The 72089-nt window shown below is 46.2% G+C and overlaps 1 protein-coding gene and 1 long non-coding RNA gene across 2 annotated transcripts; both read left to right on the top strand.

Moving 5' to 3' along the window:
- The first annotated feature begins 24155 nt into the window (after window positions 1-24155).
- OAF (out at first homolog) lies at window positions 24156-58040 on the top strand. Its single transcript, XM_083163063.1, has 5 exons — window positions 24156-24553; window positions 27070-27344; window positions 51505-51639; window positions 55785-55965; window positions 57120-58040. The coding sequence occupies exons 2-5, from the start codon at window positions 27126-27128 to the stop codon at window positions 57392-57394; spliced, it is 810 nt and encodes a 269-aa protein (XP_083019189.1). The 5' UTR covers window positions 24156-24553; window positions 27070-27125; the 3' UTR covers window positions 57395-58040.
- Window positions 58041-67701: 9661 nt separating this feature from the next.
- LOC146042813 (uncharacterized) lies at window positions 67702-69709 on the top strand. Its single transcript, XR_014464024.1, has 2 exons — window positions 67702-68319; window positions 68393-69709. It is a non-coding gene; the product is annotated as an uncharacterized LOC146042813 (long non-coding RNA).
- The last annotated feature ends 2380 nt before the right edge of the window (window positions 69710-72089 follow it).

Below are 72089 nucleotides of genomic sequence, written 5' to 3'. Positions count from 1 at the left end.
CAAGGTACCTGGTAGCCGGGCGAGGGATGCTGATAGCTGGGGGAGGGGGTGAAGATATCTGCTCACCATGCGTTTCTCTGCAGGAGCGAAGGAGATGCCCACACATGGCAATGAAAGTGCGCCAATTACTGCAGGATACATCTGTATAATGCCCATCTACAGTTATGGGCAGCATGGTTGGTGTAATGGTTAGCATTACTGCCTCACAGCGCTGAGGTCATGGGTTCCATTCCCACCGTGGCCGGAACTGTGCGGAGTTTGAATATTCTCCCTGTACTTGCGTGGGTTTCCTCCGGGTACTCCGGTTTCCTCCAACAATCCAAAAATATACTGGTAGGTGGCTCGTAATCAAAGTAACCCTAGAATGAATGTGTGCGTGTGTACATGTGGTAGGGAATATAGATTGTAAGCTCCATTGGGGCAGGGACCCAAATATTCTCTGTAAAGCACTGCGGAATATGTGTTCGCTATATAAGGAACTGTTAATAAATAAATAATAATGCACAGAGCAAAGTCCTAGATGCTTCATGAATGAGCTTTACAGCTTTACCCAAACTTACCACATGGTGGCAGCAAATCGCAACAAAAAAATTAAATGTTCCGACTACAGTACATGTAAATTGCTGGCTACTGAGCTAAACATTGGGCCTGATTCTGGTTCACTTGCAAAAGCAAATTCTCTCTTTAATGGACAAAACATTGTGCACTGCAGGGGGAGGGGGGATGGGCAGATGTAACATGTTCAGAGAGAGTTAGATTTGCCCCATCTGCAGTGCACATGGTTTTGTTCATTAGAGAGAGAATTTGATATTGCAAGTGAACCAGAATCAGACCCATTGTCCAGCAACTGTAAATATATTTATTTGCCAAAATGTAATCACAATTTTAACCACTAAACTGGCTAACGTATTTCCAAGAAACATTCAGAAATTGTTGGGATTGTTTTATGATTAAATTAGATTAAGAAAATCTAATTCTATATTTTGAGCTGTAAAGACAATGGTAAAGCACTTTGAGTCCTATTGGGAGAAAAGTGCTATATGTAGTAGTAGTAGTAGTAGTAGTAGTAGTAGTAGTAGTAGTATCTCAAACATATACAAATAATTTATTTAAGAAAATAAAAAATATTAATAATTTTCTAAACATCATTTGAATCATTGATGACTAATATATCGGACCAACGATGATAGTAAACGTCTCAACATTGTGACTTTAAATTTTTGCTATGATTTCTGATTCCTCTTTACTGAATGTCCATATCTGTAGCTGTGATCTTTGCCTCTGTCCCTCCTCACTCTCCATCTCCGTCCTTCCTCACTCTCTGCCTCCGTCCCTCCTTACTCTCCGCCTCAGTTCCTCCTCACTCTCCCCCTCCGTCCTCCTCACTCTCCACCTCCGTCCTTCCTCACTCTCCGCCTCCATTCCTCCTCACTCTCCCCCTCCGTCCCTCCTCACTCTCCCCCTCCGTCCCTCCTCACTCTCCGCCTCCTCACTCTCCGTCCCTCCTCACTCTCCTCCTCCGTTCCTCCTCACTCTCCGCCTCCGTCCCTCCTCACTCTCCGCCTCTGTCCCTCCTCACTCTCCGCCTCCATTCCTCCTCACTCTCCGCCTCCATTCCTCCTCACTCTCCGCCTCCGTCCCTCCTCACTCTCCGCCTCCGTCCCTCCCCACTCTCCAAGCACTGTAATCCGCTGCATCAGCTGTATGACATCCCTACAACCGCTGCCTGGCCTTGTTCCCGGGGGCACTTCAAAGGGGTTTATTTAATTCCTGGCTCGGTGTGCTGTTACCCCAGGAGAGGTCATCCCCACTCTGTTATTCAGGTGATGGAGCTCCGTTCAGGTGTACTGTTGGGATACAATCTTTAAGTCGACGCTATTTTGGTCAACATGCACTGTATCAACCACTTAATGTCGACAGGGATAAGGTTGAGACTTGAAATATGTCGACATGGCTAAGGTCGACACAAGCATTAGGTCGACAATGGGAAGGTCAACAGTCAAATGGTCGACATGAGCTTTTCAACATTTTTAGCCGACATGTATCGACAGACATGTATCGACGTGGTGGGAGAATAAGATAGTGTACCGCGCCCAGCAAGCCATGCGGGGGGACGTGATACACTTAGATATTGTCCATTGTCAACCTAATGCTTGTGTCGACCTTCCAACCTTGTCGATCTTAGCCATGATGACCTATTTCAGGTGTCGCCCTAAGCCCTGTCGACCTTCTGTGGTTGAATCAATGTATGTCAGTTTAAATAGGGTTGACCCATACCCGTACTGTCATTTTGTGAGTGGTCAGTGTTCTCGCTTTATAGTTATCTTTATAGCTGCTGTAACAGGTTCAGTATGATTTCCCGGCGGTCAGAATACCGGCAGCGGAATCCCGGCCTTTTGAATGCCGACAGGGAGGGGAGTGAACAAGGTTCTATTCCACCTCTGTGGGGGATCCCAACTGCTGGCATTTTAACTGCATACTGCTGTAATCAGGTGTTTAAGAACAGCAACTGGAATGGCTGAGTTTGATCAGAGGACTTCCTCCAACATGGCCGTGCACATCTGAGTTTTGGAGGGAACTCTGACAAGGAAGAAGCAGGACGGACTCCTGGGAGGATAAAGAGGAAGAGAGTGGAGTTTTTAGTATTTTGGAGCATGAAACAGTCAATGATCTCTGTGAAATATTACATGATTTAGGCCCAGGCAGTGTCAAGCCAAACAAAGTAATATTATATCTGTATGATACTACTACTATTGCCTTACTGGGCGGCTACCTGAGAGTCTGAACTCCGGAATGAAGTTTCAGCTAAGTGATAATGCCGCGCCCACTGCTCCAATAGATCTCAGCTATGCATTTCGCCGTTAGAAAATAATGTTCTAGTCTGTGTTCCTAGTCTCAAGGGCAGATATGGTGGGATAAATTTACTAAGATTTAGCCTAATGAGGCTGACCTCAAAGTCAATAGGGGTAAAGTTTCAATTAATTTTGCGGTCCGGGTCATTAGCCATTTTCAACCATAGACGCATCTTAAATCTTTAACATTGCGCCCTATAGTGAGAACAGCCCATAGATGCCCATGTTAATATTCATAACAGGCACATCTATGGAGCTGCACAGCCACCAATCAGGTGCGGAGCTTGGCTGAGGGAATTCCCTATGACTGAGGTCGCAGGGAATTCCCTGAGTCCTGGGGAGGGGTCGCTTTATAAACAAGCAGTCCCTCAGTGTCCGCTCAGATTCAGGTTTTCAGTTTGTTTGTTTTTAACCCGTGGATTGCCTAAATCAGCGGTTCTCAAACTGTGGGTCCTGACCCCAAAGTGGGTCGCGACCATCTCTGCATGGGGTCGCGACTCCATGTTGTTGACCATCAGGTTGATGACTTCTCTAATCTCTCGTCCAAGTACTTTGAAAAATCAGTTGAATTGTCTGTTACTTCAGACTCCTCCCATCATTAGGAGCCTCCACCATACTGTCATGTATGTGCTGTCTGCTGACCACACATGTGTGTGACCATTCTGTGGTAACTTGCTGGGGTCCACGGGGTCCGAGAGCAAAATAGTTTGAGGACGCTAGCCTAAATGGACCGAAGAGGATGCGATATTCGCCAGATGGGATGGTGAGTGATTTATTTTCACAGTGTCCCCCGGCTGCGGCATGACACCGCCGGCTGTTTAAGCCCGGTCCTAGTTTCCAAAATACGCGGGAACCCTTCTCCTTTCGTCCCCCGTATTTTGGAAACCAGGACCGGGCCAAGAACCTGGTACTGGTTACAGAACTACATGGGGATCCCAGCAGTATTTCTGTAAGCAGGACCGGCTCAATGAGCCCGGCGCTGGTTATGCTACTGGGGGGGGGGGGGGGCACAAAGTTTTTTATTTTTATTTATTTGACTATTTTTTACACAGAGAAGTATTGCACGGATCTGAATGCCTTCCAGGCTGCAGCTAAATCCGCCTGGAAAATGAAGAGTAACTAATGATAGTAAATTTGCCCATCAGAGCTCTCTCGATGGTGTATTAATTCGTACATCAGAATTTGGCTGAGCTTGACTATATTAATACGGCAAATAAGCCGAATTCGGCTGATAGTAAATTAGCTTATGCTAATGTACCAGCCATATCTGATATTGAATAGGTACGAATGCATTCCCCCTACATCTTCTGTACTTAGGTAAACCCCCTTTTGGTATAATTACTTATTTAAAAAAATACTGTTACATTTATTATACTCTTCACAACTGTAAATCATTTTCTTTGTCTTTTTACTTATTTTTTGCATCTCCTTATTGTACAGCATCTCTCTTTCCCAAGTCTGTGCATCCTATTCATTCGCAGCCAGACCGATGCACGCACCCATGGCGAACAGGGTGCACGAACCCAACACAGCGGGCGGGGGGCAGAGAGCGCCGGACCACCACATTAACATATGGGAACGCCCAGCGTTCTTATGATAATGAGAGCATGACAGACACGTGGGGGGCAGGCAGCTGACAACACCGGATGTCAGCTGCCAGCCTACTTCCCTCCGAGCGGACACGCATATGTAAGGTTGCTCAGAGCAACCTTACATATGTGTGGGCCTTTGCCATCATCCAATGGTCGGCAACCATCAAATGATGGGGTGGGTCCCCAGAGCCTGCAAATGGATTTTTATGTTAAACATCCATTCGCAGCCAGTGCGGGCGAACCCGCGTTGGGAGGGGGTGTAGGCGGGCGGCCCAGCATTCGCCGGGTGAGGTTTGGTGGACTCACAAAGCTTCGAATTCACAGCCTTGCGAGTCAACCAGAATAACCCCCGTTGTACAGCATCTCTCTTTCTCAAGTCTGTTCCCTGCTAAAGTCACCTCTGTTACCAATGGAAATTCCATATAAAACAGCATTATAAGATAAAACAGCATAATAATCAGCAGTATTATAATCTGATAAGAGAACTGCACCTTATGTAGTTTGTCTGCATCTGTGATTCTGGATATTAAACGTACAACACATCATCACATGGTAAATATTCAACTCAACCTGCTATGACTAATACTTTTATTGTAAATGAAAATGGCAATTATACAGATGAAAACGCAAAGTGTACAGTAATCCTGGTAGGAATCGAGTCGGGGCATGCTAGAAATCATAGTAAAACCACAAAACACATTATTTGGTTTGCGGCTTTCATTTTTATTTTTTTAAGACAGTTGTTAATTATTTTTTTATGGTTTGTAATTTAGGATTAAATATTGTATTTGTGCTATACCACAATTAATTACCCTGCAGCCTCTGTTATACAATCACTAGATAGTTTACTTTCCTCTGTGGAACATCCTTATGTTACGTTATTTAAGTTTTTTTATGGGCCCATGTCTCCAGATTGTCAGGGAGACTCACTGAAATAGTAGCAATCTCCCCGACTCCCTGAACAGTCTAGCAATCTCCCTTACTCTGCTATGCTTTTTTTTTAAAGTAGTCAAGTATGTATTGGCCTGATCTGGTTCCAGACATTCCTTCTGTAAATTGGAACGCACACAGGGTAGTGAAACCTGGTTATGGTATAGTGCAGTGGTTCCTAACCTGGGGTACTCTGCAGACCGGTTGGGGGTACTTCAAAATAATATTGGTAATGGCAGAAAAAGAAAAAGTCTCCCAATGGCGGGAGAAGTCTCCCATTGTTATGGCAACGCACTTCATTGCGTCATTCCAGATGCGTCTGCAGCATCAGCGTCTCCTCGTGTTTTTGCCCGACCAGAAATCCACTGGGAGCTACCCGCGCTGCCCTCAGATATCATCTGCCCCACACTGGCACAAGGGGAGGGAGCAGCGGGATTGCTCCTACAGGCGATAGCAGGAACCCCACAGACAGTACACAGACACAGAGGGGCCCGATTCCTGACCGCATACTGCTCCTCCGCTACTCCTTAACACACATAAGGACACGCATAAGGATACACATAACGTTCACTTCTACTCCACTCATAAGTACTGAGGATATTTCCAATTGCCAGGAGGGGGCTCTCATAAATGACAAGCCTATTTTAAGGTGTACCGGGAGAAAAAGGTTTGGGAACCACCGGTATAGAGGATCGACGCTGGCTAGGTCGACCATGTTATGGTTGACCACCCTTAGTCGAACCCATCTAGTTTAACGCCTAAAGAGAGTCGATTGTGTCCAGATCAGCAGTAATGGAAGTTAGACGCAAGCGTTCGTGAGTACTCTGGGACGTTCCCTCACTATGACTATTAGATTTTACTCTCTTCTCTAACCCTTTAAAAGTTTGTCATACTCCCAACCCAGCTTCTTTCCCCCTTAGGCAATCCTACCAGATTATCACGTCTGTTTACAGTCCACGCACAATTTGCATTCATTCTCTTTCTGTACGCGAACGACAGCCTACTGACTCTCAAACAAACATTGTTGTGTGACTGGCTCAAATAACTCGCTAAGCATGCAATCTGGGTGTGGGTCATGGGGTCTACAGTATGAAGGTTGAGCACTAAAGGTCGACATGGCGGTACTTGTGGAGTATCACGGCTCCCATGACCTGCATCGTATGCAGATCGTATGCTAAAAATCGCATCGCATACGATCAAATCGCATGCGATGCGATCGCACCCGATTTTGCACTGAAATGCATCAGAATGCATTGAAATGTGTATTAAACTTGTGAAATGCCCCCAAATGCCATTTTTCATAGTGCACCACCCCCACTATCAACGTCAACCCGAAGCGTGGCGAGCGCAGCGGTACGCGTCCTACGACCTTTTCATACCCCCACTATCCACGTCGGCGTGGAGTTGAGAATAGAATAGTGTGGCGAGCGCAGCGAGCCACCGAGCCCGAAGCGTGGCGAGCGGACGCGGATACCTTCACAGCTATACACGTCCCCTCGCGGGCTTCACAGGTATCCGCGTCCCCTCGCCACACTATTCTATTCTCCACGCCGACGTGGATAGTGGGGGTATGAAAAGGTCGTAGGACGCGTACCGCCGCCCCTCGCGGGCTTGCCACGATTCGGGTTGACGTTGATAGTGGGAGTGGTGCACTTTGAAAAATGGCATTTGGGGGCATTTTTGACTAGTTTAATACACATTTCAATGCATTCTGATGCATTTCAGTGCAAAATCGGGTGCCATCGCATCGCATGCCATCGTATGGCATGCGATGTGATCGCATACGATTTTTGAGCAAAAATGCTCAAAAATCGGTAAAAATCGTATCGCATCGTATGCCACTACATATGGCATACGATGGGAGCCGTGATACTCCACAAGTACCGACATGGCATTAGGTGGACAATCAGAAGGTCAACAGTCAAAAGGTCAACGTGAGTTTTTCATGTTTTTTTTTTCGTCCTGGATTTAGACTTAAGTCAACATGGACTATGTATCAGTGTACCGCATCCCCTCGCATGTCTCGAGGTAAGTGCAATTGGTAATATAAATATATATATATATATATATATATATATATATATATATATATATATATATATATATATAAAGGAAATAAGTGCGCAAAAAAACCCTCTTTGGACCAATAAATAATGTGGTCCTTCACAATAGTGGGGGTTAATAGTCCCGTCCAACAAATTTTGAATGCACTGAGGGTGTCTTGAATAAACCCGGCAGCTCCAAGATCACCGGGATTCCACAGGTGTACAAATTCTAGGGAAACAAATAAGAGCGCTCCATAGTGCAATAAGAAAAGATATTTTATTTCTCTAAAACGATTTCCTCTGTATAAACAGATATAAAATGACGTACCACACTGGGCGTTTCAACCATCGCAGGACATACAGCATAGTGTAGTGGAAGTTCAACTCCCAGACACATCGGATGGATAGACGGGTGGACTGCAACGCCAAACCACGCCCCAACGCATTTCATAACCATGTACTACGTCAGAATATATATATTAGAGAGAGAGAGAGAGAGAATAGTAAATGAAGCAGATTCTTCATTTGGGGGCAAAATAACAACAAAATGCGTGTGTCGACCACTCATGTCAATCTGTCGACCTTAAGCAGTGTCGACTTTCACCTGTTGCTCTTTTTTTAACCTGTCCACATACTGCATATGGACCATATGTTGTTGACCTCTACATTATCATCCAGATACCGTCGACATTTTCACCATTTCAACATCATGAATGTTGACCTTTTGGTATCGACACTGTTACTGCCATCATGGTTACAGCCTCCCCCCATTCTAATACCCCCTTTATAACATAACCCTCCCTACCCAATAAGGGTATTATCTACAACAAAATGTGCATTCAGTTATTGGATTATATGTATGGGTTCCACGCTGGGGAGAAACTTTAATTTGTCCATCCGGTCTCCAGTTTATGATCAGCAGATAACGAGCGTCACATAAACATTTTCTTACATTGTATGTAGGTTTGATTTGGATTTAAAAGAAGAATAAAACTGTCAGTTATTTACTCAGGTGCAGGAAAGATCATTTTATGTGACATTGCTCCGTGTACAGTAGTTGGAACATGTTAGTAACTGTAAACCATTAAACAAAGACATATTACCGTTGCAGACACAACTGTTTATTTAGTCTCTTCCTGCACAGCTGTAAATTCCCCGGCAGTAAATACTTTTTAGCATTTTACTGAGATCCACAGAACCATGTAATGGGGAAGGGTAACAGTAGCGCACGCAGGGGGGGTTCTGAGTACCCAGAAACCCCCCCAGGAGTCTAAGGAACCTATTCTGAAAGCTGAGGGTCCCCTCTTTCCATGGGTATAAGAATTTAAAAAATCGGCCCTTGGGAACCGGAGATATCTGACTTCAAAGCAGTGGTCCCCATCCAAGCCTATTAATTGCTCTTCCCAGTCAGATATTTCAGGTTCTGTCTGACTTAGAGGTTTTTTGAGGGTATATTCCAAAAGCTGGGACTCTCCCCCTTTGAAGGACACTAGTAGCTTGTCTCTACTGTTCCCAAAATCAGAGATATCAGCCTTCCAGCAGCTGGTTACTGCTCCAGCTCCACACACCTGGTATGTAGTTTTATATTCTCGTTGGCAGATTGCTCTGCCTCCTGAACTCTCATCCCCTAGTCCCCAATACAAGTTGGTAGGTGGGATTCTCTAGTTTTTAATTCCATTAAAATCTAAGAAATCTATTTCTGGGAACTGGAGATATCTGCAGTCAAGCAAGCTGTCTTCCCACCAGAAAATTATGAATAATAAGCCCACTCCACTATACACCCCTCCTCTGTATATTAAACATCCTCTACCACCCTGGAAGTTATGTATCAGGGCCCTTTCATTCAGCCCAATGCCCCCTTCTCCCTTCCCATCTCCCACCATCTGTGCAGTAAAGGGGTAATTAGTGGAAATTACTGATCCAGGCCCTACATGCTGAGCAGTTGATATAATACCCCCTACCACCAGGGGGAAAGCTTCCCCCACCCCTACCGCTGGAGGATCGGTAAGTGCCCCAATACATTGTTATGCCCAGGGGTCTACACTGCTGTTGATGCCCCTATATGTATATATATATATATATATATATATATATATATATATATATATATATATATGTATGTATATATATATATATATATTTTTTTTTATTATTATTATTATTATTATTATTATTATTATTTATATACATTTGGTCTATCTATAATACTTTAACTGACCCGACATATACTGGGTCACCTAAGTGTCCATCTCTGTGCTTTGCTCCGCCCCTCTGGAAACCCCCTTCTGAAAATCCTGCGTTTGCCACTGGGTAACATGAAAACTGCCAATGTATGCATGTGTCTGATACCCCTTTCAGACCGCAAATAGCAGGTCGCACTCGGGATCAGGATATGGGTCTGTCGCTGGAGCGACTCATCATTTGTGGTATGAAACCTCCAGCAGCGACCCAGCTTATGTTGACATCACACAGGGGTGGGGCAGAGCAGCGGCCTGTCATGGGGGACAGGGAAGGAGACAGCGATTGGAGCTGACGATGCCTCCAAACCTTGTTCACGACCAGAGTTGAATTTCTGGGTTGCTCAACCTGGGAAATGGTGCTGGGGTGCTTTCAGACCACAGATCAACCCGGGTTAACACCTCTACCTGCTGCAATTCCTCCATTGCCACGGCAGCCTCATTTCTCATTCTGGGATATGGTGGTAGCCCATTGTAGACTATGAGCTACAGACCACACTGCTAACCTCGCATGAACAGGCACCCCCCCTCGCCCCTGGCACCTGGCTGAGAGCATTGCAGGGACAGGCTTCTTTTGGAGCTCCTGTCCCTGTGTGTTGGAACATACATACTGCTGATAAGTTTGCACCTGGACATATGCAATCCTTGTTAAATGGGCCCTAAGGTCTTTAGGGATTAATTCACTAAAATGAGAGTTCTATTTCAGCTGGGATGTTACGCTATGGGCAACCAATCAGAATCTGCTTCTTTATTTAGCACCTTCTAGAAGATAATAGATAGTATCTGATGCCCATAGCAACATCACATCTTCATCTACCGCCCCCCTGGAGATGGAAAGACATTTCTACAAGAGTTTGCAGATATTGTTGCTGGGCTAGTTCTGGAGCACCAAAGATGGCTCATCCTCTTGGGTTTCAATGCATGGGCCGATGATGAGCTCTCACGCCTTGGCCAAGATCTCACGTGCACAATGAATGCTCTCGGGCTCACACAAGTCATCTCCTCTGCTACACATAAAAGTGGTCACACTCTTGATCTTGTCTTCCAGATTGGATTAGAAGTCTCTGAACTAAAGATAAACCCAGTCACATGGTCAGACCATCACTCAATATGGTTCTCAGTCGCATCCCCTCAAAATAGATCTTTGACCATGGAATTGACCAGATATCGCCCAAGGAGGGGTATGACTCCTCAGGCCATGGCAGCTAATTTGGACCTCTCGGCAGTAATGGGGACCTGTAAAGATTGATGTTCCCTAGTCCATTATTATAACAGGGCTGTGACAGCGGCACTGGATACTATCACCCCTGTGCATATACGACCCTGCAAACCACACCATCAAGCACCCTGGTTTGACAACAGTATTCGTGATCTCAAGAAAAGAGGTTGTATACTTGAAAGATGATTGAGGAAGACAAACCTGGCAGAGGATAAATTAAATCTAATTAAACACATTGGAAAATACCAATGAACAATCACCCCCAAGAAAAGATAGTTCCTTTCAAATGAGATCATGGCAGCAAAAAATAGGCCCGCTCAGCTTTTCCGTACAGTGAAGATGCTTTGCAAACCAGCATGCCTGCAGCCTGATGTAACCCTCTCCCAGTCAAGATGCAATGAGTTTGCAAAATTCTTTGCAGATAAAGTATCTATCATCTGGGCTGGAATGCCCACAGTGACACCAAAGGAGTACCAACATACCAAGCCTGCCAGTGTAAGACACCTGCCTTCATGGGACATCTTTGACCAAGTGGATGTACAATACATTGCTGGAATTTTGACTATTGCATCCCCCCTCCTGTGATCTGGACCCTGCCCCATCCAAGCTTCTTTTAGGGTGTATGGAAATAATGGGACCTGAATTTGCAAAAATAGTTCAATGCTCTTTGCAGACAGGCGTTTTCCCAGAACCACTAAAGGAAGCAATAGTCAGACCACTTCTTAAAAAATGTAATTTAGACCCTGACTGCATGACCAACTACAGGCCTGTATCAAATCTTCCTTTTCTAGGAAAGGTTATTGAGAAAGTGGTTGCAACTCAACTAGAGACCCACCTATCAACCCATGACCTTTACAATCCATTCCACTCAGCATCCAGGAAAAGACATAGCACAGATTCTAATTGAGAACCTGAAGAATTTCTGTGGTCTGGGTGGCACAGTCCTTAGATGGTTCAAATTATTTCTCGCTGGCAGGTCACAGAGAGTTTCATCGGGAGTATAGTCTTTGCCACCAGTGCCGCTGTCTTGTGGTGTCCCACAGGGTTCTATACTATCTCCCATGCTTTTTGCAGTATACATGCTTCCACTTGGTGACATAAGCAGACGTCATGGCCTGGTCTACCACTGCTATGCAGATGATACCCAACTGTACCTGTCCTTTGCTCCAGGCACTGATAACACAATAACAACCTTAAATAGCTGCCTAGTGTAGCTCCAGGAGTGGATGCATGCCAGTTGCCAGCTGAGACTGAACCCAGATAAAACAGAAGTCCTGATGATAAACCACAGGACAAGACAGCAGCATAGCCAACTGACAGGTCTTAAGATGGGGTGCACAGCACTAAAAAACTCTGATCATGTGCAGAATCTTGGTGTTGTCCTGGATAGTGGCCTGACACTTAAACATCAGGTGTCAGCCACAATCAAATCCTCTTTCTATCATCTAAGGAATATAGCCAGAATCAAGCACTTACTTCCCTCAGAAGACCTGCCTAAAGTCATACATAGTTACATAGTAGGTAAGGCTGAAAAAAGACTAGCGTCCATCTAGTTCAACCTAGGTTGTTATAATAGATTATCCCTTGCTGTATAGTATGTTCTGATATTTTAAAGACAGATTATATTTCGTATTTGTACCCCTGGATGTTTTTAACCAATAAGTGTTTGTCCGACCTTATTTTGAACGTATTTATTGCGTCACCACCTCTTCAGGAAGAGAGTTCCAGAGTTTGACTGTTCTGACTGTAAAGAAATTTTTCCTTCTAGCTGAACAAAATCTTTTTTCTTCTAGTCTATACTCATGCCCCCGCGTCCCAGATTCCTGTCTAGCAGAAAAAAGGGTGTTTGAAAGTTCCTTTATATTGGCCCCTGATATATTTGTACATGTTGAGCATGTCCCCCCTTAAGCGTCTCTTTTCTAATGTAAATAGTCCCAAATTACTTAATATCTCCTCGTAATTTAAACTCTCCATTCCCCTAATAAGCTTTGTTGCTCTTCTTTGGATTTTTTCTAATTCTATGATGTCCTTATAGTGTAGGGCCCAGAACTGCACTGCGAATTCGAGGTGCGGTCTAACCAATGCCTAGTACAGTGGCATAATTACTTTTGAGTCCCTAGTTTCCATGCCCCTTTTAATGCATGCTAGAATTCTGTTAGCCTTTTTTGTTGCTATATTACATTGAGCACTACACCCCAGTTTGTTGTCTATTTGGACTCCTAGATCCTTTTCGAGTACTGAATTACCCAATTCCTCCCCGCTTAGGTTATAACTAGCACACTGGTTATGTCTCCCAAGGTGCATGACCTTGCATTTGTCCACATTGAATCTCATCTTCCACTTCTTAGCCCACTCCTCTAGATGTGCAAGATCCCTTTGAAGCGTGGAGACATCTTCCGATGATTTAATAACTTTTCTTAGTTTTGAATCATCCGCAAAGATGGATACATTGCTGAGTAACCCCATCCCAATATCGTTAATAAAAATGTAAAATAAAATGGGCCCTAGAACCGAACCCTGTGGCACTCCACTTAGTACTGGTATCATACTTGATACAGCCAGGGCCGGTGCAAGGCACCGGAGCGCCCCAGGCGAGTCGGGGTGGGGGCGCCCCGGTGCCGGGGGGGAGGGAGGTGGTACCTGTGTAAAAAAAATTGCTGCCCCGGCGTCCCTGCAGTGCTGGGGCGGTCAGGGGTGTCCGTGCCGTAGGGGTACCTGCGGCGCCGTCATGTGTATAAAGCTGGCTGCGGCCGGCGGGGTCCCTGTAGTGAATAGCAAATAACTAGCGCTTCCCGCGCCGCCGCGCGCATAGTGCTAGTTATTTGCTATTCACTACAGGGACCCCGCCGGCCGCAGCCAGCTTTATACACATGACGGCGCCGCAGGTACCCCTACGGCACGGACACCCCTGACCGCCCCAGCACTGCAGGGATGCCGGGGCAGCAATTTTTTTACACAGTTCGCTGGGGGTGAGGTGCGAACTGCCGCCCTCCAGGTGCCGGCGCCCTAGGCAAATGCCTAGAGCTGCCTAGTGGTGGCGCCGGCCCTGGATACAGCACTGTTCACAACAACTCTTTGTTCTCTATTGCATACATGCATTTATATCATCACGCCTAGACTACTGCAATGCGCTCTACCTGGGTCTCCCATCAAAAGAATTGCACCGCTTCAGTATGGATTGCTAATCAGAGTGCGCTGGAAGGAGAAAGCCGCGGCCCATTAAAAAAGAGCAAATCGCTTTCCACTCCCAAATCCAAACACAATTCCCGAAACATCAGAGAGACTTTGTCTTCTGTGCAAATCTGAGTAGTTCTGAGGCTGTCACTAATCTATGACTGAGACATTCTGGGAGTGGCCAACGCTGATGTCACAAGCCCGCCCTGGAAATGGATGGACACACCTGTGTTTTTTCTGACACACCCAGAAACAGCAGGGTTCCGCCCCCAAATGCTTCCTGTCAGCCAAGCTCCAGCCACATCAGGTTTATGATCCGTCGCTAATTCCCATGGAGCATGCACAATGTGTATGGTATGTATGCGCAGTCCTCCGATAATCAATTGATTTACAAATTTTCTAATTAGCAATCCATGCTGAATAAGGCCCTTAAGCTGGGTGCACACTGGGCAATATACCATTAACAATATTGTTAATGATATATAGTGCAAAATCGCTCAATGTGTACCTACGATATCATTTATGAAGGTTAACAAACCCCCCACCCCCACCCTGTAGTCAATATATTTAGGTACTCAATCTAACAATATCATTAGTGACTACAAGTATGGAGCTGTGGGTGACATCACTGACCAATATTGTGAACGATACTGGTCAATGGCCCTTATTCTGGTTCACTTACAAAGGCAACTTCCTTCTCAAATGGACAAACCCATGTGCACTGCAGAGGGGCAGATGTAACATCTGCAGAGAGATTTTGATTTGGGTGTTATTTTGTTTCTGTGCAGGGTAAATACTGACTGCTTTATTTTTACACTGCAATATAGATCTCACTTTGAAGTACAACCCCACCCAAATCTAATTCTCTCTGCACAAGTTACATCTGCCCCCACCCCCCCTGCAGTGCACATGGTTTTGTCCATTTGAGAAGCAATTTGCCTCTGCGAGTGAACCAGAATAAGGGCCAATGTGTACACACGATATTGTTTTCCCATGGCACAGCCGAATATAGCAAACGGTATCGGCTGTGTCAGGGATCGCTAAGTGTGTACCCAGCTTCAGACATAAGCAGGCAGCAGATTTGGAGTGACAGGCAGTACAGTGGGTTCTGGGTGCTTGACATGAAGGGAGTGTAAAGGTGTGTACACACTGGCATATGTATTGGCCATTCGAGTGAATGGCCAACATATCGATGCACCAATGGCCAGTGTGTACGAGTGATATATCTGTGAACGTCGTCATTCAGATATATATCGCTTCGGCTCTGCAAAACAGCCGATGCCCGATATATCTAGAGATATATGGGCACATTGTGCTGTGTGTATGGGCAATCTGGTGACCATTCATACGATTGCACCGGGAGCCGCTGGTGATTGACAGCTCAGTGGGCGGGCGCTTGCAAATGCACCTGCCCACTTGTGATGCCAGTTCCGATGGATCGGGCAGTGTGAATGTAGATCAATAGATCTGCAGATATATCTATTAGTGTGTAAGCAGCTTAACAGTCAAGACCTGCTTTTATACCTGTCTTTACAGAGCATTGCATCAGCTAGTTGAAAATCTACAGATTGTAGCTAGAGTGGATGGATTTGTGATTACAAAGAAATAACAATGGTTATAAACTCTGAGGCATTCGGATAAAGCCGGTTGTGCACATTTCTGGAAAAAGAGGTTTAAATGAGCTGTTCATGAGTTGGGTGGGGCCGCAGATCATTAGGCCAATACAGAAGCATTGGCCTACCAGCTAAATAATTACCTGCAGCTGTACAGGCTTGCTATGAAATACCATACTGTATGCATCTCATACCTCACCACTCACAGACAGGCAGAGCAGTAATGGACATAAAGGCGTACACTCATGTGGAGTGTGACCACTTCTGATCTCCGGTTCTGCTATTTTTCATATAGAAGTTTCTCTGGAACTGTATATTTTTAGAGGAGTCTTCTCAATGGAATCCCTAGGTAAATGAGGCTGTATGCTACTTGGAGGCAGATATTGTTTGGGAATAAGGATACTGCAGGTTACAGTTCAATATACACCAGTGTCAACACTGATTGGTTAGGTTTAGGGCTGCTGAAACATTCTGAAGGCTCTTATAGGTTGGTACTGGGGTGGGAGTGGTCCCAGAGTGAGTTTGGATATGTACCTGCTGTTTGTTCTTGTGCTGCTTTGCCTTAACCTCTTCTTAATGGCCAATGGCCAACGATTCTATCTCCCTCTTGCCCTGTATGAAGTATAAACTGTATATTGCTTTAAAGGCATCTCAGACTCATCCTCTATGATCTTTCTCTGTCTTCTCCCAGATCCCCCAGACCTTCAAGCTAGCATTTTACCTCCAACATTTTATTCCTACCACTTAATTTTCATGTGTTGCAGTTTAAATTCTATTCACCTGATAATCTTGGACGACCTCTACATTCTGATGTTTTATCCTAGCAGTCCCTGGGCTCAGCAACAGTTCTTTAAGACAGTATTGACCCTGAATTCAGCATATGAATGGTCTACCAAATTGTTCAAAGGAACTTTACTCCAAGCCAGGTTCATAGGCAAACGCGGGGGGGGGGGGGGGGGGGGGGTTCTGGTTGCCTGGAAACCCCCTTCCTCCTGGCATATTTTATGATCAATAGAGCTGCCACCACATCATGCAGTGTACGGGACAGAGCAAAGCTGCTGCACATGCCCAGTGTGCCAGCTTCTTCTACCACATACTGTATGTGTGAATCTGAGCCCTTAAACATCGCAATGGACCAGAGAGCAGCTGCCAGGAGAAAGAGACAGAAACCTTGCCATGAAGTGGGAGATTGGGAGCTTAGAAAGTACAGTACTGGTTTTATTATGTTTGTGTATTTAATTATTCATTATAAATTTAACCTTTTCCTGACCACTTTATCTCATTTAAATGTTTAAAACGGCCCATCTGATAAGTTCTTCCGGCGGCCGGCTCCCACACACCCGCACGCCCCGTGGCAATGGAGCTCGGTGGGGGTAATCGATGCCTCCCCCGCCGTCTCCACCGGTCCCCCTCGCCTCCCCGACCCCACCCCCTGAACTGGGCAGCATCTCCCCGAAGCGGAGACGGGCTGGGAGACACTGCCCAGCTGCCGCGATTCTGGGAAGCGCGTGCACGTGAGACGCACGCGCGTCCCAGTCTCTATCGCCGGCGCCACCAGAGCAAGGGATCTGGTGAGCGTCGGGGCCAGAAGAGGCCAGCTCCATCTGTACCTGGCTGTTGCAACAACCAAGTAGCGTCGCAGATGTATACCTGTGTATACCACAGTATACCTGTGTGTTATGTATATCTGTACTGTCACTGTTTAACTGTACCTAACTGGCTGTTGCACAGCAATCCAAACCCAATTCCTAGTATATGCAAATATACCTGGCCAATAAAGATGATTCTGATTCTTTCTCTAATGGACAAACCATGCTGCACTGCCGGTGAGGCAGATCTAACATGTGCAGAGAGTTAGATTTGGGTGAGTTATTGTGTTTATATGCAGGGTAAATACTGTCTGCTTTATTTTTACACCGCAATATAGGTAACAGTTTGAAGTACACACCCCACCCAAATCTAACTCTCTGCACGGTTTCGTCCAATAAAGAATGAATTTGCTTTTGTGACCCCTGCTGAATCACTCCCCTAAGCCGATGAGTAATTAAATATAGTTGTGATGGAAGGAGAATTATACCCCTTTCACACTTGCAAGCCGGGATCTAAGTTCTGGGTATGACCCGGCTTGCAAGTCCTTTCACACTGGCCACCTGACCTAGAAAGAAGTCGGGCGGGTGGCATCATGTGGAGGCTTGGCCGGGGCGGCGCTGGGAGGTGTCAGCACCTCCCAGCAGCGCATTTTCACTGGAGTGAACGGGATCTGGGTCAGGCTTCCGGGTTCTGCCCAGGTCAGGACCTGGGTAGAAATCCCGGAATGCTAAACACGGGATATTCGTCCAAGACCCTTTCACACTGAGCTAAATCCCGGGTTGATGCACGTTTATGTGCAAAAACCCGGGATATTTTTGCAAGTGTGAAAGGGGTATTACTTTCAACACTGAGTAGAATTAATATTACTGCCAGGTAGGGTCACACAAGCTGCCCATCATAAGAGGGCTATTCCCTCCCCCCAAACTACGGCGACACACCTCCATTTTCACAAACTGAGCCCATAACCAATCACTGACAGGCTGGTGCCGTATTGCATCCTGTGTTGCGGGACCTGTTTGTGTGGTCTTGTGCAAAGTAACAAACACACATTAGGATGCCGATCTGAATTAGCCCCATTGGTTTGTTCCAGGAGCACATTTTATCTTTTTTTAAGTTGCTCTTTACTTTGCCTATACCCCACCATCTATAAAAATATGACAATAGATAGATATGAATGTTCTCAGCTTCATAAATGAGTAATACAGAAGAGGGGGGACATTGATCTGTAAAGGGAACTAACCACAATATGCCTGGCTATTGGTGGGCTGATTATCGACAGCAAAACTGTTAGGAACCATCAATGGTAGCAAACTATGCAATGGTGTAGCATACATGGTTTCACCCACCAATGGTCAGCCCTGCTCTGTCATGGGGCCTATCAGAGATGGGAGAGGACTTCACGGGTGGAGCCAGGGGCAAATATAGGTTCCATGGGCCTAATTCAGACCTGATTGCACGGCCAATGATTGATAGACTTCAAATGCATCTAGGCCGTAATGCACGTGCACGATGATGTCCAGCAATGACATCCTGCTACTTTTTTGATCGCTAACCCTTCACAAGTTGATTGACAGGAAGCCGGCCCCTGAGAGTTGGAAAAAAAAAGCATTCATGCACAAGCATTTTAGGGGAGGGTGTGTAACGTCAGCCTGTTCCCATCGTAGTCGCCGAAAAAGTCCTGTGCTACTCATACCCTGCACACACTGGGAAAATCATTAGACGTGAGCGGGTTGTGAATGGATTCGGAAATATTCACACGGCTGCGACTAGATTCACAAGTCGTCATTTCACTCTTCACCTGATTGTTGGCCACTGCACATTAGCAGCAGTGCAATCAGGTCTGAATCAGGAACCAAGCAGAAGGTGCACCATCGATGGTGGAGAACAATCAAATCTACACTATCCATGGCAAAATCCATCTATCACCAGTGTCTAACCATAAATCACAATAGTATAGCATTCCTACTACACATGATTGCCCATTGTAGAAAATTCCCATCCCATCGCCCGAATCCCCTCAACAGCAGGCAAGTGGATGTGTACGCGGACACATTTCCTCACATGCGGCTAGCCGGCTGAAAAATCATTCGATGGTCGCTCACCACTGATTTTTATCTTGCCTGCTGATTGGCAAATTGGGGGCAGGTACTAACATCATGTGACGTCAGCCGCCCGCCCCGCGCAGGGAACGCCACGCCTACTTTTCCAGGGGAACAGTGAGCGTTTTCATGGGGACGGCCATAAAACGCTGAGCGTTTCCCTGATGCCACCCCCTGCCCCGCCCCCTCCCTCCCCTACCCATGCGTACGCCTCGGCGAGTGTGATCGGAACAGGCCCAAATTCAGCCCCTTCCAAACAAGCCTGAATCAGGCTGTAAAACTGTTGTATCAAAATGAAGCTTGAACAAAAATGTCCTTTCAAACAGGGGTATATTAAGAGAGAGAGTGCGGAGCCTGTTTCCAGACACTCTCCAGACTCACTCGGCACTGCGAAGGCCGTGGGAAAGAGGCCCACCCTCCCGATGGAGAAAGAAGGCCTGCATTTTCTGGGGGATGGCCAGAAAATGCTGGCGGCATGCCCCCATATGCACAAAGGGTGTCAAATACCCTGCAAGCAGCGAGTGAAGGCTAGCCTCCCCTCGCTGCCTTAGGTCGGATGGCTTGCGCATGTGCGGTCTTTCCATTGTCCCTCCATTGTCCCTCAGGCTGTGAATTTGCAGCCTGCGAGCCAGATGCACTAAGCTTCAATAGTGATAAAATGGAGAGTGATAAACAGCCAGCCAATCAGCTCCTGCCTGACGTTTTTCAAACACAGTCTGTGACATGGTATGTAGGAGCTGATTGGCTGGCTGCTTATCACTTCTGAAGCTTAGTGCACCTGGCCCCCACTGAGTGAACTTGAATTGGGTCCAAGGTACAGACTACCTAAACACAACAATATCATGAAGGATATCATTCAGTGCCGTCTCCAGAACCACTATGGTACATGCAGTCACTGACAATAACGTCAGATTGAGCTGCATGTACAGACTACGGGGGTGGGGGTTGTTAACAACCTACAGCCGTGAGCATCGTTAAAGATATTGGGCCAGATGCACTAAGCTTCAAAAGTGATAAAATGGAGAGTGATAACCAGCCAATCAGCTCCTGCCTGACATTTTTCTAACACAGCTTATGACATAGGCAGGAGCTGAGTGGTTGCCTGGTTATCACTCTCCATTTTATCACTTTTAGTGCATCTGGCCCATTGACCATACACATTGGTTAACATATTGTTATATATATATTGCCCAGTGTGTACCCAGCTTAAAGAACGATGAACGCCAATTGATCGGTGGGTTTGCACCATTGTTTAGTGTGTAGCAGCTCCTGCATCACTTCCATCCGACCTGTCTACAGATTGGGCCTTATTCTGATTCGGACGGTGCAACGTACGTACGGTCCGTTTCACCGTACGTTTCCCATAAGCGGGCGGTGAGCGTAAGTCCGCCCACAAAACAGCCGCATACGGACGGTCACAAACACCGACAAAGGGGAGTGGCGTACACTTGAGCGTACGCCACCGTACACGGACGGATCCCCTCTTAGCCACCGATAACTGGCGTACAACAGAACGTACACCACCGAAGAAAGAAAAGTAGACAGTCCCCTCCACTGGCGCCAGGAAGTAGGAAGAGCACGTCCCTTTTAGTGAATTTGGGATCCTCTTCTCCGAATAAGTGTATAAATGACCATATATGTGAATAAATACCGTACGCCCCTTTTCATGGGGTTACGGTCCTCTTCTCTGCATTCAACTTAGATTCCTTATTATAGGTATATGGAGTCGAAGTCCCTCCTCTCCTTCTGATCACCCTTTAGTGTAATTGCTCAGCTGAAAGTTCCTGGTACCAGGAACTTTCAGCTGAACAATTACACTAGAGGGTGATCAGAAGGAGAGGAGGGACTTCGACTCCATATACCTATAATAAGGAATCTAAGTTGAATGCGGAGAAGAGGACCATAACCCCATGAAAAGGGGCGTACGGTATTTATTCACATATATGGTCATTTATACACTTATTCGGAGAAGAGGATCCCAAATTCACTAAAAGGGACGTACTCTTCCTACTTCCTGGCGCCAGTGGAGGGGACTGTCTACTTTTCTTTCTTCTGTGTGTCTTTTGAAGGTGTTTGGGTCACCTTCCAGTCAGTCACCCACCATCAGGCAGCCTTTCAGCGCACTACTTCAAAGACTTTCACAAAACTTTTTTGGGTAGAACGTACACCATCGTATACGGACGGGTATCGTCCATTTCCCCTCGGGTCTCGCTTTTTTTCAATGGAAAACTCAGCGTGTGTCACCGATCGTGAGAGTGAGCGTTCGTCCGTGCACGGTGGCATACCCTTCACATATATGGCACTGCAAATCTTCCCTTTCAACTATGATTAAGACAATTAATTAATTATTCTAACTGTTATTCAATAATTGTTTTCTATTAACTCAATTGTCTACCTTAATAAACACCCTAATAAAACAACATTTTAACCCTAGTTACATGTATATTTATTATGTTCTAATGTGGCATTTTAATCACTATCTATGTGTCCCCACATTGGTTTTACTTTTAAATAAAGTTATGTTGGTGTTTGTGTGTATGTACTAAATTATGTCCATAATTAGTTTGGTCCGAATTTTTAACATGTATACCTACCCTGATGTTATGTGTGATGTTTTAATCTAACAACATTAAACATTCATGCCTTTTCACTGTTATTTAACCCAAAAAAACACACATTCACACATCAATTATTACCCCTCACCTCAAATTACAAATATAAGTGACATTACACATCTGTATGTACCTGCCCTTACAAACCCTAAAACAATTTATGATTAACAACACAGGCAACTTCTAACTGTACAAAAACTTTTATTTTAAACAAACAGAGTAAGGGGGGGGGGGGGGGGACTGGTATGTTTGTGTTACAGTGATAAAGTTGACACATGTCGACTTCTGTAAATTGAGTGTCCTGTATATAAAAACACTTACTGAATTGGTGTAGACAACGCCAGATTTGCCACTAGGCCCGTGAGGCACGTGCCTAGGGGTGGCAGATGTTAAGGGCGGCAGCCAGGAGGGACTTTTTTATGGGTGACGAGCTGTGCAGCTGCACGGCTCATCCCAGAGCAGCATCCTGCCGGTCTACAGCACCTCAGCGGGCTGTGGTGCTGCTTGCACACGGACCAAGAGCTGCGCTGGATCCGGGGCTGTTGCGGACCAGAGAGGAGCTGGTGACCTGGGAGGCTCTGGCAGCAGCCTGACTGACATGTCCAGGGAGCGGAAGCTGGACAGGTGAGAGCTGGCGGTATCATATGCAGCTCACCCTCCTCCTGCATGCACACACAAACTCCCGCTGTCATCCGCCACCCATCCCAACAGCACCCGCTGGGGTCAGTGCTGCCGGGGTCTCTGGGCTCCTGTACGGACTATGGGCTGCAGCGACCTCCCTCAGTCCTGTCAGGCTGAGCGACCCCGCTCCTTGCTCCCGCCAACACTGCCATTGACCGCCAGTGACTGCTGCTGTGGAGCACGGTGACCGGGCTGCCAGTGTTACAGCTATTGCCGCTGCTTCTGCCGCCCGGGGTCCTTCCCCTTCCCGTGTGTCTGGGACTGAGGAGGAGCATGGTGTCCTGGCTGCCGGTGCCTGAAGAAGTGCAAGAGGTAACTCCGGGGAGCAGCCTCTTGATCTCCCTCCACTCAAGTCTGACCTATTTTAAAAATGTCAAAAGGGTCCTCCCTCCAGGTCCAGGGGGCGTCCAAAAATGATGTGCCTAGGGGTGGCCTGACCCATAAATCCAGCCACGGGTGTAGATAGTTATAAACTAACTACCTTGCCATATATATAAGCAGGTCTTAGAATGAATGTTACCTTAAATTAAACCAACCTTTACATGTAGAGAAGTGTAGAAAGATATGCTTCCAATGTGTTTGAGGGCTGTGTGTGGCTTGCAGGTAGTGAAATCATGGTTTTCACTTAATAGGCTGCAGCATTGCAGTATCTCTAGGGGTGGTCTGGAGCTATCTTTGGCGTCCGCCTGTTTTTGGGCCAAAATGCACGGTGCGTTCGCCGAGCGGTTGTAGCACTGTACATTTTTGGTGCACACCCCCGTGTACGCCCATGTTTACGCCCAGTTTTCCTTATTATTCTGGCCGCTCCCCTAAAAACGCCTTCATGCCGCCCACAATGTCCTTACTCTTGCGGACAGGTTTATTCGCAAGGAGAGACCCGTCCGTGAGCGGTGTGGGGTCACCGCACCTGCGCATTGCGAAAGCTACGCATGCGCAGATGAAAAAAAGACCCGATCCGCCCGTTTACGTTCCCACCGTAGCGAGCAAAATAAGGCCCATTGTGGGGAAAATATACTAGACTAGTAAACCCACTCTAAGCAAAAGCTTCGAAAGCTAGTCTGCTACCTTCTGTGTTTGTGCATGTGTGAGAAAAATTTCACTTTCTGCCAACAGATGGCAGTGTTTCGGAGACTCACTAGACATTTATATAGATGATGATGCTCAGATCGATGGCATGTTGCGATGGGCATTGGCAACCAATAAGATACTATTATCTTCTATCAGTTGCTAAATAGATTCTGATTGGTTGCCCATAGCAACATCCCATGTGAAAAAAGAGATCCTATCATAGTAAATTTCCCCCTGAGTATCTATCTGTGCACCCTGCTAGTAAATCACTCACTAGCATTGTCTACAAACATAAATAAATCTGTGCTGGGAGATACTGGGGAACCGGGCAAGGTTTCATGAAATCCTCAGCTGCAGCCTGGAGAGGTGGCAACTCTCCTGTGGGGAGAGAGTGAGTGCGGGCATCAGACACACAATGGGGAGAGCAGCCCTATGTACCATCTGTACCGCCTGTCCGGGGCCCTATCACACGCCATCTCGACTCTCACCTATGCACCATCTGTAATGTATCGCCTGGCCGTGACACGCTGCCGCTGTCCGCCCGTCGCCGCCCTGTGTCTGTCCCTTTAAGCCGAGGGGCTGGTCCTGAGGAAGTGACGGGCTCTGAGGGCCGCCGCCTGGGGGAGAACATCCAGGGATCCATCCGAGCAGTCTGGCGGCCCGGGAGAGGAGGAGGAGAAGCAGTAGTCACTAGCCAGGATCTGGGGTGCGAGGAACCACATGCGGGGTCACTGGACCGCACCACACCACTGGGGCCGGCAGCTGCCTGACTCACCCGATCACCCACACTGACCAGTGGTGCCCGGGAGCAGCCAGTCCGGATGCCAGCATCTCACCCGGCGTTAGTACATCGCTGCTCACACTGGCTGCCTCTTTCCCTGCACTGCTAATCCTGCATGCTATCTCTCACCGCTTACCCTGCTTGGGACAGGCTTGTTTCACCAGACTTATCCCCCACTTCTCACCCACCCTGCCTTAATACCCCCACCTCTCACCCACCCTGCATTAATACCTCTCACCCACCCTGCATTAATACCTCTCACCCACCCTGCATTAATACCTCTCACCCACCCTGCATTAATACCTCTCACCCACCCTGCATTAATACCTCTCACCCACCCTGCATTAATGCCACCTCCTCTCACCCACCCTGCATAAATACCCCCTCCTCTCACCCACCCTGCATTAATACCCCCTCCTCTCACCCACCCTGCATTAATATCCCCTCCTCTCACCCACCCTGCAATAATACCCCCCTCCTCTCACCCACCCTGCAATAATACCCCCCTCCTCTCACCCACCCTGCATTAATACCCCCTCCTCTCACCCACCCTGCATTAATACCCCCTCCTCTCACCCACCCTGCATTAATACCCCCCTCCTCTCACCCACCCTGCATTAATACCCCCCTCCTCTCACCCACCCTGCATTAATACTCCCCTCCTCTCACCCACCCTGCATTAATACCCCCCTCCTCTCACCCACCATGCATTAATACCCCCCTCCTCTCACCCACCCTGCATCAATACCCCCCTCCTCTCACCCACCCTGCATCAATACCCCCCTCCTCTCACCCACCCTGCATTAATACCTCCTCCTCTCACCCACCCTACATTTATACCCCCCTCCTCTCGCCCACCCTGCATTTATACCCCCCTCCTCTCGCCCACCCTGCATTTATACCCCCCTCATCTCACCCTGCAATAATGCCCCACCCCTCCTCTCACTCACCCTGCATTAATACCCCCTCCTCTTCCCCACCCTGCATTAATACCCCCTCCTCTCACCCACCCTACATTTATACACCCCTCCTCTCACCCACCCTGCCTTAATACCATCCCTCCTTTCACCCACCCTGCATTAATACCCCCTCCTCTCACCCACCCTGCAATAATACCCCCCTCCTCTCACCCACCCTGCAATAATACCCCCCTCCTCTCACCCACCCTGCATTAATACCCCCTCCTCTCACCCACCCTGCATTAATACCCCCCTCCTCTCACCCACCCTGCATTAATACTCCCCTCCTCTCACCCACCCTGCATTAATACCCCCCTCCTCTCACCCACCCTGCATTAATACCCCCTCCTCTCACCCACCCTGCATTAATACCCCCCTCCTCTCACCCACCCTGCATTAATACCTCCTCCTCTCACCCACCCTACATTTATACCCCCCTCCTCTCACCCACCCTGCATTAATACCCCCCTCCTCTCACCCACCCTGCATTAATACCTCCTCCTCTCACCCACCCTGCAATAATACCCCCCTCCTCTCACCCACCCTGCAATAATACCCCCCTCCTCTCACCCACCCTGCAATAATACCCCCCTCCTCTCACCCACCCTGCAATAATACCCCCCTCCTCTCACCCACCCTGCATTAATACCCCCTCCTCTCACCCACCCTGCATTAATACCCCCTTCCTCTCACCCACCCTGCATTAATACCCCCCTCCTCTCACCCACCCTGCATTAATACTCCCCTCCTCTCACCCACCCTGCATTAATACCCCCCTCCTCTCACCCACCCTGCATTAATACCCCCCTCCTCTCACCCACCCTGCATTAATACCCCCCTCCTCTCACCCACCCTGCATTAATACCCCCCTCCTCTCACCCACCCTGCTTTAATACCTCCTCCTCTCACCCACCCTACATTTATACCCCCCTCCTCTCACCCACCCTGCATTTATACCCCCCTCCTCTCGCCCACCCTGCATTTATACCCCCCTCATCTCACCCTGCAATAATGCCCCACCCCTCCTCTCACTCACCCTGCATTAATACCCCCTCCTCTTCCCCACCCTGCATTAATACCCCCTCCTCTCACCCACCCTGCCTTAATACCATCTCTCCTGTAACTCACCCTGCAATACCCCTTTCTCACTCGCCTTCTTTCCCTCCCCCCCTTATCACCCCCACAGCCCTCCTGCTGTCCTGAGTGTTATTTCTCTCATGTGACTGTCACATTGCCCAGTACCAGCTCAATCACTCCCTGGGGTCGGTCTTCACCTGCTGAAATCCTTTCTTCTCCTTGTAATATGCATCATTCCATCACAGTGCGCCACATTCTGTGTATCCTATATGTAGTCTCCCACGTCCTACTTACAGGGTTCTCCTTGTATAGTGTCTCCTGTTCTGCTGTTTCTCAAATCTGTGTGGGGAATACTCCTGAATACTTGTTCACTAACCACTGAATTGTCTCCTGCCTGCATGTTTTATCACCAGCAACCATCAGTACTGCTGTATCTGCTTTCTGTGCTTGAGCACTATCACTATTTATATTCTTTCAGTCTATGTTTTGTATATGCGTCTTGTCTTATTTCTTTTATTGTCTTTTTTCCCCATATTTTAGCCTTCCCAGTACACTTTGCCCGCTAGACTCCCTGCCCTGGCACCCTCTGCTTGGTGATGTTTCCTCTGGTATCAACCCTAAAGTTCTTGTGGCTGCTGGTGTTTGTGCTGCGGTGCTGTAGGACGAGCCTCGCCGAACTGAAAGTCCGAGTTCGGCTGGAAGACGGACAGGTAGCAGAGGAGAGCCTGCAGGCGGACAGCGAGAGAGACTGTATCACTCTGGAATTCCGAAAGGCAGATGGAACTTTTATCACTTACCTGGCTGACTTCAAACAGGTGACACTGATAGACGTGCATGCATTTACCTTGTGTTACACATAAGAGTGCATGGGATTGGTGACTTAATATATAAGAGCAGTACCCAATAATGAAACTGCTAATGTATCATGAGTTTCTGGGGGAGGTTGGGTCTGGTACAGTAGACGACTCGCTGCCAGTATTACACAATAGCTCTACAATGCCAGTCTGCTTTTACAGGTAATTGTGAAGAGATTTCTGTAGATGGAATTCACCTTTGCTGTAGTACTGTATTTCTCACTGTCATAAACACTTCACGAGTATGTTGTAAGCTCTTACTATTAGTCAGACAGTTTGGGGCTATCACACCTGGCATTGTATTAGGCACTTGAAAAGGCGCCATTCCTGGTGGAACGCAAGGCAGTCAAAGCTTTAACAGTCCCGATCTGTGTAAACCAATCGGAGCTCTGCGCTTGGTATGACCAGCACATCGGGTCATTGGCCCTTTTGCCAAGTTGCCCATATGGGCAGCACGGCCCGCTGTTCGTTCTGCTGTTCCAAAATTGAAGTAAAAATAATAGTATCCCTTCCCTCTATGGGGCCCATTTATTAAGGGTCACATATACAATGTGATCTGGGCGGACTATTACCACCTAGGATCGCATTGTAATATGTGATTCTATCACGTGGAGGTATCGCATGCAGGGACAGGGGCTCCGAAAGGGGACACCCCCCCCCCCCCCCCTGTTTACAAACCCAGCTCCAGGGGCAGTGCGCTGTGTAGCTCATAGGCTACAATGGCGGTAGCCCAGGGACCCAAAGCGATCCTTCCTGATGTTGATACATAGTAACCTATGGGGGGTGTGGCCAGTGGTGGTGCAGGAGGGATCACTGCAGCGTTCGGAGATTCCTGCATCGGTCCCTCTTAATGAATGTATTACTGTGATACTTAATCGCATATGTATTATATCTTCTTATTATCACAAAGGACGCTCAGAAAATAGTTGCCCTTTGCGATGCCGGGACTTCTGGGTTCCATCTCTGGGAGTCACTGCGCATTTGCGACCCGTCCCAGGACCATGCAAAAAGAAACCCATAGGCTTCTATAGGATAATGCCAATTAAAGCTGGCATTAATCTCCACACAGACTGTGGACGGGATGCACTAAGTTTCGCCGCCCCTCCACCACACATCGCCGGCTACCACATAGATAATAATCACAATCTTGCGTTAAGAGCTGCCCTTTCCATTGCGGCGGCGATGTGCAATGGGTCCCCGGCGGCTCGCCCTCCCTCCCTTATCTGATGCTGCTGCGGGGCGGGCTCTCCTCCTCCTCCTACCTGGAAGAGGATGTACAGTGCAGGGAGGAGGAGGTCACTGGTTCGGGCAGCACAGCACTGTGCTGCCTGGACACAGGTGAGGGGAGGTCGGCGGGCAGCACTGGGTGGCGTTAAGAAGACCATAGGCTTTTATGGGGTGTTAAAGAAGGGGGTTGGAGTAGATTGCGCTGCTGTTTAAATGATTTCAATATCTGTAACACATTGGCTGTCTAAAAAGGAATGAATTGCTGACACACTGTTGCTTTTGGAAAAATGTTTATCACAAATAGATAAATAAAAATACAATACATATAAATATACAGCATATAAAAAAACAAGACAATCTTTAAAAAGAAGAGAATGGGATCCCAATCAATTAATTATAATCACTTTGATGTGTTTATCAGTAGTAAATCTTCACTGATGGAATTAGTGAACTTTAATCTCCTGCCATTTAATGAAGAATATGTTAGAAAAATATCGGGCAATGAAACAAAGTTCCAGTTTAGGTGAAATGGTATCTCATTAGTAGCTGACTGATAGCTTATAATGGAAACAGTCACGAAATATATAGTATGCTCACCCGTGTAGCAGACCTCGATCCCCTGGATGTATTATGGGGAGAGGAAGGTAGTGTCCAGCAGCTGATGGCCGGCAGCTCAGGTGGAAGGAGAGCTGCACTTCAGCTGGGATGTGTGAGATAACTGATAATTTATCGGCAGATGGAATTAACTGTGGGCATATACTTATGGCAATCTACCCTGGAGGTCTCGATCCCCTTGAGGTAGCTGGGGAGAGAAGCAGGGTGTAGCTGCTGATGTCCAGCGGCTCAGGGCAAGGGAGAACCGCGCTTCAGCAGGATAATAGATCTGTACCTGTCAGGTCGCTGATAGTAGTATGCCACGAGGGTCTCAATCCCCTTAACACAATGTGGGGAGAGGGGTGATGTACAGCTGCTGATGTCCGGCGGCACGGGAGATGGAAAAGCCGCGCTTCAGCAGGATGATAAATATGCGCCTGTCAGGTAGCTTGTAGTGAGGTGCCGCAGAGGTCTCGATCCCCTTGATACAGCGTGGGGAGAGGGGCAAAACAAGATTGTCTTGTTTTTTTATATGCTGTATATTTATATGTATTGTATTTTATTTATCTATTTGTGATAAACATTTTTCCAAAAGCAACAGTGTGTCCGCAATTCATTCCTTTTTAGACAGCCAATGTGTTACAGATATTGAAATCATTTAAACAGCAGCGCAATCTACTCCAACCCCCTTCTATAGTTTTCTTTTTTTGTGGGTCTGACGGGCCCACAGGAGTTACTGCAGCAGCTGTGGCAAGTTTTGTTAATTAAATATACACACCCTTGAAAGTAGTAAACCTTAACTGCAGAGCGCCAGGAATTGTGTCCTAGAGAGCACTACCCTTGGTGCTACTCTGTCACACAATAAACCCCCTTCTATGGGGTGTTGCCAGCTTTTCCATTTTTCGCTTAGTGCATCCCACCCACTGTAACATGGCAGTTAGAAGCTGATTGGATGGTTCTTTATCTGTCTGTCTGGCTTTTTCTCTCCAAAATTTGATACCTTTCCCCCGCTAACTCAATATATGCTCTGAAATAAACGCATGACGCCCATTACATGGCTGACAGGTTGTTCTACAACGCTACAGAATGTACTTAATGTAACAGTACTCTTGTAATTCCACTTGCATAGTCCGGTCATTTCACGCGGAAATGAAGTTGTCAGCTTCTTGTTATTTTACTTATACGGCTTATTGCCCTTCAGCTAAACGTTGGCTGTGCGCTTTAATTCATGCTGCTGGGAGTGTGACTCGCTCTGGCAGCATTGTCGTTCAGGTTTGCAGTGGCTGAAGCTGTGCAGCTCCTATTGTGAAAATATATATATATATATATATATATATATATTGTTTCGGAGAATTCTTTCACACCCTTAAATTGTTGAAATATACTAGAACATGTGACTTCAACAATACTATAAGCCGTTCTGTCTTAATTGTATTCTGAAAAGATTAGCAGTTGACTGACAGCTTTATTGTTTAAATGCTGACTGCAACTTTTTTTAAATAATAACCTTAAAAAATAAAAAAAAGTTTCTGTTTTTCAGTTTCCATTGGAAACTATTTGATCAGCATAGAAGTGCACATCACCTTTGTGTCAATTTCACAACAGTGCTAAGGGTTTATAACGCCCAATACAAGTTATTGGTGCTGTTGTTTAACCCTTTGAGTGCCAACGTTGAAGTTTAGTTAAATATTGCACCCAAAAAAAAGGACAGTCACTGTGAGCGGCGCTGGCATTTTTAAAGGATATTTTGAGGATCTCACAGCAACGTTTGCATCAAAGGGTTAAACCCGTGGTGTCACTGTGATAGCAGGCAGTGGGAATCGGCACGTACACGTCCTGATTCTAGAACTATCAAGTATTTCCTATGTGATTGCAGGAAATTACGTTTCTATGTTATAGAAATGGGATACGTAGGGATGACGAGGTTATGATGTTAGCATTCTCGGAGGGAGAAATCCCATAAAAATTCCCTTTGGGCGTTAGGATCGCATGTGATCCTTTTGGCATGCGATCTCATTCCCATCTGCCAGGAGGCTGTTCTTGTCAGAGGTCAGGCCTGCAAGCAGGTACGATCTCCGATCCGCTGCGCACGGACCCCTCATTGGATCGGATCAGATGTCAAACACGTCTGATTCGTCACTTTTCATCCGATTTCTCAGCCCCATCCGTCGGGATCGGGTAAAAGGTGGCCAAATTGTACAAGTGTATGACCATCTTATGTCCCCCTTCCCCGGCCTAACCTGCTCTGGCATACTTTCAGTCAGAATTCCGGCGCCAGCATCCTCATTGATATTAGGATTCTGGCATCGGCCTCTTGAAGGTAGTTGGGATGCAACGTGGCTATTGTGAGATGCCGGGATGCTGATCGTAGCCCATAGAAATGACCTTTCTGATTTATTTATTTGTTACAAGGCTTACTCTATGTTGCCACACCCAATGAGGATCTGTTTCATGTAGCTTCTATACAATCTATAAAGTGTTTATTATGCGTCTTTTATCACGCCAGGTTCGGAAACTTTATAACTGTCCTGTATTCAATCCGCAAACAACTTTTTTTTTTTTCTTTTAAACTTTATTTTGTAAGCTAAATGAAAATGACACGCATGTTGTTTATGCTGTTTAGAGCAACAGATGTCTTCCACATGTTCTAATTTGTGCCGTTGTTACATACTGTGATTGTGGACAAGTCTGGAGCCTCAGAGAGCGTATAGATTGTTCAAGTCGATGAAGACTGAATTTTCTTCCACGTGGCTACATCTGGGCCACAGCTGCCTCTGTGTGAGATATGTAATTGAGCAGCGGATTATGATTGGTGTGAGAGCAGCGGGATTCTCATGTGACCTGATGTTTGCACAGTCCAAGAAAACAGTCCTTACTTCTGTCTTGTTGCCAAACGTGGAGACAGCAGCAGATTCCTGACAAAGAATGAAACGTCTTTATTCTGTGAATAGCGAAACCTATGGAGGCCTTACAGTAGGCGAGAGTTATTTTTCCTTTTTATATTGTGGATTTTTATCTTCTGCTGTCATATGTGGTTAGCGCTAAGATGCACCTATTTCGTAATACTAAAGTGTCTGTGCTAAAAATGATTGTTGGCTGTAAAAATTCTGAGAGAGGACCCAACGAGTGCAGTGTGGTAGGTGATGAGTTTATACAGGGAGTTAGCCTCTTTTTCGAGATTTATCATGGGTGCTGTTACTGGAACACTTTTTCCTTTGTAGCCTCTTCCTTGCTAAAAGTGGGATATATTTATTAAGCTCCATGAAGTGATAAAGTGGCTGGTACTTTATCACCAGCAAATCCGCTTCTAAAGGCCCCCATACACTATGCAATTTGGGCCCAATTTCACCCGATTCTGGCGGATTGGCCCAAAGAGCATGTGTGTATAGATCAAATATAGGGGTCCGACACAGATCTTGCGTGCAGCACGTATGATCTCCGGCTCCGATACAATGCGCACGGCACCGCACATCGGATTGGATGTTCCACACGTGCTATTTGGGTTGGTTTCACATGATTTCTCAGCCAGAACCCCTGGAATCGAGTGAAGTCTGTCCTAAATCGCATAGTGAACGGGGGCCTTAAGATGTCTAGGTTGGACCCCCTCCCGGTGGCTCAAGGGGTATTGGATGCGACTTCTGAGTGGAGAAGTCTCATAGTGTATGAGGGCCTTTCCTGTCAAGTTGCAGGCTGGGCTTGCAAAATGACAGTTAGGAGCACATTGGCCGGTGATGAAGTACTATCCACATTATCACTTCCCTGGGCTTATTTAATCTGCCCCAGTGTTCTTTATTCACCTAAACGATGTTTATATTATACCCTATTCATACCAGCATAAATTTCCCGGGTTTTCAACCCGGCTATGGAGCAGGGTTGTTCCCGGGTCCTGGACGGTGTGAAAGGGGTAGGGGTACTCACCCGGGTTGCCGGTCCTCCGTGCTTGCGGTCAGGCCTGGGATCCACACAGGCGACAGGCACAGATGACAGGAGTGGCGTATGTAGATGACGCAGCTCTCCAGTGCCCTCACTGCAGCCGGTGAGCTGTGTCATCTGCATGCAATGTCTTGCCTGTCATCCACGCCCGCCGCCTGTGTGGATCCCTGGCTTGCATCAAGGACCAGCAACCCGGGGTGAGTACTCTCCTCTGCCACCATCCCACCTCCTCCCTGCCTCCTTCCCACACCAGAAAATGCAAGGACTTTTCTGGTGTGAAAGGGGCCAACCCGGGAATGCTCTGGCATGATCCCTGGGCCATATTCCCAGGTGGGTCCCTGCATTTTCTGGGTGTGAAAGGGGTATTAGTAAATTAGTTAGGTGTACATCACACAGTAAGTAACCTTATGCTTTCTAGTATTACATTATTCGTCTTTATTAGTTGATTGTTATCCAGCAAAACCAGTTCCTTACTGGGTGTCTTCATGATCTAACCGTACATTTCCTTTGCTTAAACCAAGTGTTTCAATTAATTTCTGCCAATAATACCGGAATCGTTTTGCACGCTGTACCCCCCCCCCCCCCCCTCCCCCCCCCAAACACACATTCACAGCATCCACGCTGGATATTTGTCCTGCGATCGGGTTCCTGGGCTGTATACACGGCACCTGCCTAGTCCAGTTTTCATTCTTTTGTGTTCTTGTTTATTCAGTTGAACAAACCCAAACTTTTGTCTGCGTTTTCTGCTTCTAGTACCCAGGCTTTGGTGCTAACAAAGGGACAGGACAAGTCATTGCAGAGGTTTTTAAAATCTTGCAGAGCGCGACTAGCAGACCTTTTATATACAACGTTCAGAAATATATTACTGCTTCCCATAATGTCTACTTGACAGTGTAATAATGTACCGTTGTAGTACAAAGTGCTCTACATTATACCTCCATCAGCTGATCCATTTATGGCCTTCTATCTATATCCCCACTTCATCAGCACTGAGTATTCTATTGCTGTGCTGCCTGTGTGTCCTAATCTATTTTGAATTTTTAACATTTTGCAAATCATTAGAACAGTTTAGCTGGGGGGCGGAGCTTGGCGCAGCGTGGAGTGGCAGCACGCTGTGTCGGCTCCTGCAATAAATCCTTATATATATCCTGAAGACCCCGTGCTCCTTACCTACAACGTTGCCCGCCTGTGCACTATAAGACAGTGCACCTTACAAGCCGCGATTTGTCTACCCGCGGATCCGTGCTTGCGCCCGGGAGCCCCGACGGAACCTGCGGCTCTGCTGCGCCCTGAAATATTGCCCGTGGCCATCTTGGTGGTGTGGAGCGGAGACGGGCTGCACCCGACTGCTGCTCCCCTGCCCTGACGCATATCCAAGACTTGAGGCGGTGACTACACATCAGCTGCCGATCCTAAGGACCCGCGCTAGCGGCACTTGCTTGAACCCTTGTTTAACGCCACTACTATCTGATACTGCTGCTGCCGTGGGAGAGGGGGAACCGCAGACTTGCTGATCAAGCTGCCTGAGGCGGACCTGGAACATTGCTGTGGCTTAATCCTGTCTTCAGTGTGTGGGGGTGAGGTGTGCCGGCGATCCCGCCGAATTTATAGCGGTGTATGCGGGAAGTGGTCTCAGAGGGGACTCACTGCTGCAGTCCGCACGGGGGGAGCTGACACCATCTTGCTACACGCACACTTTTGTAGTGTTCGCTGGGGGCTGCTTTCACAGTGATCTGGTGGTCTCTATATTACTATTCATATTTCTATATTACTTCACATCACTACTGTTGATCTCCTGAGTGCTCACTTGCTCTGGCAGTGCAGGTGAGGAAACGGCCAGTCTGGAATCCTCGAGTTCCTAACTGTATCTCATAATCTGCAATATATGTATATATTTTTTCGGTCTCTATTGCCAAGTGAGTGTTTACTACAAACAAATATGGAAATCTCACTACATCAAATCCTGCACGCTGTCAATGCCTCTGCAAACAGGTTTTTCAGCAAGATCGTGGATGTACAGAGAGAGATTTTCTCTCCTACCTGCGCCGAGGTGAGCTGTGCTGAGATGTCTGAGGACTATACACCTGAGTGCTGTTTTGTTGTAGGCCCTATGGTTCTCATGCCTTTAAATTTCCTGGATCTGTACCCTCAAGGAAATAGATGTATGCTCGAATTTGAGATGTCCTGGTATATTTTGCCTAAATGCTTTGCGAATGGTGAGGCACATCTGAGATTGCTTTATTTCTATCTACTGACGACTGCACGACTATGGGACCTTGTGCCTAAGTATTTTGGTCATTATCCTGAATGTTCTTACGATCTTAGAGAGGAGTTTGTTGACATTTCTCCCTTATTCTATGGACTTGAGGACTGGCCGGATTAATGATTCATACTGTACTGTTTTTTGAGATGTCCCTTTCACCCTTCATATCCTCTTTTTTTTCAACTACCGATATCTGCACATTACTGATGTTGCTTTATTTACATATATCCTGTTTGTACTTTTGTATAGATATTTCCATTTCTAAAATGTAATCCTGTATCATATATTCTGTATGACAAGCGCACTGTTATTGAGTATTATGGTGGGAGAGCTGGATCTTGATTTACGTATAGGGTCTGTGTCCTGTCCATTGCCCCTGACATATCCTTGCCACAATATCCTGGAACTGGGGGAGGGGGGGGGGTGGTTGTTTATTTAGATTAGCATAGTTTAGTAAGGGGGTATTACAGTTAAAGGGATCCAAGTACGCCTTAGTTGGGGGTCAGTTGTACAGGGTGGGGGGTTATATGGGAGGTTTGCTTTGGGTTTTTTGGGTGTTTCTTTACTAGCATTAGCGGGTTTACCCTCGCCATTTAGAAATTTTAAATAACTTTAGCCTTTTTTTTAGGTTGGATAGTGGGTTAATTTATTTTGGGCAGTAGTGCTTTTGACTGGTGACTCTTCTGCAACGCATTCTGATGGTGCTTAACATTTCAGTTCTATGATTTTATAATTGTATCCCCCTCCGCTTTGCTGTTCACGGGATCCCGGATGGCGCCTCGTGTACTCTCCTTAGACTGGGGGGGGGTCGATATTTGCCTTATATATCCTTACATCTAAGTGCATGATTATATGTATATTTTCTTGTATACATTCAATGGCGGTTAGCCTATAGTTCCTGTACGCATCACATGTAGCACTTCTGCCTGTGTTGTTTTTTTGTTTTTTTCTTCTATGCAAAATCAATAAAAATGACTCGATTTAAAAAAAAAAAAAGAACAGTTTAGCTATTACATGGAGTAGTCTTTATTGGAGATGTGGTTCCTATGGGTGCCGGACGGGATCCCGACAGTCATTAACCCGACGTCGGGATCCCGACTGTTAAAGCACCGGCGGCCGGGTTCCCGACGGCCGGCGGCTATTTTCCCTCGTGGGGGTCCACGACCCCCCGTGCCCGCAAGGGGCTTCGTTGCGCTGGCCACGCTGTCTGAGACCGGGCAGTCGGGATAATTACTGTCTGGATCCCGGCTGTCGGTGAAACATACCACACCCGTTCCTATAGCCCAATGCTATTGTCAGGCCAGCTTAGTGTCCTTCCCCTAATAGTGCATTACACTCCACTTATCCATACGTGATATGTCTGGGGTTAATTGCCGCTTGTTATGTTCATCAAGATAAGCAATTGCTCTGGAATTGTATCTAGTTAGTTTGTCCGCATTCATTTTTTTTTATGGACTTCAGACATGGGGACAGATAAACAAAGCCTTGAAGCGTGATACATTGTCACCCCACCCCCATATCAGCTCATGACTTTCATTTTTCAAACCTGTCTGCTTCATGGCAGTTAGGGGCTGTGCTGGGTGTAATTGCATTTTTGTCGTGAGCTAGTAAAATGTTAAAATCACTGCAAAGGGGCAAATGCAGATATAACAGCAAGTCTGATGGTGGAACGTATTCCGCGTGTGTCTGCTCGGCGTGAATACAGGCAATGTGGAGTCGTGTGCAAAAGGAATACATCTCCACTTTCTCACACTCACAGGTGTCTAGTTGGAAGATCAATGGTGAAAAGGTCGACATCAGGTAGCTGACAGTCAAAATAAAGGTTGACACATGTCTTTTTCATGGCTAGGAAGGTGGTTAACCTGTGAGGGGCGGTTTAGGCACTAGGGCGAGGGGGTTAGGCACTATGGGGGAGTGTTAGGGTTATTGTGTTGCATCTGTAAAAACCCATGCAGTTCCTCTTCCATGCCTCACTCTCTGCTGTGGTGCTTCTAGCACAGTGAGGTTTGCATATCAGTGCAGAAATACAGACCACACTGTGCTATAAGCACCTCAGCAGAGAGTGACACCCCAGGCAGGCAAGAGTAACTACACAGGTTTTGGAAGATGCAGGGAGATGGAATGAACACTATATTATGATAGTAGGTTACCAGAATCAACATACATATTACTGAGAAACAATACATTGATCATTGTTAAAGTCTTGGGGTAAATGTTCTACGTCATAGCGTTGTGACTATATATATATATTAAAAGATCCTTTTCTCAGCACTATTCCAACAATTCTCTATAGGAATAGATGTTCAGTGTTGTTGGTTTGCTTCCCAAGCCAAGAGAACTGGGTACATAGAACTGTTACTAATACGTGCCCACTGTCCTGTCCATAGTGTTGCTTTAAGCTGGCTGTCTGGAATGTATAGTGAAGTGAACCATGTAAAATCCCAGCCTGGGATATATTCATGGTCTGGAAAGTAACAAATGCCTTCAGGTTATGTTATACAGACATCCCTAGACACTGGATGGGGTGCCGCATACTGTACAATGCTGCAAGCAGGACACGTTATCTTTAAGGAATTAGTTTTGGCAGAGGGTAGGGGAGTGGGGACGGAAGGGGGAGATCCATACTGATTCCTGTTTGCGCAGTATTCGGGAAAGACTGTTTTATGCCTTTGTGCTCTTCTATATTTCATGACGTTTCCTTGTTACTGCCAAGACTACTGTAAAAGCCTTTTGAAAGGGCTCCTTTTGGACATATACCCTTAAACGGGGAAATGGTCATTGGGTCACCAGCATGTTAGTCGACACCATTAGATCGCTGTGCATTTATGTCGACGTGCATTTATGTCGACATGACTGTAGATCGATGTGGGTTATTGGGTCGACACAAGCATTAGGTCGACATGGGGTAGGTAGACAGTCAAAATGTCAACATGGGGTTTTTCCCTTTTTTTTTTTTTTAAAGCCGACACGTGCCGACTGTCGATCCAACATGCTGGTGACCTAATGACCCAAACCCCTTAAACGTACAGTGCTTGGCCTGTGGCCGTGGATATTATATTAGTTCGATCTCTTGATACAGTACGTGGCCCTTTACAGGCTGGAGACTTGGGGAGATCCTGGACCCAGCTACCTGCAGTGTTTTGACCCGTGTGCATCAATATGTCCGCAACTCTTGCCGTGCCTGAGAATGTCACATATAGGAACTCATTATTGCCTAACACTGAGTGTTTTCTTAACGAACGTAGATGACAAATGGAAAGAAGGAAATGCCCTTCAAGTTCCAGAGGACGTAGGTCATTCCCAAGGCTAAGCTAATATTCACAATGTCACATGACTCTCCTGGGCGTGACTTACGCCTAATCCATTATGTCTGGGTATAACAATCAGTGCAACAGTTCTTTATAACCCAAAACAGATAAGAAAGAAGGTAGTCTTCCAGGAACTGAAAGTAAAATTGCAGTTGAGTCATCAACAATCAGTGTACAGCAGGCCTGGCCAAGCTATGGCCCTCCAGCTGTTGTTAAACTACAAGTCCCATCATGCCTTGCCACAGTTGTGCTATTAGGGAATAATAAAACTATGGCAAGGCATTCTGGGATGTGTAGTTTCACAAGAGCTGGAGGGCCACAGTTTGACCATGCCTGGATGTTGTTTCTAAGTGATCAAGGTGGCACTGAGACTCCCATGTACCTCATGTTAACATCCGGTAACCTACTATTTGGTGATCTATGAAGTCTTTTTGGATTATATAGTTGACAGTGGAAAATAAGAATCACTATCACATTTGTATCTTGCATCCTTTTTTTTTTTCTTTCAAAAAATCTTCTCGGCCAAATATGAAGCAGCTTGGTGAATGAGAGACCATAGTATTTTACTACAAAAATTAGGAGTAATTCATCCTTGGTTTCTGCCTAGGTGACGACGGCTTAAGTAGATCTGCCATTTATGCAGCTGTTCCGTGAGAATGAAATGCCACCATAAACATTGGTTATGTTTTCAAAATAGAACGCTCTTTTGTTACAAAATAAAAAGTTCACACATTGCGGCAGGGACGGCGTGTTACGTATACACTGTAGCTGTATTTGATGTCGCACTACTTTTGTGTTTATTCATTTCATGTCTTCATGGAGCTTAACGTGTTTGCCTATATTGTGGAATGTTTGCTTGGGTCTCCCTTATTTGATGTTGAATAGGATCACTTTGAAGCACATTCGGAGTACCGGCCGCAGTTTTGGGAATACCGGGCTTTGATAAGCAGACAGACGTTGGGAAACTTGGGTTCTTTTTATTGTACTGTTTAAAAAGAGGCTTTCCTAATAGAGTAAACAGCCTGTGACTGTAATCCCAGGTGTGTTCCTCCACGTCTGGTAAAATGAATTAGAGCATGGCTTCTTGTCTAGAAAGCGTGCATCAGCTTTTCTACTTCCCTTTTATATATAATATAATCCTGTTGGTATTCATTGTAGCACATTTCTGATCTGTATGTCTGTGTTGAAGTACAGACGAGACTGTGCTAGAAGCCACAAAACAGAGAGCAGAATCTCAGACAGGGAACAGGACCTGATGCAGGTTGCTAGAATGAACATTAACCATGTGCTGTCTTTTAATCTTAAGGTGGTGGCCAAAGCAATGGAAGTTCTAGATAGATGTATAATAAGCATATTGTAAGTAAGGATAGCCGCACTTGTGCCCTGGTTGACTACAGTTGTGGCTGGTATAGTGATCAAGAGACTTCAATGACTTTCGAAGAGAAGAGATTTGGTTTGGCAGAAGCATTTGTGGCCAAGATGGCTCAACTAGCGAATGGAGCAACAGTTTCTAATGTGACATCACTGGCGCTCAAGCAGAGGGTAAAATGTCAAAGGTTGGTTTAAAGAGGGAGTACCTTTTAAGTATTTGGGGATAAGTACTACTGGGGAATTGTGGAAAACCTTGTTTTCGGAGTTTACTGCATTTCTGGTATGTTCCAATCCTATGACGTCTTGCCTAAGTTGTGGAGGGTAAAACCGGGATTCTTTCCACATTGGTGCTTCCTTGTGCCATGTCCTTTTGCGCATGCACAGAAAAGCTCCCTGAGCTGAAACCAGGAAGTGCAGGGATCAGTGGCCATCACAAAGGGCAGTTGTCCTTTGTGATGCCTATCGCATCTGTTAGTACATATACAAAGTAGTATCAATGCGGTAAATGGTGGCATGTACCACAAAGACTGGGTACATCCCATCCCATCCGCAATGTATATCAGAATGTGGACATGTTCTGTATTTCAAAATTCAGAATGTTGATATGGACATAAGGTAAAATGACATGGCCAATAAGTTGGAATGTTATATGTTGACACTTTGATTGTCATTATGCTGCCCATACACTTATGCGATCGGATTCGATGTGACAATGAAGTGTGATGTCCATCGAATTCAATCGCATCTTGTGGTGCAAAAAAGTGCCACCTTTCAGCACCCAATGTCACATTCCATCTTGAGATGGCACATTGGGGGTGGACAGAGGGCGGCGGAGTAGCATAACACTAGCGTACGGTGGGGGTCAGCAGTGTTAGCAGAATTGTTTAAAACACTGGGCAGCACTTTGGCTCAGCCAATCAGAGGGCTGCCCAGTGTTTTCGACAATTCTGCCACCACCTGTAAGCGCTATGCTACTCCGCTGCACTCTCCCACGCCGCCAGAGGTCCCTCCATCCACCAAACCCAACGCCACCTAAAGCGTTCCCTCCGACTCCAATCGTGGATTGCATTTGAGCAATCGCATGTGGTTTCAATAGATTTTATGTGCAGAACATAAGATCTATCGACGCAACATTTGACGGCTTGCCCGCGCAATGGTCCCTTAAAAATGCATACAATCATTCCATTTATTGGCCAGATGGAAACCAAATGATTGCATGCAATATCTCACAAGTGAATGGGCATTGCTAAAATAAGCAAAAAATTGGATGTTTGCATTTTTTAGTCACTGCAAAATTTATGAAAGTTGATTTCTTACCTGTCAACTTAATGTCACAATATTCAGAACCAGGTGACATCTTTAAAGAATACTCGGTACTTGTGTATTTTGGCGGCGCCCATCGCATACCATAAGGCATACGATGGTATGCGATGCGATATCGTACAATTTTTAAATTGTATATGGCATACAATACGATGCGATTAAACATCATGGGTAGCACCTAATGGGGGCTTACAATGTTAATTGCACACCCCCCCCCCCCCCCCACTATAAACGTGAACCCGAAGCGTGGCGAGCGGCGGCGGTACGCGTCCTCCGACCTCTTCATACCCCCACTATCCACGTCGGCGTGGAGTTGAGAATATAAAGTGTGGCGAGCCACCGACCCCGAAGCGTGGCGAGCGCAGCGGATACCTGTGAAGCCCGCGAGGGGACTCCGATACCTGTGAAGGTATCCGCGTCCCCTCGCGGGGCTCACCACGCTTCGGGCTCGGTGGCTCGCTGCGCTCACCACACTTTCTATTCTCAACTCCACGCCGACGTGGATAGTGGGGGTATGAAAAGGTCGGAGGACACGTACCGCCGCCCCTCGCGGGCTCGCTGCGCTCGCCACGCTTCGGGTTCACGCTTATAGTGGGGGGGTGGCGTGGGGGTGCATTTAACATTGTAAGCACCCATTACGGTGCTTATGCTTATACAATCTTTCATCGTATAGGGGCCAAAAATCGCATCGGGTGCATGGCATGCGATGCGATTAAAACATTGCACGATGGAAATCGGGGGCGCCGCTATAATACACAAGTACCGAATACTCTGCTTGTACAGATGGGTGGGATGTAGTCTGTCGGAGGTATGATTGCATTCCCCTCATGTGACCCTTTCCATAGCTTGTCAGCATTACACAACCGCATCTATAGATATAGATCTTTTCACATCATTCCCCAAGAGGGATTAAATAGAATCCTTCCCAGTACCCTAAGGCTCGTGCATGCACTGCCCGAAGGCTTAGCATATGCAGCGGGCCCCACCGTCATGTAACCACTTTTTATAGGAACACCCGTCCTTTTAAATTTGTAATTGCAAATCGTCATGTGAATGTCGTTTTTAAATTCCGCTATGCATGTGGTAAGTGAGGAGATGTCGCATTCTAAATGCAGTTCTTGGTACACTCCTTTCCCCTGTGCTGGTTCCCATCAGTGATGGTTTTCTGGTACTGACATTATGTAATACAGATCCCTGCAGATGTGCCTATGAAGCAATCTCCTATGTATCTACCGTGTGTGACCTGCACTATCTTGTTCCCAAAGGGAATGTAATGTTTCCTCATCAGTACATCGCGATCTGGAGGGTTAACTCACCTTTAGTACATCCTTCTGTTTCCATATGTTAATATGCGAACATGCTTTCAGTCAGGCATGGCCAAACCATGGCCCTCCAGCTGTTGTGAAACTACAAGGCCCATCATGCCTTGCCACAGTTTTGCTATTCGGGAATGCTAAAGTTATGGCAAGGCATGCTGGGATGTGTAGTTTCACAACAGCTGGAGGGCTACAGTTTGCCCATGCCTGCTTTAAGTGCTTTCAGTGATGGGAGTACCATGACCACAAGGGCAATGCATAGGGTTTAAGTAAAGCCCCGTACACACGAGGCAATTTATTTTATTTATTTTTAATTACCATTTCCTATCGTAGTCCACATAGACTGTAAAATGTACTGAGCGCAGAAGTAGCAGAGCAATGGGGCACTGTACACTAACACAGGTGCTTCAAGATAAACATTGTGCGACGTCAGCCGCCCACCCCATCGACATGCCTGCGTTCGCAGAGGTACGCCCACCGTTATTGTGGGCACGCTTACTGTGTTGTTGTTTTTTTTTGGGGGGGGGGGGGGCACGCGTCTGGCCCCTTGCCAGCCGCGCCTGGAGCAAATTCCCCAGGGAGTGTGATACTCGCCGGAGGTGTCCGTTCTGGATGTTTGCGCATATTCGCTCATGCTCAGACCCCTAAAATACAAATTTGGGGAAGCGAATTCTGCCCGATACGAGCGCGTCTGAATCCGGCCCTGACTTTGTTTCCAGCATTTTCATGAACAGCTGCTGGAAGTATTTCCACCACTTCCTGCAGCGCAGAGAAATACAGGAACACCAGGCAACATTGCTGTAACCGCAGTAGCGTAACGGCAGCGCTGACTGGTTGTATGCCAGGTTCTGGTTTAGTGATTGGTGCAGGGATGTCATCTGAACTCCTTTTAGGCAGCGCAAGAACAGATCTGTAGCAAACCGCGTTTAATCCTTGTATTCCGCGTATCAGCCAATCAGCCCCTAACTGTCATTGTTCAAGCTCAGCCTGTGACTAGACAGTTCGGAGCCGATTGGCTTATACGTTCTCACCAGTTCCTTCACGAGCCTTAATAAATTTTTAATGTCAGCGATTATCCTCTGTGGGCCCTGCTGCAGAGCGGACAGGAGACTTTGCTAGCAAGGGCCTCGCCGCATGCCCCCAAATCACCCCTAGCGTCACATATACACATATGCGCACGGTTAAGTGCGTACCTGGGTTTGGAAGAATGGATCTGATAATATAGGCACTGTACTGTTCTTTATTGCCTTTAGAGCTTTTTAGGTGGTTATGAAAGTTGTGAGTGGATCTGTAATGTATCAGAGTGGGTGGACTGGTGATGCGGCACATTCGGTCATTACGATGTGGCAGGAACTCTCCCTAGCTGATCATTCTGGTGACTCAGATTGAGCTTTGCCTGATAAGCTGACGTGGTTCCCCCTCTACGCTTCCCCCTTCGCTCCATCTTCCCTTTGTGTGCACAGTGTTGGTTTCTGTTTCTTTGCTTTTCTCTCTCTCCACCCACACGGCAATTCTATTCCTGTTATTCATACTTCTGCAGAATTTCCACAGCGCTCTCCAGTGATCTCATCCTGCTGTATTTCCCATCTAGCTGGTAGACTCATCAGAGCATTTGGTCTTCTGCTTATGCTGGCCGATCGCCCTCTACTCCTACATGGAGGTCACCGATAAAACACAGGCAGAAAATGTATTAAAAAAAAAAAAAAAGTGACTTTCTATGTCAGGCAAACAAAGCTTCCTGAGGACAATGGGGGCTGAGCCCTGACGTGAAACTATTGTTCTGTAACAAAATTCAGAAGTGAATATACTGTGACCATCGATGACAACCATCAATTGTGCGCGTACTGATGGCCGTAACTAATTCAGACTGCATAGCATTCTCTAATGGACAAAACCATGAGCGATGCTGGTGGGGCAGATGTAACATGTGCAGAGAGATTTGGGTGAGTTGAGTTGATAGCTACAGTATATTGCATGGTAAATATAAAGCAGTCAGTATTTACCCAGCACAGAAATAAAATAACTCACTCTAAATCTAATTTTCTGCACATGTTACATCTGCCCCATCTGCAATGCAGCATTTTGTCCATTAGAGAAAACGTGTGCTTCGCAATCCAGTCTGAATTAGGCCCTTTTTAGTCCAAAAATTGGTCTGTTATCGTGATTTTAGTCTAATGGTCATTATCAGGCTGTCCAATTATTATTATTTTTGTTTTGTGCTGAGAAATTCACCATTTTCGGGCAATAACACATGGGATCTGGTATAAGCGCTCGCCCCATGTGTTGTTGTGGCTCTGAAGACTTCTTTTTCGCGGATTAGGCTTCAGTCACCTGGGGCACCCAGAGCATAATCCCCAAAAAGTGACGGATATCAGTGTTAATTGGATAGCTTCGAGCAAATCCATGAGCAGTGGTAAATTTACCGCATCTAATTGGATACCGCCCTTATTCTACCAAGGCTCCACACACCCTCCGAAATATCAGATGTACTCATATTCAACAGGGTTAAAAACAAAAAATAACTTTTAATTTTTTTTATTTTATTTTTTTTACCAGGTTTAAACTATTTCGTATTGGTTTGTTTAATCCAGGTGTTGTTTTTTTTTTTCATTCATGTGTTTTAAAGGGAAAATAATTGAATAATGTAATCAGAAACCTTGTTCACCCATATGTTACTGCTCTCTCTCATTAATAATGTTCTTAATCTTTGATTTAATTTATTTCACATCTTTCAAATCAATTTTTTATATCATTATTCCTATTACTTCTGAATATATGTATATTGACTGAACATATTAATACATACAAAGTACACTCTGATAAAACAGAATAGAACAAGTTAATGTTAAGCATTAGTCCTACTGTATTCGTTACTCATTCCAATTACCGTATATACTCCAGTATAAGTCGATCTGAATATAAGCCGAGGCACCTAATTTTACAACAAAAAACTGGGGAAACTTATTGACTCAAGTGGGACCCTCACTGGAGTATAAGCCGAGGGGGGCTTTTTCAGCATAAAAAATGTTCTGAAAAAGTAGGCTTATACGCGAGTATATATGGTAATTAAATCTGAACAGTAATACAAAACAGAAATTGTGAAAACACTTTCCAGAGAAACACACAATGAGTTAAGCATTAGCGCTGCGTATGTCACTGGCATTAAACAATTTGAACAGGTTTTTTTAAGTCACAGCATAAAATAAGTGTTTTAAAAAAAAAGGTTTAAACCTTGATATTAAGCAACTTTCCACTTGTCTACTCCTCCCAACATCTTCATTGAACCCGACTAACTGCTGTATATGAAGGATCTCAAACTTCTTCTCATTCCACATGGTGTCAGGCAGTGGCAGTGTTTACCTATGGGCTGCAGCCCCCCCAAGTTAAATCCCCCACTGTTCTCTGCCTAAGTGTGTGACTGCACTGGCTTCACTGTGACTAGCCTCTACATGGGCAGCTGAGTGGCAGCCCATAAAAACCAGGTTCCGTGCATGCGCAGTAAGAGGACAGTACTGCGCATGCGTCGGACTCTGGACCCTGAATATGCCTCTAGGGGATGCTACAAAAACAGCCCATAGAGGCTGGAGGCGTGCGCAGTACTGAAGAAGCTACTGCACATATGCTGGCCTGCGGCGGGGACCGGGAACACTGGCGGGGATTGGGGGTCCCTTAATTGATGAGACTCAACATGAAGAGGTCTTCTTCCCTAAGTACTATCCACTTTCTTATCAGACTTTCATGTCCCCTAACAAATCAGTCAGTTGCTTTAACCTTGTATATTAAACTACTATTTTGTTCTAGTGTGTAAGCTTATAAGCAGGGCTGCCGACATATGTATCAAGAGTAACATAGGGCAGTGGCGTAACAATAGAGGGTGCAGGGGATGCAGTTGCTATGGGGCCCGGCGGGTTGGGGGGCCCAAAGCCAAGCTAGCAATCCCCTGCACCCTCTTTAAATTAGCGCTGTTGTCCCGTGCCCCCAGTGACTGTCCTTTCCGCACAGAAATAGAATGAAGGCAGCGTAACTGAAACGCAGCGCTGGTGGAGGCGGTCCAGCTACTACTGCCTAGTGACAAGCCAGACAGCGCGAAATACAAGAGTGTGCTGTGCTGTCTGACCTGTCCTGCTTCCGGGGCTGATGACAGAGACCCGGCGCATAGTGTGTGTGTGCGCAGCGGTGTGAAAAACCAGAAGTGTGCTCTCACTGCTCTGGAGTCCTGAGATGCGGGAACCCGGCCATGCGGTGCAGAGACCCAGTGGTAGCCTGGCACTGGTGAGTGGAACCCAGTGCTGCCGAGGTACAGTGCCACCTTTCCTTTTGGAGGGGGAGGTTAGGGGGGGATTTGGGGAGGGAGGTACAAGGATGCACACTGCGCCGTCTATACTGGGGGGGGGGGGCTCTCCTGCTCTCTCTACCCCGGCCACTGCTCCTTCTCTCGACCCAATCTCCCACTCCACTCTCACCTCTTTATCCCCCTCTCTTTATCTCTCTCTCTGCCCATAGACTTTATCCTCTCTTCTCCCCACTTCTTTCCCCATGCTCCCCCTCTCACTCTTTCTTCCCTCTCTGACAGACTCCATCCCCCTTCTTTACCTGTGCTCTCATACCCCCACCACACACCCTCTCTATAGCCCTATCTCTCCCCAATACCCTCTCCGATGGTCTCACCCCCACCCCTCTACCTGGCACAGTCTCACACTCTCTCCTGGATGCCCATTCTATCTTTAGCCCCGTTTGACCCTCTCTTCCTCTCCCTCTGTCTCTCGCTGACCCTCTCTCTTTCTCTCACTGATATTCTCTCATTCTCTCCCCCATCTCCCATTCTCTCTCCCCCCATCTCCCGCTAACACTCTCACTCCTACTCGCCTCCTCCCTTTCCCTCTTGCTCTTCTCTCTTTCCCTCTCATTCTCTCTCTCCCCCTCATTTTCCATAACGCCCTCTCCCCCTTTCTTTCTCCCCTACACCCACTGTCTCTTAGTCTATCACTATTTCTCCCCCCCCCCCCCCCACACCCCCACAATGGGCATTGTAGTGACAATTGGGGGAGGGGGGCCCTTCCAACATTTTGCTATGGGGCCCATATCCTTCTTGTTACGCCCCTGACATAGGGGAGTATTTTGGTTCACTCTTTCTGACAAATTCCTTCTTAGATGGACAAAACCATGTGCACTGCAGGTGGGGCAGATGTAACTTGTGCATTAAAATTTTAACCCTTTGATTGCCATGTGAATTTGTCATAATAGGTGTGAAAATTGCCAAGCAAACATTGTTATCCGTCATAATGACCTGTAGTGTTACCTTATACAGGAAATATAATCCTTTTTAATACACAACATTTTTTTTATTTGAATTGATATGACAAATGTGAGAGACGCTGGCATTTTGCACATTCCTCACAGAGATTGGCACTCAAAGGGTTAATTTCCAGGGGAAATTCCATGTTTCTAATACTTCTTACATCTTCGCCTCAATATAGTGACCCAACATATTGACTACAAACCCTTCAAACGTGTTAAAGGTAATAATTGCAACACAGCTACCATGCTTTACCAATATTTCTAATGCCGGCATATTGTGTTTGAAGTTACATTGCGGACCATTATTGTCGGGATCTCCTACCGATCCCAGGCCTCCTAACTAGTCTGTTCATTCTGGGTCATGGTTTATTTGTGTGTTTGACCCAATTGTAAACCGCTACAGCTGTGCGATAACTTGACGTGAAATAAATAAATATAGTCCTATGCAACAGTGCCCCCTAGCTGTCCGTGTAGATTGTAGTTGTTGTTTTTGTTTTTTTCCATGCTATTGCTTTTCAGGTAAATCGTTCTGCAGAATCAACATTTTCATTAATGACTTCAACACGGTATCCACATAAATCACTAAAAGCTCTCTCTTGTATTCCACTTCTATCTCTCCTGCCCTCTTACTTTATTATAAGTTACTAATATATTGCAGGTCTGGAAATCCTGGGCTTACTTTTTGTCTTTTTGTTTTATATTAAATCTATGTCGCCAATTGCATTCAAAAACTGGAAACCCCAATGCAGACAGAAGAGAATATAAATACTGTATATCAAAGCTGTCAGAGAAAATATCGACCAATCAGACACTAGCTTGTTTTTCAAACACCGGCTGCAACATAACCGTTAGTACTTTGTCACTCTGCAATCATTGCTAAATCTCCACAAAGATTGCCAAAAGATTAACCCGAGGGTGATCGTGATAAACGTCCATCCAATCTGCTCCTAACTAACATGCTATAGACTATGTTTGAAAAATGACAGTCAGGAGCTGATTGGCTGGACATTTATAACTAATTTTTTTAAGATTTGAAACATCTGCCCCAAAGTTTATGAAGATTTCTGCAGCAACAGTCGTCGTGCCCAGCTAAGCTGCAGATGGCCAAACTCAAATTTGGGTGTGGATTAGATAGACCAGGCTTGGGCAACTGGTGGCCCCCAAGCTGCTGTGAAACTACAAGTCCCAGCATACCTTGCCACAGTTCTGCTTTTAGGGAGTCCTCAAACTGTGGCACGGCATGCTGGGACTTGTAGTTTCACAACAGCGGGAGAGCCACAGGTTGCCTACACCTGAGATACAGGCCCTTATTCAGATCTGATTGCAGTACAAATTTGTTCTCAAAATGGGCAAAATCATGTTTACTGCAGGTGGGGCAGATGTAATATGTATAGAGAGAGTTAGATTTGTGTGAGTTATTTTGTTTCTGTGCAGGGTAAATACTGGCTGCATTATTTTTACACTGAAATTTAGATTTCAGTTTCAACACACCCCACCCAAATGTAACTCTCTCTGCACATGTTACATCTGCCCCACCTGTAGTGCCCATGGTTTTGCCCATTTTGAGAACAAATTTGTACTGCGATCAGATCTGAATAAAGGGCCACAGTGTCTAGAACAGTCAATAGGTCAACAGGGTCAAAATGTCAGCATGAAATGGTCAACCTAAGTTTTTCACTTTTTTTTTTGTGTTTGTGTAATGCATACCCTTGTATGGAGCGCTTCGCTCGCCACACTTCGGGTCCGGGCACCTCGTTACACTGGGCACACTATTATTGTGTCCCGCTATGTCAACTGTTGGGGGACAGTGAAGTGCACTACTGTGGCAGTTATCTTGGGGACAGTGAAGAGAAAGCCCATAGGGTCCAAGCTCCAGAATATATTGTATTCCTGGGCTTGGTACATATCGGAATGTGGAAATTACTCCAAAAATTGCATTTTCTGAGTGTAGGATGCATTTTCTGCTTGAGTACATACTGAGTACAGCGTTAGGGACAGAATCGTGGCGGTGAGAGGAAGTAATGAATTGGGTGTTCATTTGTGTACAGAATTGATGGCTGTATGCTCCAGAGGGAAGACCCCTAGACTGAGGCTGTCATTATCTTAATGTCTTTTTGGTCTTTAACTAGAGGGAGCTGTGTAATCTATTGCCTGACGTGATCCTTTTCTTGCTGCATTGTGCGCTAAATGCTGGATGGTGTCCAAGAATGAATGTTTTTAAACGCATTGTATTTTGGAGGGGAAGGGCTTGTAATGGAGCCGTCTATTTTGTTTAGAGGTTAATGGATATTCACTGTGCATTCCTGAAATGTCAGCCCCAAGCATGTGCACCCCTTGTGATTATCTGGCTGCACAAGCTGGGAACCCAGCTCAGGAGAAAACATTAATTTCCCAGATCTGTTGTCTGAAGGACATTAGCGCAGCATCTGTGAGAGATGACCTTCATAACGGGACATACTGTAGATGGAGTGACTTATGGCAGTGTGGTGGTGTCCTACAGTGTTTGCTGAAAAAGTTAATGATCTCCAGACATCACTTGTTACTGGAATGTTCTGCTGAATGCTGCGCAGCCTTTTCAGCCTGGATGGACCATATGGAGACCCTTTTTTTCATGCCGTGTGAGAGGATGCAGTTTTATATAATATGTCCATGTGTAGATAGATATTTATGCGAGTCCTCATTCACTTATCTATATGGTGCAATTCCCGTTCTGTGTTCCTCCGTTTTTTGGCTAAGTATATATACAGGGACTAATTCATACTTGGTCACAAAGCGGCTATTGTACGCTCATACCCCTTTCACAACGCAATGCCGGGTTGGACATCCTGGGTCTGACCCAGCTGTGACCTGGGTCCAGCACTTTCACATTAAACCCGGGTCACCCATTATAGAAAAGGCACCCTTTTTTTAACCCAAGTTGGTTGACCCGGGTTATTAGGATTGGTGCTTTCACATGGCATCTGAGCCGCAGAGCGCACACAGCCAGTAAATATCGGAAATGTCATCCAGGACCTATTCAATACGGGACTCACCGCTGCAGATTCGGCATTACCGGAAACAGCCGCCAAATTGTCAACTGGTCGGCTGGTTACGCAACAACCTGCAGTTCCCATGTCTTTTTCGACTTTCACATTGGAACTGACATTGAATAGGATGAATGTAAATTCAACTTATTCTTGTCGATGGATGATTATTTCCGACAATTGGAAATATCGGTCAGCATTGAATACCCCCTTTGTGTCCTATTGGGATGAAAGTATTATAATATTATTATTAACTTATTATTAATGATCATGATTAGTAGTATTTAGTAATTATGTTATTGTTAATAGTATTAGTTGTTTTATAAATTAATAATAGGTGTGATTGAGCATTGAAACCTTCAGTAGACCCAAAGGATAGAGCATTTGTGTTGGCTATTGCCAGCGTGCCCGCTGTACATTATTCATCTTAATAATCACCTCTGACTGTTCTCCGTTCCATTACAGGGTGTGAAGATTTTCCGGATCCTGATCTTAGGAGAACTGGAGAGAGGACAAAGCCAGTTTCAAGCGCTGTGTTTTATTACGCAGCTGCAGAACAATGAGGTCATCCCCAGCGAGTCTATGGCCAAGCTGCGGCAGGTGAGGATACTCTCATTATATAAATGAGGAGGGTCGCGCACTCGTCTGTAAGGGTTCGCATTCATTTATAATATAAAATAGTTTCATTATTAATACTTTTACACTGGTCACAATCCAAAGGCTTAATGCATGTCTTTCCAAATCATCAGTTTTAACGACTATTCTGTATTGTATGGATGGCATTCAGAAATAGTATTACTTTGAGGTAGAGGATTTGGAACAGTTTGTTGCTATTATGTTGAAGAGCAAAAAAGTATAAATGGTGTGAAATAAACAGAACTTGTGTGGCTTATTATGAGCCTGAGGGTGTGTGAGTGCTCATTTTCCCGCTCTTGGGATAGAATGTTCACGTTTACTGAGTGACCGAGTGCTATTACATTACTTGGCCTGCAGCTGTTTACAAGGGTGGGATTTTACAGGGGGATAAAATCAAAATTTCAGCAATTATGATGTTGACATGGAACATAAACTGAATCCTCCCACCCTGCAGCGTAACTCTAACCTCCCCTGGTGCCTGAGCCTAGTGTCCTACATGGTTCGGCTGTGGGAGGAGAGGGTTCTATTGTGCTCTGAGGAGAGTGTTGGTTAGGCACTAAGGGAAAGTGAGTGTATGGGAGAGGCCATCTTAAGTACATTGTAGACCCTGGACAATGGAAGACCATGCATTTGGGGCCCCTCCACATCGTTTCACTGGAAAAAATGTAAGCAAAAACAAACAAATATTAACACGTGGTTCCATACCATCTCTCCACTTGCTTCCATACAGTGAATGGCTGTCCGCACTCTGATTGGTGGATAGCTACAGACATCTACCAATGAACATGCTGACAGACCTTCACTGTCTGGCTGCATGCTGGGAAGCAGGAAGAGAATATACTGTTTGTGTCACAATCATAGTGACCAGGCTGCATTCTCAGCTGCCTCCCAAGAAGCTCATTAGGCAGATCCCCCACAACCCAATCTGCCCCAGCTTGAAGGCCACTAGAATTAGTACGTTAAGATGGCCCTGAGGTTAGACTCTAGGGCAGTGGTTCCCACACTGCATGCTTAGGCTTATCGGGCACCTCGGGTTGGTGGTCCAGTTCCAATAAGTATATAATAAATACTTTAGTTTATAATAAAGTTTTGGATGAGCTATTGGTGATTCAGTCTGGTGTAAGCAGCAGTGCTCTGGTGACGGTGTCTGCAACCATGACCAGTCTTGACACATGAAACGTGACCATGAATGGGTTTTATATATTTCTATATTTATTTTTTTTCTCTTTAACTCAATAGATTTGAAATCTTTGTTTTGACATTTTAAAATCCCCCCCAAAAAGAGGTACAGAACAGCAGTAGGCACATTCTGTTATAACCTGCAATAGACTAAGGAAATGATCTGGCTTTCCCTTGGCTAAGCCAACTTTCCAATAAGGAGACATTCTTCAGATAACAGAACTACAGGCATTTCCTGCCAGAGATGTTTGTTGTTATGGTGGTCGCAAGCGGGGATCGGTAGCAAGTAGACATTTTAGGTTCAAGGAAGCTTTTCTTCTGCCATAACATTGTGGACCTAATCTGATTTATAGCATCCACTGCTTTGTTGGGTGGTTAATTTAGGAATCATGTCATTATTTGAGATCATGTATTTTTTGGGGGGAAAAACGGGATCAACATTTAAGCATATTGTAACATGAATTTTTTTTTATTTTTTTTTTATTTTAAACCTGTCATTCGGGATGGTCAGTGGGTGTGGTGGAATCTTGACCGTAATCCACCACACCTGTCATCTGTTTACCCATTTGGTGAATGCTATATGAGCGACAAGTGCCTAAATAAAAGGGTACCATATCCCTACTTACCATATCAACCTACTTTCAATGCAAAGAAAGTGGCGGCTCCCAAACTAACCCCTTTTTGAACTTAAGGGGTATATACACCTGCAGGCAAGTTTGACTGTGGGCCCTTATTCTGATTGAGTCAGATGGCTGCGTGTTCAGTCGGACGGCCGATGTTTTGTGTGCGCGCATGTGCAGAGGCGTTTCTGCGCATGTGCGAATGCCGCGCACGTCCGACTACGGTGTGAAAGCTCGCCCATATCGCTACTTTCACACAGAGAAATGTCCGAGTGGTCTGGGGCACTCGGAGCTAACTGACCGCTCGGTCCATCATTCGAGGGGCGTCGACCATCGGAGGATGGGGGAGGTACCCACAGATGGGGGAGTTGTTCACATGAAACATCCACTCGCGGTCCGTTTGCTCAGCGTCCTACCGCATTTGGACGGTGTGAGCGATCCTTACGGTAGGTGGGGCTGAGAACATTCGGTGGCCGTCCGAAAATACGCATCTGTCCGAGTCAACTAGAATAAGGGCCTGTGTGATTTTGGCTGGACATAGACGTGCGGCTTAGTCAAAATGGCCATAACCTACATTGTGGCTATTGCCCACCGTGTACACACGGTGTGATTTTGGCTAACCACTTTCTAGGTGGTTTTGACTAGTCAAAATTGCCAAGGCCAAATCGCACCTTGGCCATTATTGTGGTTCACTCGCAAAGGCAAATTCCTTCTCAAATGGACAAAACCATGTACACTGCAGGTGGGGCAGATGTAACTTGTACAGAGAGAATTCGATTTGGGTTATTTATTTTCTTTCTGTATAAGGAACATACTTGCTGCTTTATTTTTACACTGCAATATAGGTCTCACATTGAAGTAAAATCCCACCCAAATCTAATTCTCTCTGCACATGTTACATCTGCCCCACTTGCATTGCACATGGTTGTGTCCATTTGAGAAGGAATTTGCCTTTGAGAGTGAACCAGAATAAGGGCCCTTGTGTACATGGCTTTATACAGAAAACACCCTAACTGTCAATATCTCAGTTCCTCATTAGAAAAAAAAATATCCTACAGATAATTTTTAATCAGAACAAAAAGGAAAAAGAATCAGGATATTGTCTGATTTATACCCCATTCACACCAGCCTAAATTCCCGGGTTGAGTCCGGGAACAACCCGGTACTAGCGCTGGTGTGAAAGGTTCCCGGGACAAAATCCCGGGCAAATTTCAACACCGCTAGGTACCAGGGTTGTTCCCGAGTTCAACCCGGGGACCTGGCTGGTGTGAAAGGTACAGGGTATACTTACCCGGGTTGCCGTGTCCTCGGTGTGCTGTCTGGACGGGAATCCACGCAGGCGGCGGGCGCAAATGACGGGACAGCCGGTGGATGATGATGACGCAGCTCTCTGGTGGCAGTGAGGACGCCGGAGAGCTGCGTCATCTTCATCCGCAGCCTATCCCGTCATTTGCGCCGCCGCCTGTGTGGATCCCTGGCCTGCATGGAGGACCAGCAACCGGGGTGAGTATTCTCCCCACCTCCGCCGCCTGCCCGCCTCCTCCCCACCTCCTGCCGGCCTCCTTCCCGCCCCCTTCTCACACCAGAAAATGCAGGGACATTTCTGGTGTGAATGGGTCCAAACCTGGGAATGTCCCTGCTTGTCCCGGGAACTGAATTCCCGGGTTTGTCCCTGCATTTCTGGTGTGAATGGGGTATTATGTATAGCAAAAATGCTGCCGAAGTGGGATAATGCAAACACAGGGATCAATATTGGGCGGCTCGTGCTAAAATTTGCATGTGTGGTGCGGAATCTCCATGCAGCGATATTCCCACTCAATGCGTTTGTGTGAGCGAATCGCATGCAAGTGCATGTTGGCGGGATCGAGCCAATCGCCACTGGAGTCTCTCAGGTGTCGAATGGGGTGGCAATGATAAGCGTGGCTACATCTGTAGTCTGGTTTTGTCTGTATTACTGTCTCGGCTCACTCATACGCTAATATTTTACATCAGAGGTTCCTAAGTGCAGGCCTCGAGGCACCCTAATGGTCTAGGCTTTAAGGATATCAATGACTGAGCACAGATGGTTTAATAAAATTGATTGATGTACTAAATAAGTCACCTGTGTTCGTGAGTGATCATCCTTAATACCTTGGCCGTTAGAGTGCCTTGAGGACCACAATTGGGAACCATTTTCGACCTAGCACTTTCTGTGTGGTAATATTGTTGTATATGAGGCGGAATGTTCTGAGACCTCAGATGTTTATGGAGCAAATCTCCTGCTTCCCTTCTTTCAGGTGTCCTAATTAATAATGTGTTTGTTCCACACAGAAAAATCCACACACCGTGCGTCAGGCAGAAGACATGAGGGGAACTGAGAATTTGCAGATGGACGTCGCTGTTAATTTCACGAAGGGGGTCCAGCTAAGTCCCCACATTCACAACATCTGCTCTGAGGCCCGAGATGCAATCTACACGCGGCAAGATGATGTGCGAGCATGGCTTAAGAAAGGTGAGGAGAAGAGGAAGGGCTCTGATTTTAGGGTTGTGGATTTTCTTTTGGGGTGGGGGGTTGGATGGATCGTACTATAGAGTTCAGCAACATCTAAGAGCCAAAAGGCCGCCATACACTTATGTGGGAGAAGTCTCATACGATCTCCCTTGAACTGTCGCTCAGCTTCCCAGACAGAAGGATCGCATATGATACATCATAAACAACAGGACTGAATATGTTGTATCATATGCGATCCCGGACAATGCTGCTGGATCTGTTCAACATATAGGGGGTTATTCTGATTCACTCGGAAAGGCACAATCACTCTCTAATGGGCAAAACCATGTGCACTGCAGGTGGGGCAGATGTAACATGTGCAGAGAGAGTTATATTTGGGTGTGGGGGGGGCTATACTTCAAATTGATATCTATATTGCAGTGTAAAAATAAAGCAGCCAGTATTTGCCCTGCACAGAAACAACAAAACACCCAAATCTAACTTTCTCTGCACATGTTACATCAGCCCCACCTGCAGTGCACATGGTTTTGTCCATTAGAGAGTGACTGTGCCTTTCCGAGTGAATCCCAATAACCCCCATAGTGAAGTCCTTGCTATCTCAGACTTTGAGCCGAATCGCACAAGACCATGGATTAGAATCTGAGGTACAAACGCAATTTTACACAGATGTCTTGGCCCAAAGTGTGGGAACCGGATGATAAGGGCTCAAACTCCCAGCGTTTTATAGGCGTCCCTATGAACACTATGGCCGTTCCCCTGGGAACGTAGGTTCCCTGTTTGGGGCGGTCGGCTGAAGTCTCATGATGTCATTGCCCGCCCACTTTTCGGCTGTAATAAAAGCCCATTTAGATTGACTTTTATTACTGCAGGTGCTCCTGTGGCTAAACAAATACACATGGGCATCAATAAACTGCTATCCTGTGTCTCATGCATTTCCATTCCATTCCCAGGTGGGTTTCTGCAGGATAGTGGGGGAGGTGCGCTAAAACGCCTCGGAGAAAGATGGCTACATTTAGATGTCGCATGTATTTTCATTACATTAGCGTCTGATTCCTATTTGTTTTTTTTTTATTATTTGTTTTTTTTTCATTTGTAAACATTTTGCTTAATTTTAACCAAAATTAATTTAACATTTTAATTTTCTCCTTTGCAAGGTGTGGATGGTTCAATGTTTGAGGTACTCCCACATTCGTCCTCCCTCCCCTTACTGCACCCCTGCAAGCACTGCTCCCATGATTGGAAACCCTGCATCTGCACCTACCGCCTAAGCTTGGAGTGGATACCTTGTAGCCTCAAGTACTGCAAGAGTCGGGATCCGGCTGGCAAGACCACCTCCTACAAGTGCGGCATACGCAGCTGTCAAAAGGGTTACAGCTTCCACTTTTATGTGACCCAGAAACAGCTTTGCCTGTGGGACGAGGAGACCTAGAACGACGTAGACCTCCACCAATGTGCCGAAAAGTGAAAGAGAGGACCACAGCTTCTGCGGAGCCAACAAGTACATTTGCCTTAAATCTATTTTTATACTGTGAAACTTTAGGATCTTCTGAGAAGTAGACCCTGCGCACATTCACCTTACTTTTTTATTATAATTGCTGAGAAGAAACCGGCTTATCCATGTCTTTTTTGCTTTCTCTAATTGCACAATGACTGAACCTTCTCAGCACGTTAAAGTGCCTTACCACAAATATCATTCTCCTTACGCCTCAGAAAGGGTCTTATTGTATCAAGTGTAGATTCCGTACTCCTGTAGGCCGTTACGGAGACCACCAGTATTAAGAACTGTGAACATCTGGGAATTATCTCCTACTTCCCCCCTCCACTCCTCAGCACGGCTAGATTACTTGACACCTGTTGCTGGACTCCGATGTGAAACAACGGGCGGAATGTCACAGATTCTCCATGTGCCTTCTTCAGTCTATATAATGTATTTTTAATATAGTTCAGATATTTTTGTATGAAGATTCCTCCTTTTTTTTTTTTTTTTTTATCGAAGCAAGGTCGAGGAAAATAAAAACTTTTGAACAAAATATTTATAATTTGTAAAATAAATAAAATGATTTTTTAAATTGCAACGGCGTAGCCAGATTTATTTGGGGTATATTGTTTCTGTGCAGTATCGAGGTAGTGTACTCCAACACTGCCCTTAACGAAAGCTTGTGCTGCGTACACACTTGCCGATATATCATCTGTACAACCAATGAACGATATACAGACTGGGTCATCAGCTCTTGTGTACAACAGATATGTTGGAAAAGGACATCGTTCACACACACACACACCAGGTTGCTTTTCTATCAGTGCATCTGCCGGTGTGTATGGGTGACCCACCAACCAAACAACAGAGATCGACCACCTGTGTACTACAGGTTATATAAACACTACTCCTTACCTATAGTATGATCCAATACCATTCCAACTGTCATTTCTTCAAACTCATGAGGAGCGGATTGGCTGTAGCACCATATATCATTCACAAGGTGTTGTATCACTCTTCTGTAAATGATCTTACTTACATGTGTTTGAATGTATCAAATACTGCAACATGTTCATAACTTTTAAATAGCACCGTAAAAGCATAACATCTTATAAGTCGCAGGGAAATAATGTTTCAGAAACATTTTACGTAGAGTAATAATCCTATACAAGAATCATTCCAAAATTCAAATAAAGTTGCCAGGGAGTCCCAGCCTGTGCTTGGCGGTGGTTGGGGTGGCAGTTGGTGGGGTGGTATCTGGTCCCTGAGTAGACAATGTCTTGGTCAACCGTGACCAGGCTGACCACTAATGGTCGATAGTGAATAGGTCGAAACCTAAAAAAAATGTTCGACATACCCTAGGTCAACAAATTACAGAAAGTCGACACAAGTTAAAGGTCGAAACTGAAAATGTCGAGGGGACGCGGTACACTTCTACGGTGTCCATGTGGACAGATATTAAAAAACTGCGAAAAACTCATGTCTACCTTTTCGTTGTCCGCCATATTTATGACAATCTTTACCCTGTGTTGACATTTTGTTACGGTCTACAATTCTTAGTTACTACGTTGACCACTAATGGTCCACACCTATCATCTATACCAGTGTTTTCCAACCCTGGTCCTCAAGTACCCCTAACAGTTCACTTTTTCCAAGTCACCCAATTGGTGCATTGTATCGCCAACTATCACATTTTAAAAATCCACAGGTGACCTGGAAAACGTGAACTGTTAGGGAGATGCTTGAGGACCAGGTTGGGAACCACTGATCTATACCATAACCGGGTAGGGTTCCCCTATTTACAATTTGGACTGTTCTGCAGCCCAACCTCTGCAACTGCCACTGGCAAAGAATGAGTTCTGATGGAGGGTATATCACCATTATACTCTTATCACCGTTTCATACATCATCTCCTTAATGTCTTTCCAGCTGAGAGCCATCAGATTTCTTTATATGATTACAGACCTGCAGTTCTAGTAAATGTAAATTAAAATGAAATGGTGCTTGGCGTACAGATTGCAAACCACACGGATTCCATTTAAACCTGTGCAGAAAGAGGAGTGCTGGCACCATTGGAGGTACTTCACATACTGTATGAATAACCGCTGGCAGTCCGTACTGAGTCTGCCTGCAGGTGTCCCCGCTGGGCAGGTGATGCGAGGGCGTCTTGTACCTCTGCCATGTTATTAGAAGACCCAGCATGAAGTCCTTAGGATCTGCTATTTTAACTCCAACAATGACTGAGGAGACGGTCTGAGCCGTGTGAAGGAACGCTTACAAGGAGATTGTGTACATATGTTATTACTGTGCCTGGGCTGTGGCCGTGCAGATCTCTCTCAGAACTAAATGGTTTCAAGTAGGTGCAAGAAAAACAACGGCTCCTTTTAGGTGCAAATAATATGCTACAATGCTAGGGGCGCCAATACATTTATTTAGCTTTATTTTTACACTGCAATTTCTTTTTGTATTTTTAGTCTGTTTTACTTCATAATGTGTATTTTTCTTTCCAGGGTTGTATTCTCCCTCTAAAAAGTGTTTTATACAGTACCTTACTCCCTCTCTCTAAGGTAAATGTTCTATGATGGGATGTTGCCCATAGCAACCAATCATATTCTATCTATTATATTCTAGAAGGTGCTAAATCTCTGAGAACTAAAGGGGTGCGCACACAGTGAAATTTGGCTATCGCCCACCAAAATAGACAGTGCAGGCAAGGCAATCATTGGATGCCAGCTGCCCGCCCACTTCCTCCCAAGCGTCCACACATATATAAGTGACTTGAGAGTAAGTGACTTGGTTGCCGACCATCGAATGATGTGGGTGGATCCCACTAGACTGCGAATGGATGTTACTGTGTGACATCTATTCGCAGGCCCTGCGAGGGAGTCACCCTTGGGAATGGGTGGCGGCCAGGGTTTGTGGTTTGGTGGACTCCCAAGACTGCGTTTCCAGCCTTGCGAATCAACCAGAATAAAGCCCGGTGTATGTACAGGCCGAAACCGGGGAGTGAGTCTTCTGGGTCCACGGACTATGCAGCTATATAGAAACACTGGAGACTACTGTTGCACCTTCTCTCATGCAAGCAAGAGCCTGGACAAATGACATCTGGACTCATCTCACTCCGCATTGTGCTCAGAGCCCCTGGACCTAGGTACGTATGACCAACAGTTATATGGTATGAGGCACAGATGTACCTGAGAATTGGATGACTGATCGTAAGGGTCACTAGGTCAACCCTATGTAGATCTACATACATTAGGTCAACCAATGAAGGTCCACACCTGAAATAGGTTAACATGACTAAGGTCGACACAAGGCGGCAATCATTTACACTGCAAAAACAGGTCGATTTTGCCATTAATATGATTGCCGTTTAAAAAAAAAATGGGAAACCTCTCCCAAAATCTCTCACTTTCGAACTCTCACACCCCCTTGCATTTGGCCCATAATATCTAGAGTACTGGTTTTAATTAGTCTAGTAATTTCTTTAATTTATAAGATAATTGTGTTAGGTCTGTAAGCTTTAATAAGCCATATTCTAGTTCTAATTCTGGTTTAAGCTTGTGAAAGTAACTGGTTCCATTACAATTGTATATATTTGTTATTCAGACTTGTTTTTCCTACCTTACCACAGACCCGTAACAATGTACATATTTACGTACAGTGCCCCACCTTCACACTTCCTTACCAATGATAAAACATCCTTTTTATAGTGCACACCTCAGGTCTGATTTCATTTGTGTGTCTGGGGGTATTATCCTTGCCTTTCTGCTGTAGTGGAAAGCAAGAATGCTGCAGAGAAGCTCCTATGGGCAACCAATCAGCATATACTTCTTTTTTATTTAGCACCTTCTTGAAGATAATCAATTGTATCTGATTGGTTACCTATAGCAACGGCCCATCTTCAATAGAACTCCCATTAGTAAATAAACCCTAAGGAGAACCGGCAATGTGAGGGCTGAACATTGCAAATTCCTGGTCACGGAAAGGGACGTACCCATGTCCACATCCTGAGTGGGCCGCGGCATTGCGATGTATCAGGGGTATACAGTAAGTGTAATAGAGGAATTAAGCGCACCTGCACAAAATAAGCTTTAGAATTCGCTCTTGTAGTCGGTTGCAGACCACCTGGCTATAAGCAGCACTATAGCACTCTCTTAATTAGTGACAGTAGTAAATTCCTATTAGCAGTATAGTGAAATGATAGGGCATAAAAATAATTAATAGTTCCAAAAACAGATGTACTGCAACATTACAAAGTCTAACCACAAACCAGGGTCTAATGATGGAAATATCTCATTGTTAAGAATAAGATTGGATGCTTCTAAGTGGAGCGTTAATGAGAACGAGCTTCCCTTTGGAGTCATTTGTTATTAAAAGGAAGAATTAGCATTTATTAATTACCACTCCATCTGGTCTCTCTATATCTTTGTTGGATACTTGTGAAGACATTTATTACTAACATGGTCTGGTGTACATAAATGTATTTATAAACCCTAATTGGTTTCTTTATTACATACAGGGTTGCACTGTGTTAGCTGTAAACTAAAGGAGAGCGAGCAATATTTCTGCAATTGAATATGACAAAAGTAATTTGAACGGAAACCAATCATGGCTAAGTACATAGGATTACACGGCACAGATCTTCCGAAATGCAAATAGGATGAATGTATGAAGAGAGAGAACAGAACGCAATATACCCAGCCACAATGTGCGGCTAATATTAATGTGCAATCTGCTATGGAAGGGGTTCTAGGCGGGTGTGGTACAGGGTTCCGACAGTCGGGATCCCGACTGGCCGGACCCAGACAGCATGGCGAGCGCAACAAGTCCCCTTGCGAGGGAAAATAGCCGACGGCCGTCGGGAACCTGGCTGTCGGTGTTTTAACAGTCGGGCTCCTGACGTCGGGTAAATGCCTGTCGGGACCCCGTCCGGCACCCATTGTAGGCCTGGTTCTGATTTGTAAATAAAGTAAAGAAAAAGTAAATAATATCCTTTTCACTCCAGCCCAAATTCCCGGGTTGGCTCCGGGAACAACCCGGCACTAGCGCTGGTGTGAAAGGCTTCCGGGCCGAAATCCCGGGACTGAGGTACCGGGACTTCTACCCTGCTAGCTAGCAGGGTTGCTCCCGGCACCTTCACGGGTTGCTGGCTGGTATGAAAGTTACTCACCCGGCTTTCCAGCTTGAATGTGGGGTGCCCCTCCCCCTTCTCGCTGCTGCCCATCACTGGGGCGACTGCTGGAGACTTGGGGACTGAACGGCCGGTCCCCTCCCTCCCGCTGGGGGGGATTGCTGGGGACGGAGTGGCCACCTCCCACTCTCCCGTCGCTGGGAGGACTGCTGGGGATGGAGCAGCCAGTCCCCCCACACACACTCTCCCGCTGCTTCCGTCGCTGGGGGGACTGCTGGGGACCCCCCATGACCACAGCAGCCTACCGCTGCCCAACTGCTAGGGAAATGGAGCTGCAGGCTTCCCCCTCACACCAGAAAATGCAGGGACTAGGCTGGTGTGAAAGGGGCAACCCAGGAATGTCCAAGCATGATCATATATGACCGTATTCCCTGGTAAGTCCCTTCATTTTCAGGTGTAAAAGGGGTATAACTATGCACCACAGAGATGCTGGCATTTTTAGTGATATTTTGCGCATCCCTCACAGAGATGTTGGCAAGGGTTAAAACATTGTAAATAATGACATTCAGCCTGTGTGTATAAGGTGCATATGAAACATAAATGCATGGTGAGTTTAGACTTGAGTACCATCCCTAGGATATCTCATTATGGTATGCCAGTAATATGGACAAATCCAGTATCCAAAATATCTCTAATACCAATCATTTAGGACAGTGATGGCTAACCTTGACACTCCAGCTGTTGTTGAACTACACATCCCAGCATGCCCTGCTACAGTTTTACTATTTGGCCATGCTAAAACTGATGCAGGGCATGCTGGGATGTGTAGTTCAACAACAGCTGGAGTATCAAGGTTAGCCATCACTGATTTAGGATATGGGATACTTATGGAGTGTACACATTGTGAGATATTGACAGGTGATTTTGACTAGTCAATATCTCCTAGTAGCTATTTCCTGCAAATAAAAATGGGTCCATGCTTGAAGCCCACTGATTTCACCTTAAACTGAAGAATCAATGTGTTTTCCCAACATGGGCACCACTGATTTTGCTGTTTTCTAGTACTAATTGCAATTAGCCCAGGGGAATTTGCCTCTTAACCTCTGCTGTTGGGTCATTACATTGCTACAGTATTTGGTGTCACCTTCTCATGTTACACAAATTGGGTACTGCGGTCAGAGCCAGATTAAGGTCTAAATGGGCCTGGAACTGAAAATTATCAAGGGCCTATTATGCGCAATAATAGGGGTTGCGGCTAGCATCTAATAATGTGGGGGACGTTACCAGTGTTCTGGTTGGGTGGTCTGCTCATGGGTGTGTCTCTATTTGTGTAAATACTTTCAAATAATTATATATGCCTGGAAAACGCAGGGGGCTGGCATAAGAAAAATGCAGGGAGATATATTGGCGGGTGCACTCCAAAGGTGCACCCGCAGGACGCCGATGTCCTAAGATACTTGAGAGGTGAGGCGGCACTCCAGTCATAAAAAAATACTGAAAGCCGAAACTTGGTAGACAGTATGTGGTAACCTAAGTTTACCACACCATATACCCCTTATACAAATCATGCAACACAATAGTAACCCCTTATACTGTACTTGCTTCTTACACATTATGCCACATGGAATGAGACAAAATTCACACCGATTGAGCAAAAATTCACGATATGCCACACAGATTAAGGCAAAATTCACATTTTGCCACATGGATTGAGCCAAAATACACACTATACCAGGCATGTCCAAACAGTGGCCCTCCAGCTGTTGTGAAACTACATGTCCCAGCATGCCTTGACATAGTTTTAGCATTCCCTAATTGCAAAACTGTGGCAATGCATGATGGGACTTGTAGTTTCACAGCTGGAGGGCCATAGTTTGGACATGCCTGCACTATACCAAACAGATTGAGCAATAATGCACAATATGCTTCATAAATAGGGGCATTGCGCGCGAAAAGGCGCACATTAAAAATTTACACCATAATGCTCATTACATGTTAAGCCGCACACCATAATCTCCATTACGTATTATGCCAAACACCATAATGCCTATTAAAAATTATGCTACATAAGTGTTGAATACCTACATGCTCATTGCCAGGGGTTCCATGCTCATTGCCATGTGGGATTACATGCTCATTGCCAAGGGGGAATACATGCTCGCGGTAACTGGGGGACAGTCGCCGCCAGGCAGAAATGACAGCCATTAACAGCCGGGCAGAGAACAGGGGGCTGCCCGGCTGTATTTAGAGCACTGCATGTCCCGGCTATTTGAAATAATACCCCTTATATACCAGAAAATGCAGCGAATATGGTCCCAGGATCTTGCAGGGACATTCTCGGACTGGCCCCTTTTACACAAGCCTAGTCCCTGCATTTTCTGGTGTGAGGGGGAGAGAAAACCACCCCCGCCCCCCTTTAAACAACCAGCTAAATCTTCGGAACCAACTGACCCATTTACATGTAGCCTTCAGATGATTTTGGTCCAGTGAAACTGGCCCGTTTGGTTCCAGAGAAATCTGCCCTCAAACAACATGAACAGCCATGAAATTACATTTCAGAAATGAAAAAAAAAAAAAAGTTTTACCTGCAATATCTCTAGAACCAATGAACCCATTTGGACCAGGTATCAGATTGAAGGCCCAGCGATTTGGGTTCGACTGAGATCAACCTCAAGTTTCTGTGATGCTGTAGGGCAGACCTGGCCAAAAGGTAGATCCTGATCTACCAGTAGATCTTGGGGCATCCGCTGGTAGATCACAGCCAAATTAACAAAATACACGTGAACTTGAACATCTGACGTTTCAGAATGCCAGCTCCCGGTAGTGCCCCTGATGTCATGACGGCACCGGAGTGCTGTGAAGAGCCCTCTGCAGCTGCTATATATCAGTATGGCCCCACACCCACATATGCTGGGCTTACCGCTCTGTACCAGCACAGAGGCTCCTAACAGCACCAAGTACATCCTGACCGACTCCTGAATGTAGTGTGTCGGGTGTAATTGTCTGATATGGGTGGTACAGTGGCTGCAGGCTGATGCTGCTGTAGTACAGCTGCCGCCTGCTCCGTTAATATGATACAATACCAGAGTGGTTCCGTGCTTGTGTCCTGGTTATCAGTCGCTGGCTGACTAATAGATCCTATAACAGAAGAAAATGGCTGTGCGCTGTCGGACCACGGTGTAACAAATTATGAGCAATCACAAATATTCTGTTCAGTCAGCAGTCAGATGCGGGTACTTGGACCACATATAGAAAGATCACAAAGAGAGAAAAAGACAGACTGCGCTAAAATAGAAATCAAATGTAATCCAAAAATAAACATAAAGGTATCAAAGCAATTCAAATACAAAATAAAATATAACAATATAATTTCATTTGAAGGTCACTATGGCCAGTATTAGTAATACTATTAGTAATCCAATCACATATAGCATCTACCATTCTTATATATGTGATTATATAACTAATAGTAGAGAAACGTGTAGGCTGCATGGGTGTATATTGTGTGTAGGTATTTTAGCAATTGTCCGTGTTGATCGCCCCTGCGAATGTGGGGCAGAGATTTGGCTGTCCTGCAAGGCGTAAGACTTAAGGCCCCTATACATTAGGCCGACTTGTCCTAGGGACAAGTCTGACCCAATTTACCTGCAAGCCGCCCGGCAGCTCCCCGGGAGGCTCACATACAATTTGGCACTTGATGTGCCATTTTTTACATGGGATAAATCGCATGCGATTTATCCCATGTAAAAAAAAACCCGGGGAGCTGCAGGGCGGTGAGGAGTAGTGGGGGCGGGCAGCGGCAGTAGTGGGGGCGGGCAGCGGCGGCGGTGGTGGGGGCAGGCAGCGGCGGCGGTGGTGGGGGCGGGCAGCGGTGGTGGGGGCGGGCGGCGCCACTACGCGTCCCGTCCCGTCCCCGCTGCTGCTATGTGTAAGTACACTGCCCGGCCAGGTCAGTCAGCAGCACTCGCCGGCGCTCAGGGACCCGCTGCCCGCCCCACTGCTCCCCCGGTGTCTGCATGCATATGCCTGTCAGGTGGCAAGCATATGCATACAGGGAGGTTGGACGTGATCGTATGTACAGACCGTCCGACCTCCCTGATCCGGTCCGATGCGCACGGGACCGCGGATCGGATCAGATATCACACACCTACGATTTTGGGCCGATTTCACCCGATTATCGGCACAAAGTGCCGAAATCGGATGAAATCGGCCCAAAATCGCATAGTGTATGGGGGCCTTTACTTTTACCGAGCGAATGATTTTAAGCTCAATCAGTCCGAGCGCTCTCACAGTGGAGCGAAGCCACCGCCCAGCACATGTAGTCACCACCCCAGTATACGCCCCGATTACCGCCCAGTTGTGCCCTCGCCAATCCATACGCCCACATTACGACTACTCTGCATGAGTTTGTTCGCTAGCGTATTTCTACTCGTAAGGTCGCGAGTGTGCACGGTTGCCCAAACCTACACATGCGCCTTGCGAATGGTACGCATGCGCAGAGGGCTAAGATACACTATGCAAATGAATTGGTGTCCGAGCGAGGCAAGCAGAATGTGGCCCTATGTGTGTAAGAGCGGTCAGCAAAACAAAATCTATTGTGGGAAGCATAGGGCCTGTGAGCCTGGTTCAGAGGTGGATGCTATGTATGTATGTATGTATGTATATATATACATATATGTATGTATGTATGCATGTGTGTATGTATATGTATGTGTGTGTGTGTGTGTATGTATGCAGGGCCGGCCACTGGAGGGCGGCAGTTCGCCCCTCGCCCCCCGTGCAAAGGGGGTCCATGCCGGCTTCTGACAGGAGCCTGCAGTGGTGTCCTTGCTGCGCGGGTACCTGCGGCGCTAAGTATAAAGCTGGCGGCGGTGGGGGTCCCTTCAGTGAATAAGAAATAACTAGCGATATGCGGCGGCGCGGGAAGCGCTTCTGTTTTGAAAACATTGGCTGCACGGCGCACGCTGATTGGCTGAGATTCACGCTGATTGTGCAGTTCTTGATTCTTATGTATTTATATCTACAGAAATATACAGTTACCATCTCTACTGGCAGCAATGCCGTGTGCAACTGTGCCCGCCATCGTACAGTCAGATTTACGGGTCTGCAGTAAGGGTTTCCGGTACTTTCATGCATGCGGAATAGCAAAACTAAATATCAGTATATGGGCCACCTCCGAATCAGGCCCATTGACAATGGTAGATCTCTGCTAAATATGTGAACTAAAAGTAGATCCCGCATACCTCCCAACATGACCCATTCCAGGAGGGACAAAATGCTCTGCTCCTGGACTTGCTGCCAGTGGTAGTTGTAGAGGTGGGACTGCACCAATGTCACAAATTCAATAAGGGGAGCCACACCTGCCAGTGAGTCCAGACTGTGGTGTTTAAGGTGGCAGTTGGTGGGGCTCCCCTATCTGAATTGTGGACTGTGCTGCAGCCCTGCAACTGCCACTGATATGAATGTCCAGAAAGAGAGCATCTTGTCTCTCCTGGAATGGGTTATGATGGGAGGTCACCCCTGCTAGAATACAATGTAATTACAGTGAAAATTGTGTTCATATAAAACCTCACATTACCAAAGATTTATAGGGAAATCCTGCCATCAAATAATACATTAGATTCTGATGTGAATGTAATATTTAAAGTGAGAAGTTAAATCACATTTCCCTCAGATCAGCCATGCAAAAGATAAAGGAGCTGTGATGTCATAATGGGCCTCAAACCACAAACTGGCCAATCAGGTGGGGTCTGTGAGGTCATAGTGATGTCATAATCAGGGCTATACTGAGGCTGTCTCACTCATTCACCTCACAGAACTCCGGGCAGTGCGCATCTCACCAGCAGGAGGACATACTCACATAAGGTTAGTGACTGGACAGAGATAAGGGCAGTTTAGCACGATGCGGCGGTAGACTCGGAGCGTGACTACTGTAATATATGACTGATCACCTGACCGACAGGACAGTATTGGATAATAACAAATCTCCCACCTAGGGGGGCAGTACTAAGCAGCCACTAGGGCTGTGCCTGGGACACCTAAGGGCGGTGTCTGGATGGCGCTGGATAAACCCTGTATGGAGCGGTTAGGACGTGTCGCAAGGCACAAATGTGTCCTACTATGCTGCATCAAGTCCCCGTACGGATCCCTACTTATTAATGTGCAGAGGTGGGAGAGATGTATACGGTGCTGTACCCATTACTTTGTTATTATCTGATACTGTTGTTATAGCTTTATCATAGTTTGGGCTCCATGTAAGAGTGATACTAAATCCTGGCAGCATATTGTGTTAGTGTCCATGTGATACACAGGATATGCCGCTGGTATTTACCATCACACACAGTATCTTTCCAGCGAGGACCAGCGGTGTCCCCTCCTCCGCTGTATCCTCCGCTGTGTTGCCAGCAGCCTGTTGGCAATGGGTTACTGACTAATGCACATACATGACGGCCGTCTGTGTATGTGTATAGAGATCAGACCCGGTGGGGACATAGGAAACAGAGTTAGAGCTGTCCTATATATATCATTGCAGCCCTAACCCCTTATAGCACCAGAGACGAGTCCTAAAGGGGTTCTGGCTGATTCTTACATGGAGTCCTAATACTAATGGGTAGCTAGCTACCTTGTCTCTTTCCCCCTACCTTGTCTCTCTCACCCCCTACCTTGTCTGTCTCGCCCCTTTTACCTTGTCTGTCTCTCCCCCCTACCTTGTCTCTCCCCCCATTACTTTGGACATGCGCGTGCCCCCCGGTGCCATCGGGTGCGTTCTTCATCATCTGGGAAAAAAGTTAAAATACAGATTTGGGGTGACAGAAGGGATGACGGGTTATATAAGGTTAGTGGGTGGGTGGTTTGGGCAAACTCTGCAAAGTCTCTTAATGCCTAGAGGGACGGGCAGTCCGTCAGCCATGGGTCCCCAGAGGTTTCCCCCACAGGGGGTTTTTCCTCTCCTGAGTGCTGATGGATGACTCTTCATGAGTCATGTGGCTTCCACCATCTTGTTCCTCTTATAGGACAAGTGTGTAAGAGTTCTGGAACAATCCTGTTCCAGTATTCTCTATTTTATAATGCAGAGCAAAAATAATATATACATTTTACTTAAAATAAAAGTTTGAATTTATTTATTAAATATATTTTGTATGAATTTGTCTTTATTTATATTAATAAATGCTCCAAAAGGTCAGGAGGTCGCAGTGAGGGCTGGTGGGTAAATGAGATTAGAGGTGGTAATGGAAAGTAAATGGAGTAGGCTTACACCCTGATCACTGAGGTGACCATACAAATGGGAGGGGCGTATGGAGTAGGCTTACACCCTAATCACTGAGGTGACCATACAAATGGGAGGGGCGTATGGAGTAGGCTTACACCCTGATCACTGAGGTGACCATACAAATGGGAGGGGCGTATGGAGTAGGCTTACACCCTGATCACTGAGGTGACCATACAAATGGGAGGGGCGTATGGAGTAGGTTTACACCCTGATCACTGATGTGACCATACAAATGGGAGGGGCTTATGGAGTAGGCTTACACCCTGATCACTGAGGTGACCATACAAATGGGAGGGGCGTATGGAGTAAGTTTTCACCCCGATCACTGAGCTGACCATACAAATGGGCGGGGCTTATGGAGTAGGTTTATACCCCGAACACTGAGGTAATCATACAAATGGGCGGGGCTTATGGAGTAAGTTTACACCCCGATCACTGAGCTGACTATACAAATGGGCGGGGCTTATGGAGTAATAAATCAATGCCTCCGACTAATATGTGCTCAAGGTTTGGTAGGGAAACATTATATTTGTATGTGTTGTATGTGAATAATGCAAGTCGGTTATATGATATATGGGTTATTAACTCCTGATAAATAATAATAATAATAATATATACAAATAAAAACAAGATTTAACAAAGGAAGAAGAAGAAGAAGAAGAAGAAGAATTATATTTCTACAGTATTTTTCTCCAGTTCGGCACAGGACACGTTACAGATAACATGAACATATTACAGAAGTTTAGGTTTTCAGAGAATTCAGAAACAATGAATAAAATACAAAGGTGTGACAGACATTTTGTGTTATCGATGCCAAGGATTATTCCTCTTACGCACATTGGGATTAGGAGAGATCATTGCATAATTAACAGAACCAGTCACGGCTCTTTCTACACAGGAGAGTCCCAGGCGAGGCGGCCATCTTGGACGCACTACGTAGGTTAAAATGTGCAATTAGCAATACATGACAATAGAACATACAAGGGTAAAATAAAAAGCAACCTATACCCCTTTCCCATCGCACCTACTGTGATTACCAGGTTCATGCCGGTTTCTTGCCGGTTCGACCCGGTAATTGGTGCGATGTGAAAGGGGTTACTGGGTCCTGCAAAGCAACACTGCAATATGAACCAGTAAAAAAGAAGGGTTCTTACTGGTTCGTTGCCGTGTTGCTTTGCGGTGTGAACAGGTTAATAAGGTCGAGTGACTTGTTTCCCGTTCACACCAATGGAGGAGGCAGTGCTTGGAGCAGCGCCAGCACTAAGCGTTGCCTCCTCCACCTCCCCCGATGATGCTCTGCCACGCCCCTGGGTGAGGTCAGCGAACCGGCAATATTGGCAGTTCGCTGAGGGTATGTAAACAGAGTAAAATGCAGGGATTCAGTATTGAATCCCGGCGGTCGGGATCCCGGCGTTCAGAAGGCCAAAATCCTGACAAGGGGGGGACGGGGATCACCCCCCTTTACAGGCTCGCTACGCTCGGCACACTAATTTATTCTCCCTCCAGGGGTGTCGTGGACACCCACGGAGGGAGAATGTGTCGGGATTTCGGCGGTCGGGATTCCGAACGCCGGGATCCCGACTGCCGGGATCTTAACTGCATCCCAAATGCAGGGTTGTCTAGGGACTGAACCATTTCAAAGTCCCAGTGCGACCCTGCATTTTGTGATGTGAAAGGGGTAGGACAGGATTCACACTGCAGAGGTTCCAATTACAGACAATAATTACATAACTGACCGAAAGTAAAAAAAATAAATAAGAAAAACGATATTAATTCCGTGTTACATTTGGAAGATGTTAAACTCTGAATTGCATATAATATAGGCATGATCCCACGTGGATTGCTGACAGCTCAGGAGTGATAACTGTGGGCTGTGGTAATGGTTCCAGTGATACAGACTGTTCAGTAGGTTGTGTATGTTAGCAGCCTAGCGAATATATGTATGTATGTATGTATGTTTGTGTATGTATGTGCAGTCAGGGGCGTAACTATAGCACAGCAGCCTCCACCACCGCGGGGGGGCGCTGTGCATGTGGGGGCGCCGGGGGCTGCGGTGCTATAGTTACCCCCCCCCCAATCCCCCGCAGACTTACGTATCTTGCTGGTCCCGGCGGCTCCGTTCTTCTGATGAGGACCACAACAAAATGGCCGCCCCCATATAGCAAACAGTTCTCTGAAACTGTCTGCTGTACGGGGGCGGCCATTTTGTGGTGGTCCTCAGCAGATGAACGGACGGAGCCGCC

Source organism: Crinia signifera, chromosome 19, assembly GCF_055691185.1.
Source record: "Crinia signifera chromosome 19, ASM5569118v1, whole genome shotgun sequence".
Taxonomy (NCBI): domain Eukaryota; kingdom Metazoa; phylum Chordata; class Amphibia; order Anura; family Myobatrachidae; genus Crinia; species Crinia signifera.
Note: the sequence above shows the minus strand (reverse complement) of the source record. Positions and strands in the feature narration are given on the sequence as shown.

Excerpts from the sequence above, each read along its gene's own strand:
- OAF (XM_083163063.1), top strand. The coding sequence starts at position 27,126 with ATGTTTCCTCTGGTATCAACCCTAAAGTTCTTGTGGCTGCTGGTGTTT. Across the intron at positions 51,640-55,784 it reads CTATGGCCAAGCTGCGGCAG|AAAAATCCACACACCGTGCG; the intron begins GTGAGGATACTC and ends TGTTCCACACAG. Across the intron at positions 55,966-57,119 it reads GCGAGCATGGCTTAAGAAAG|GTGTGGATGGTTCAATGTTT; the intron begins GTGAGGAGAAGA and ends CTCCTTTGCAAG.